The sequence below is a fragment of the Raphanus sativus genome, unplaced genomic scaffold (genome assembly GCF_000801105.2).
Source record: "Raphanus sativus cultivar WK10039 unplaced genomic scaffold, ASM80110v3 Scaffold0010, whole genome shotgun sequence".
Taxonomy (NCBI): domain Eukaryota; kingdom Viridiplantae; phylum Streptophyta; class Magnoliopsida; order Brassicales; family Brassicaceae; genus Raphanus; species Raphanus sativus.
In genome coordinates, this window is record NW_026615336.1 from 1 (window position 1) to 66,459 (window position 66,459).

The following is a 66,459-nucleotide window of genomic DNA, read 5'->3' on the forward strand; positions in this document are numbered from 1 at the left end:
TGTTAGATTTCATTGACTGGTCTGGTGTTCAATGCCTCAACCAAAGCTCAACTCACTCTTTGCCCAACGCTCTCAAGCAGGTAGTTTATTATTAACTAGTTCTCTGTCTCTATTACCAACTTTTTTTTTTGTTCGCGTGAATACTTGTATAAGATGATTTGAGTTAGAAACCGAGTTTTGTATAAATAAATAAAACTATTATAGTTTTGACATTGTTTGATTTTTGCTGCTGTTTTTTTTTATGAGCATGAGATTGATTTAGTTGTTGGTTTTGGTGTAGGGGTATAGAGAAGATGCAGGTTTGAACTTAGAGAGTGATGCTGATGAGCAACTCCTAATCTATATTCCTTTCAACCAAGTTATCAAACTACATTCCTTTGCTATCAAAGGCCCTGAAGACGATGGTAAATGCTTTTTAATATTATTGAATGTGATATAGGTTATTGTGATTTTAGTCCTGCCTTGTTGTTGTTAACTGTGTCGTTGAGATTAAACTTTTGACTTTTCAGGTCCTAAAACAGTAAAGTTTTTCTCAAACAAAGAGCACATGTGCTTCAGGTAATGTGAATGTTATCTTATCGTTATCAAACTCGATGATTTTCAAGTTTATTAACTTAAAACTCTTTAATACAGCAATGTCAATGATTTTCCTCCAAGTGACACCGCTGAACTAACTGAAGAAAACCTCAAGGTAATAAAGACATTTTTGAAATCTAACTTTATTCATATAGTGAATGATCTATCTGTTTTGATTGAGACCTTTCTGTTCAAATCCATTTGCAGGGAAAACCAGTGGTCCTTAAATATGTAAAGTTTCAGAACGTTCGTAGGTAAAGGCTTTTTTTTTATCATGTTCTTTGTTTTATAATACTTACTCAGCAAAATCACAAGGTCGAAGTAACCTAACCTGTTTTATGTATATGTAATTCAAAGCTTGACGATCTTCATTGAAGACAACCAATCAGGTTCTGAGGTCACAAAGGTCCAGAAGATCGCTCTCTACGGTTCAACGTAAGTCTCTCAAAAAAAACTTTTGTTTACTACCTGAAGAGACTGTTCAGCTTAGGCGCTTAGCTCTTTCTATACCTTTACTTACAGGGTGGAGACTACTGATATGAAGGGTTTGAAAAAGATTGAAGATCACTGAGCAAACCAAAAGGGGTTATAATGATAATATGATTGTTTTCACTTTGGTTTCTAGTCTTCTGTTACTGGTTTCTTTTCTTCTTCACTTACTTTTTCAAGTTTTTAAAAAAAAATGGAATGGACTTAAAACTTTCCATTGTCTATTGTTACCAGTGCGAAACGAATTCTAAGCTGAATAAACATTATTTCCAGTTACATATATTTTCACGTTAAATAAATAGGTCAGAGACTTAACCTAGTGACTGCTCTTGGCATGTTAAGGAGGCGATGTACTAAGTGAAACTACAATCGATGAGTTGGGCATTACTATTTGAGATCATCTCCTCAATGTCTCACCAAATACAAAAAAATTCTTTAATCAACGGCCCATGTAGGCACTAAGGGAGTGAAAAACGTCCACTGTTAAGGGGCCTTAACCTTAAGGCGATCAGGCCTGATCGAAGGCCATATTCATTATCCAATATTCATTCAGGCATTTTTTTCCATTCAGGCATTTTAGTAGGAACACTACACACGTCTGAATTTGTAATGTTATTGGACAGTGAAACACAAGACATGATTTTCAATGGCCCCAGCCAACACGAGGGTGCGTCTCTGTCTTTATAGAGTCCCATTTATTTCCTCGACCTCACATTTATAGAGGGGATGTATACAAGGGATAAATAAACAGTAGCGGTCTTTGCTGATTCGATTTTTCTTATTATATTGTTTATATACAAATATTATATTCTGGTAATGTAGATCGAGATGAATTCGTTGTCAACTTGACATACAATTTATTAGGTCAGATTCTTCCATCGTAATCATACATGGGCATGATGATGTTTAGCAATAAATGATGTTGATTGTTGGACGATCATTGATATTATATTTTTATAATTTGCAAGTGAGACATTTACTTTTTTATTTACGCTAATATTATTGTGCTCGTTCGTAAAATGTTGATTATTTCTACGGGTTCATGCATAGAATAGATGCTCTATAATCACATTGCTTTTAATTTGCTATGTCGTACAACGCTCCACTTAATATACCGTCGAGTTACTCATTTTTAATACATCATTATATATATATTAATCCCAACTTTATATTATATATATACTAATCAACGATCAAAGGAATGTTAATTAACCGCTATTTTCTTTTGAGTTTACACAATCCATAATTTGACAAACAAGACAGGCACATGTGAGAAGTATAGTACGAAAACGCTATGGCAGACAACACTTTCGTTTATTTTACATTTAAGTTTTATATATTTCAATCATTTGTTATATCTAAATAGGTAAAATTTAATGAAAATATTTATCAAACACTGTAAAATAACGAATCCTACAATCAATTGAAAACCTTTGGGAATGGCGGGTCCTACAAGAAGGACACCGAATCCATTGAATCAAAACACATGTTTGAAGCTGACAGCTTTCTATTTATATCCTATATGTGGGTCCCATATCGTCTTAGCTGTCATTTTGTTCCATTTTAATTAATTTCCGACAGAACACTCTTTTGTTAATATTATTGGTTTTATTTTCTTCTGTATTGTAGTTAGAGCTAATTGGGTCAAAAACATAGAAAAGTCAGTTAATTAGTAAAATAGATACTCCCTCCGTTTCACATTAAATGTTGTTCTGGAAAAAAATTTTCGTTTCAAAATAAGTGTCGTTTTAGAATTTTAATACAAAATATATTAATAAGATTCTCCAGTCTATTTTTCTATTGGTTGAAATGTGGTTAGATGTATATGTAATTGTGTTTTTATCTTGGAAATATATAAAATCACATGTTTTATTAATATGTGTACATAAGTTTAGAACGACAAATAAAACGAAACGGAGGAAGTATTAACGTAGATGAAATTCTATACAGCCTTAGTCCTGAAAATTTAAAACTGTTTGATTAAAGTACTAAAACCCATGTTGACCAAAAGTACTAAAAACCAGAGAAATACAATTTCTAGTAGTGATAAAAAGCTAAAATTAACTCGTATTTAACGTTGAATACATAATAATTCTATTACTTGTTTTTTCTTTTGATGGATATATACGGGAGTTTAGTTTCAAAAAAAAAAGATATATACGGGACAAGGAAAAACTGTGCCAACATGGCCTTTGCCGACTAGCTTGGCCGCAATTATTCTGAGAAAAATGACGCCACTCGTGACACCATCTTCTCCCGACAACTACCTTGAAGGTCCAACCAATCCCAGCATTTACGTGGCAGCATCACAACCGTTCAAAACATAATCATTAGCTTGATAATTTCGATATATATTTTATACCACACACGATCCAATATGTATCCCCTCGTAGTTTCAACACATTTCATAATCTTCTCTCTCCCTTCAAACGTTTTAGTTCCAAAAAGAACTAAAACCCTAGAAGCAGAACAATCTTTAGTCTCCAATTCGTTTTCTGGTTACCTAATATAGTACGTGTTGCTAATCCTTATTAAGTAAGATGATTAACTTTGAGGCAACGGAGCTGAGGTTAGGGCTGCCGGGTGAGAATCACGGAGGAGCCATGACTGTGAAGAATAATGGGAAAAGAGGATTTTCTGAGACTGTTGATCTCAAGTTGAACCTTTCATCGACGGCTGTGGATTCAGTTTCCGAAGTTGATTTAGAGAATATGAAGGAGAAGGTCTTAAAACCACCGGCCAAGTAAGAAACTAATTTTAATCTATATTTCTATTTATGTTAATTTACTTTATATATATTGGCGACTCTTTACTTATATGGGTTGAGATAATTAGATTATTTGTGGATAGACTCTGTAAAATTAGATGATACGATCCGGTCATGGTTTAGCTAGAGATGGAAACATAGGCTTTAACACACGCTGAATGAGTAAGCTAATTAGAGTAACATTATGCCAGAAAAAAAGCTCATATGGTTGTGATTTTTCATCTCTTTTCTTTAGTTTTGCTCCATGTTTTCAATAGCTTTGCGAAGGTTTATTTATATTTGATTTGTAAATAACCTTCCCTAGCTAGGATGTGAGTGCATGTTTAGGTTTTTGGTCGGGAAGAATTAAGAAAAATACAAAACATAAGGAATCTTTACTTTATATACTTGAGAAAAAGATAAAAAGTTAAACTGATACTGACGACTAGATCCACCTAGCATCTAACACGTGTGAAGCAACTATATAAAACACATTGATTAATATAACTGAAATTAACAATTTACTAAAATTGTGGAATTTCAGGGCACAAGTTGTGGGATGGCCGCCGGTACGATCTTTCCGGAAGAACGTGATGTCATGCCAAAAGCCAACCACCGGAGATACCATCCAAGCAGAGGAAAAGACTTCCGGAAGCAGCGGAGTTACCTCCTCTGCCTCCGCTTGTGCTACCGCAGCTTACGTGAAGGTTAGCATGGACGGTGCACCGTACCTAAGAAAAATTGATTTGAAACTCTACAAAACTTACCAAGATCTCTCCGACGCCTTAAGCAAAATGTTCAGCTCTTTTACCATAGGTAAATACTATTTAAAACACAATCCACTATAAAATGTCTTCAATTCTTTATTTAATACTATATTGTAAACTTTCTTTACAGGCAATTATGGACCACAGGGAATGAAAGATTTTATGAATGAGAGTAAATTAATCGATCTTTTGAACGGATCAGATTACGTTCCAACTTATGAAGATAAAGATGGAGACTGGATGCTTGTAGGAGATGTACCATGGGAGTGAGTATTAATTAATTTATATTTACATAATTTATTAATTTATGTTGCAGCTATAGACAAATATTAATTACGTTTTGTTTGGGCTATTTTTAGGATGTTTGTTGATTCATGCAAACGCATAAGAATTATGAAGGGGTCAGAAGCAAAAGGACTTGGTTAGTATTCTTAATCCAAAATTTACTATATATACCATAAGATTATGTGCATTTTTGTTTGTTAATCTAGTTTCTATTGATTGCAGCTCCAAGGGCTTTAGAAAAATGCAAGAACAGAAGCTGAGTGATTGCCCCAAAAAGGCAACAAAGACCGGTTAGATCCGGTTGGATATCTCAAACAGAGAAAAGCCAAACCGGCTCGAGTTACCGTTCCGAGCAGAGAGTTTGCGTATAAAATAATATTTTGATGAACTACATTTTTAAATTTAACCCTTTTTTGTTATGTATCATCTTATATAATACATATATAAATATGTATATTTTATTAGGTTGCATCTATATATTTCCGTTTTTGGACAACTTTTGTTTTTGTGCATTATTGTATTGTCTATATGGTATATAAACCCTAAGACATCGAATGTGTTACATTTACGTGATACTAAGACATCATATACCCTAGTGTATTTCATTATTTGTTTTTTTTTCTGCAATATATGCTTTATTTCATTCTGGCCATTTTTATTTATCTTTCTACTGTATATGTTTATTTATTTTAATAAGTTAGATCGTTAAATGACATGAAAAAGTTGATGATCGTAAAAAAAAAAAGTTTCTCCAATTTTTTCGTGTGTATAATTTTGGCTACTACAAGTTACAGTTAGTGTTTACATATCTTCGATCATCCACCCATACATTTTTATAGCAATCAATACAGTAAATTATACGTTGATCTTAAGATTTATTTTTAATTAGTTAATTTCCAAATGAGTACTTAGTTTCTACATTCACCTAATTAATTTATAGTATCATTACAAATTCGTAGAGTAAACACTAACAAATAACCCATTTTCAGTCATATCAATGTTCTTGAATACTGTATTACATTTACTCTAATTTTTGGGTATGTTTTCGTTGAAACATTTATGAAAAAAACATTAAATAGATCAAGGTAATGTGTGACAGTGGAACGGGCCAGAGCATGTGGACAATGTAGACTTGTTGGGGAACAATATTTGCAATGAATTACAAAATAAAATTAACAATGTCTTTAATATATGCATGCTCCATTATTTGATGCTTTACGCTGTCATCCATAATCAATTGTCTCAAACAAACAATAGGTGATGACAACGATGATAGTATTTGTTTAAATCTATTCATGTCATTTCTTGATAAATTTGATCTTACTATTGATTAATACACCAAAAACATGCATTAACTTGTTTGTAAATTTATAACCTTAAACCAAATCCAAGCACAAACAAAACTTTGTTCCTGAAGTTTTTAGCACATTTAAGTTAAAAAAATAGACAACTGCATAAGGAAGAGACCAAGTCACCAAGGTAAGAAGCAAAATCAAAACTTCACAGATACTAAATAGACACATCTCTTGAACATCTTATGATTTGTCTGTAATCTTGTCCTTGCCATGAAACTTCCTTCCGGCATCTACAGCTTCTCTGTACAACAAAGAGAGAGAAACACACACACATAAGTTATAAACTGATAAAAACCGGTTAAAAAGTCAAAACATCATATAAAGGGTTTTCAAACAAACCTGAAAGCATCAATGAGCTCTTTGCTTTCAGGGCTAAGCAACACTCCCTCGTAAAAAGCATTGGCTGCCTCATCAAACCGCTGCAAGATTCATTGATAAAACTCAGTGAAACTATACTCTCTCAACTTTCAAAAACTAAAGGCTTTTTAATTTACCTGTAGCAAACGAAGAGCCGCCCCTTCTCTGAAACAAGCTTTAGGCCAATCAGGTTTTAGTTCTCTGCATGCTTTGGCGTCAGACAAGGCATGCTCAGCTTGTCCTAATCGCAACCAGCAGATGCTTCGGTTTGAGAACAAAGTATGATCCGTAGGGTCAAAATCAATAGCCTTGGTTCCAAAGAAAACGCCACAAAATCACAAAAATTGCACTTAAAAAATAAAGAACTCAGAAAAATAGTTTTAGTGTTGAATGAATACTTGTGTGTAGGCGTCAATGGCCATCTGGTAATCCTTTCTGTGGAAAGCGTCTTGTCCTCTCGCTTTAGCTTCTGCTGCTTTAGCCTTTGCTTCTGGAGAGACCTCAGGAAGGTTGTCTTTCTTGATCCCACTCTCTCCAGATTTGGCCTTCCTTGAGCTCTTGTCCTCTTGTTCTTTGTTTGATTCCGTGTGAGCGAGAACTCCATCTACTGACCAATCTGAAACAGATTCAGGTTTTGTTGTCAAGGGGAAGAGAGTCTCAACAATCTTCCTGTTCTCTCTTAAAGCTGCAACTTCTAATGGTCTGTTGCCTTCCTCGTCTTTCTGATTAGGATCAGCTCCGGCTTTAAGTAAACAGTTGATTAACTCGAGATCTCCAATATCAGCAGCAATGTGCAACGGAGTTGCACCACCAGCAAACACATTAGCCTTGGCACCTGCCTGTAATTAACAATATGAGATGTATAACAACCGAAACTAGACAACACTACGAGTTAGGAACATCTCTCAAACCTTGACCAAGAGCTCTAAGCAAGCCACAGAACCAGCTGCAACTGCAGATAACAGTGGTGTGACATTATCTTCAGTCTCAGCGTTAGGCTGCAAAGTCATTAAAACCAAACAAACTTTAAGGTTTCATTGACCAATACGGTTTAGATGGAAACTAAAACTAAAGATATACACATAAGTTTACATTAGCATTGTGTTGTAACAAGACTTGTACTGCATCTTTCTGGTCATGGCCAGCAGCCCATATCAACGGCGTGCCAGACTCGCTTTGAGAATCAACAGGAACACCTCTAGAAAGCAGTTCCTTCAGCAACTCGATTTCACCTAATGATAAGCAAAACACACAACACTTCATGGCCTGAGAAAGTGAAAGGAAATTAAAACAAAGGAGTAATCAACAAACCAAACCTGTCCCAGCTGCATGATGCAATGCAGTAGCGCCTAGCTCACTAGCGATATTAGGATCCGCTCCGTGGTCTAAAAGATACTTAGCCGTATCAATCTGTCCTTGCCTCGCAGCATGAACAAGTGGAGTATCCCCTGCCAACATCATCACAATCTCATCACACAATCTCACAGATAAACTTTCAAAGCAGTGACAAAACAGAGAAGGAAACAACGAACCAGCTTCATCTTTTGTGTCGGCGTCGAGTTTCAGCTCTTCAAGGAGATATCTGCATATCTCAGTTTGGCCTTCCCTCGCGGCGAAGTGAAGCGCACCACGTTTGTTAGCGTCTTTGACACTCTCCACAGTTTTCTTCAAGCCTTTTCCTTCATCAAGCTGCTTAGCAACATCTGCTTGGAGAAGTTACATCAGAGCCCAAACAGATGAAACATAAGATAAGGGAGTTAATGTGATTAACGAACTCACTCTTAAGGAACTCAAGGTTTCCAGTAATAGCTGCGTTCAGGAACTGCTGAACTTTCTCCCTCGCTGAAGTAACAAATCAAAGAACAAAAATTTAGAGACTTAAAAGACTTATACACTCTTCAATACCAGAACAGAGCCAGTTTAAAAAAGTGAACTTTATTCATCAGATCAATTGAACTAAAGACAAGTATCAAAACCAATCTCTATGCATTCAAAGTTAAGAGATTGATACATCTTTCTAACATATAGAAGAAGGAAGAGAGAGAGAGCAGACCTGCAAGAGCAGTAGAAGCATCAGGAGCCATGTTAGACAACTAAGCTTACTTTTCGGATGGAATAACGAAACTTTGAAGTGGGTTTGTTGTGTCGGAGTTAGTTCTGTTCGTTCGGCGAAACAAGAGTTCGTGTCTGATTATCAGGAGGAATCTGAAGAAGCTCGTAGGCTTTCTAGGTTTTTAAGAAGATTCCAGAGGTGATTTTTTTTTATTTTTTTACTTTCAATAAATTTTGAATTTTACACCCTCGCACTATATTAATTATTACAAAACATACTCCCATTACATTAGTTGTACTAAATACCCCCTGACTGCTTGTTTTGTACTAAATACACCAATCTCTTCTCTGAACGTTCAACGCTAGATGCATAACTGGCTCCAAATTTTTTACTCCGAGTGAAAGCAACGTTAAAATTGTATATCCCACTTGGCATGAGTTACAAGAGCACTTGGAACTCGGTTTCTGTGGCAGTACCAACAAGCATCAACAGTCTGGCTTCAGCCGTTTTCTTTTCTTATATAGATGTATAGCAATATATTATATACGGTTGATAGCTTCTTTATATTGCAAATGAAAATATATTAAATGAGGCTTCCATGGCTGAAAGATGAGATCTGAATCAATGTGGAAACATATAGTCATATACACAGACACAGACACATTATTTTATTTATAACACAAAGCTTAAAAAGCAATAACTTGCTTACTTACTTTTGATCATAATCATAAGCATTTCATATGCATAGTATAAGGAACTTGCTTACTTTTGATCAAATCATAAGCATTCCATAGACTACTAGAGATCTTACTTGCATGGGACATTGGGCCTTGAACAAAAAAAAAGTGATGAGAAGATTACTTTTATCAACGGGTTAATATCCTTGACAACACAAAAACTATTTCCCCTCTTCAAAATGTAAATAAAATTAAAAAAAAAACAGCCAGGTCCACACATAATTAACTACTATTTGTCCGAGATCTTCAAATGAAAAGCAACACAAGAGGATTAACTTACAATGACAGAAACATAGGACTGTCTACATGATCAAAATATACTTCAAGATAATTATAGGGATCTCCAATACCTTCAACCACAACTTTCTTGGCATTGTTTTCTTTAGGATTGTAACTAATGAAATAGTAGTTAACGCAACTGGGCGTTGAAAACATAAGTTCACCGGTACTAAGTGTACCCCTGAACCTGAAATATCCAATATTAGTTCCAGCTAAATCTCTCCAAGAAGGAACAACGATTGAAACTTTGAACCATTCTTGCTTGCTGGCATCTTCAAGAACCCACAGGTCAAGTGCACCGTCATTATTAATTCCACCCGCTATAGCTAACTTTCCAGTGTAGTTCACTATGCAAGGGTTATCCACAGGTAACTTAATGACGTTAAACTCTTCAGATATCAGATCGAAGCTTATCAAGGCTCCTTCATTTTGTATCCAAGCATAATAGTACAGTATCCCATTTATGCATAGCCCTTTAGTAGGTAAATTAGTACGAGTAGGAGGAAGATGTGGATGCTTACATTCAACCATTCTCCATTTTCGTTGACCTACTCCTAGAGTGTACACTTGATGCTCTTCAGATACAACTCGTGATCCTCGTTCTTGATGAACTCGTAGTACAGTCATGCACAACACTTTGTATACATCATTCACTGGATCATACCCTAAGAAAGATAATACACCTCTTCTATTAGTTTTGACTCTAGGTAACGTGAAGAGCTGGCCCGTGCTAGGGTTAGCAACCAGGACTTTCAAATCCATTGGACGGCAGATCAAGCCGCGGATGGGTGGTGAATAAGCAAACACATGATTATATGGAGTTATGTTTAGCCTATGACGATCAGAAGATGGATCATTTTGGGAGCAGGATTGTAGGAACTGCTCTTCAAGCATCTGGACTGTGAAAAGAAGACGCATCCTAGTGGAAGATCGAGCTATGTACAGATTTGTGAACTCTTTGCCTCGGATTATAGATGACCATTGTTTTGAAACTAAGACAAACCGAGCTATGGATTCGGTCGGAACTTTGAGGAGTATCTCTATTATGAGATCCATAGGAACAATGGAAGACTGATTGTTTTCATCTTCTTTCTTCGTAAGACATTGTTGATTGGTCCTGGTCGTCTCTTTCCTCTTGGCTCTTTTCATGGTTCTGTGTCTTGTTCCTTTTTGAAAAAAAATTCACTAGTAACAACACTAATATCTTTGCCAAAACAAAACAAAACCCTAATGTCTTCGAGAGACTTTGCAAATAAAACCCTCACTTTTCACGGCCATTCCAGTATCCCTTTGTATTCAAGTACTTCTTTGCAATGTGGGGTTTAATAGTTAGGAATTTGCAAAGTGAAACTTTTTATAAGAAAATTGTCAGTTTCGTCACAACAATCCAGAAAGTCATGCAATGGAAAATTTCAATATCTGCCTATGGTTTTGGCAGAGACTAAAATGTCCTGAAGAAGGTGAGTGTAGCCACTTTATTTTAGAATGAGTGAAATTTATTCAATCAAAGCATGAGGTACATCATGTGCATCTATTGTTGATTACTTTTTTTTTGTCACAGCTATTGTTGATTACTTGATTAGCTAAAGAATCAAAAGAATGAAAATATAATAAATGGAAAATTTGCATTTTGCATGCTGTAGAAGAATCTCTTGTCCCAAAGCAAGTTCCTAACCCTTCATCAAGATGTTTTTTCCCTTTTCCTTGAACTGTCACTTTTATTATTAAAAACGATCTTGTATATATGCTAGATCAAGTTTTCATCACAACGCTCTTGCGTATTGAGTTTTACAACTGGAGTGAGAACGATCTTGTATACTAGATTATACAGGAGCTAAGACCAATTGTTTCGCAGAGAAAAAAAAAACAAAAATGCTAGAACAAATGGGAACAAAGCAAAGGTCAAAAGGCAACCAAAACGATCATACATTGTTAGTTGTTAGAACACGCAAGTCAAGTGTACCGCTATCTGACTCTTCTACAACTCTGGACATCTTCAGGTATCCTCTTCAAATTGTCAATAACTTATTCTTTACGAAACGAAAGGTACAAATATAAAATCAAAATGTGGATGAAGATCCAACTATAGCCAACACAAAGCTAATATTCATCTTCAAAATGTAAATCAATTAAGAAAATCAAATGTAAAATAGTCAAGGCCCACACAAACAACACAAAACGGATAAACTTAATTTGACAGAAACACAGGACTCTCTACATGATTAAAATAGACTTCGAGAGAACCATAGGGATATCCAATTCCTTCAACCACAACTTTCTTAGCATTGTTTTCCTTGAGATTGTAACTGATGAAATAGAACGGCTTAATGCAACTAGTCGGTGAAAATATAAGCTCGCCAGTACTAAGTGTACCCCTGAACCTGAATCCATTCTTTCCAACTAAATCTATCCAAGAAGGGACAACGAAAGAAACTTTTGACCATTCTTGTTTACTGGCATCTTCTAGAACCCATATGTGAACCTCACCGTTAATGGTAGTCAAACTCGCTATAGCTATCTTTCCATTGTAGTTCACTACGCATTTGATATCCTCAGGTAACTTAATGGCATTAAACTCTTCAGAGATCAGATCAAAGCTTATCAAGGCTCCTTCATTTTGTATCCAAGCATAATAATATAGTATCCCATTTATGCATATACCTTTAGTAGATAAATAAGAAGGAGGAGGAAGATGAGGATGCTCACATTCAATCATTCTCCATTTTTGTTGGCCTCCTCCTAGAGTGTACACTTGATGCTCCTCTGACACAACTTGTGGACGTCTTTGATGACCTCCTAGTACCGTCATGCACAAAACTTTATATAGATCATTCACTGGATCATACCCTAAAAAGGATAATATACCTCTTCTAATAGTTTTGACTCTAGGTAACGTCAAGATCTGGCCCGTGCCAGGGTTTGCAATCACCACTTTAGAATCCATTTGACGGCAGATCAAGCCGCGTATGGGTGGAGAAAAAGCATACACATGCATACGGTGTTGAGTTATGTTTAACCTATGACGATGATCATTAGAAGATGGATCAACCTGGGAGCAGGTTTGTAAGAACTGCTCTTTCCCGTATACTAGATTACAAACTTTTTTCGTCTCCAAATATAAACCAAATTTAAAAAGAAAGGCAACACCAAAAGGATTAACTTACATTTGACAGAATATAGGACTCTCTACATGATCAAAATAGATTGTGCGAGAAGCTTCGGGTTCTCCAAGTACTTTAACCACAACTTTCTTGGCAATGTTTTCCTTGAGATTGTAACTGATGAAATAGAACGGGTTAATGGGAAAGGTCCAAGGTGAAAATATAAGCTCGCCAGTACTAAGTGTACCCCTGAATCTGTATCCGTGATGAATGTCAATTAAATCTATCCAAGAAGGAACAACGATTGAAACTTTTGACCATTCTTGTTTATCGGCATCTTCTAGAATCCACAGGTGAACTTCGCCATTACGGGTAGGCCAACTCGCTATAGCTACCTTTCCAATGTAATTCACCACGCATGGGATATCCTCAGGTAACTTAATGGCATTAAACTCTTCAGATATCAGATCAAAGCTTATCAAGGATGCTTCACTTTTTATCCAAGCGTAATAATATAGTATCCCATTTATGCATATCCCTTTAGTGACAACATTAAGAGGAGGAGGAAGATGAGGATGCTTACATTCAATCATTCTCCATTTTCGTTGACCTCCTAGAGTGTACACTTGATGCTCCTCGGACACAACTTGTGATTCACGTCTTTGACGACCTTGCAGTATCGTCATGCACAACACTTTGTATACATCATTCACTGGATCATACCCAAAAAGGGATAATATACCTTTTCTTGTAGTTTTGACTCTAGGTAACGTTACGAACTGGCCCGTGCTAGGGTTTGCAATCCTCACTTTAGAATCCATTTGACGGCAGACCAAACCGCGGATTGGTGGAGAAAAACCAACCACTTGGTTCTTATCTAGAGTTATGTTTAGCCTATGACTATCAGATGATGGATCAACCTGAGAGCAGGTTTGTAAGAACTGCTCTTCCTCGTTATTGGCGAAGACTACTAAAAGAAGACGAGGTGAAGATCGGGCCAGGTACAGATTGATAAAATCTTTGCCACGAATTAAGGATAACCATTGTTTTGAAACCAAGACAAGGCTGGCTACAGATTTGGTCGGAACTTTCAGGAGTATCTCTACTACTAGATCCAGAGTAATTATCGAAAACGGATCGTTTTCATCTTCTTTCTTTGTTAAACGTTGCTGGTTGATCTCGATCTTCTTCTTCCTCCTAGCTCTTTTCATGGATCTATGATTCTATCTTTTGACCAAAACAAAACGAAACCCTAATATATATCTTTACGGAGTTGGGAGATTTGCAAATAAGTCCCTCACTTTTCACGGCCATTCCAATTCATCCCTTTGTATTCAAGTATTTCTTTGCAATGTGGTTTTTAATATTTGGGATTTTCCAAGGTGAACCTCTTAAAAAACAAATTCGCATAAAAGTCTGTTTCTGTGTGCAATTAAAATCTTCACGGCAAAAAATAAAGTTGGATGCGAAAATGGCCTTAAGAAGGTGAGTCTCATGTGGAAACTGAATTTACTTTAATCAAAAACGATCTTGTAAGCAAGAGTAAGTTTTCATTACAACGCCTCTTGCGTATTGACTATTGAATTTTACAACTGATGATGATATATGAAGATCTGTCTAGCCAACACTCTTTATCACTCAAAATATAAATTTAAAAAAAAACGAAGCTTGTTAGCTTCACTCAACGTTTAGCCACCGTTGATACAAGCCATGTCAATCTTCAGGTCCAGTCAGTTGAGTCAAAACATAATATAATATTCCGGTGAACATCAATCATAATCATTTCAACCCTCGCAAGCTTCCTCTAAGGACTCTTTGACTGGTTTCAATCCAGTTTTACCGTTGCATGATCTGGAACAGGGTCTTCGTGGACATCATTAGTGTTGTTCCCGGGATCGTTTTTACTCTGAACTGAACTGTTTCTGTGCTGTATCGGTTCCGGTTAGGCTGTCTTCAGAATCTCTTCACGAGACGAATGCGACGCTGAAGCTTTTTCTCAGAGAAAGGATGAGTTTTGTCGACTTGGGACGGATCAAAAGAAGCTAGAAAGATACTTGGAACATAAGCTACTTTGTCACAAGAAGAATGACTGAGCTCTGGCCGAAAATGGTTCAAAATTACCTTCTCGAGCTCGGGGCTTCACAGGAAGCTTTGAAAAAAATGCTTCCTGCCTTTCCGAGTTCAGACTTCAAGACTAGTTCATATACTTTCCCTCGCAACTCATGTTTAAATTTGAAAAGACGTAAGACCCACGTCACAACTCAAAACTAGAAAACCTTTATTTTTTGGAGGCAAATTTTTTTACAAATCAGCCGGTTAGTCCAACAAACAAGATTTTCTATTTTTATGCTTCGAAAATGCTAACCAACAGCGAGAGATTGATATGTGTATTGTGGATAGGGACCATCTCGTTACTATTGGTGTTAGAGACTGTAGTACGCATACCACTAATGGATGTTCAAAACAAGAATAAATGTGACTGCGTAATAAAACCATACACACTTACGATTTGATTGCAGTCTGTAGAGTCAAATTTAAACCGTTAAATATCTGTGTAATTTCTATCAAAAAAAATATAGCGCAAGCCCATTTACGTAAGCACATTGGTAGGCCCACGTTTAGTTTTGTAAAAAGTACAAAACCCAAAAGGGTAAATATGTCAGAATGATAGGGGTTATCACTCGAAAGGAGATGAATGAATGGAACCAATCCGTCTTTCCCGTCTTTTCCCTCTTACTCGGTCAACAAACCAACTCGAAGACAAACACGTGTCGACATCTCGTTGGCTTCACGCTGCTATATAAAATGCCCCTAGGCCTCATAACGGTTTTCTAATATTCCCGCTATCAAAGAGAAGTTTAACGCAGAGATAGAGAAGAAACTGAAAGAACGAGGGTGATCCAAGAAGAAGATGGCGATGCAAATAGCGACACCGGCCCCTGCACCGATCACAGCACCGGAGATAAACATCATCCTCACGCCAGCAAAGACGGAGACTCACAAGAAGAACAGGATTCAAGTTTCCAACACGAAGAAGCCACTGTTCTTCTACGTTAATCTCGCCAAGGTATTTTGTTAAAAACCTCTTGAATCTGAATCGAAAATTTCGCACCGGATCTAGGGTTGTTTGCCTGCCAGATCTTGTTTTCGATCTGTTTATCGACTAGTTATATAGTATGATATTCATGAACGATCGTTTTGTATTCCAAAATAGAGCAGTTTCTGAATCAATTTTTGTGTGAATGCAGAGGTACATTCAGCAACACAATGAGGTTGAACTCTCTGCACTCGGAATGGGTAATAATATACATTTTTCATTATAACTTAAAATCTTGTTGACGAAAGGTTGGATACTGGTCTCTCCTCTTTGTGTATTTACGTTGAACTGTTTGATTTGGCGCATAGCAATTACGACGGTTGTAACAATCTCTGAGATCTTGAAGAACAATGGATTGGCTACAGAGAAGAGTAAGTTGAAAGTCTCTCTATCTTTCTTTATTTCATGATATGATAAAAAGCTTTTAATCTAATTCAAGAATCTTTTTTTTTTCTTTTATCATTGTTCAGAAGTGTTGACATCCACTGTGGGAATGAAGGATGAGACCAAAGGAAAGATGGTTCAGAAAGCAAAGGCAAGTTTAGCATCTCCCTTTGTAACATTTTGACTTCTTATTTTACAAATCTCAGACTTCTTATTTTACAATTCTCTCTTTTGTGTTATTGTTTTACGCAGATTGAGATTGTGTTGGGGAAATCAGACAAGTTCGACTCTCTGGTGCCACCTGTGACCAATGGCAAGACCCCTGAGGAAGTAGCTAAAGCAGAGACCGAGGCGGCTGTTGAAGTACAAGAAGCTGCAGCCACCCAAGTCTAGGACTGATCCTGCTAACCACATAACAATGCTTGTTCCATCTTTTTTTTTAATATGTTTGTTGTTTTTGTTTCAGTTGTGACAATTCGAACATAATACTCTAGATATGTAATATAATAAATAAAATGATGGTTGAACTAAGGAAAATGATGGTTGAACAAACGAAATCATGTTCTATTGTGAATTTCTTTCTTAAATTTCAGAGAGTTAATATTATTTTGTATGGAACAAGTTTTTAGTAATCTTAAGATAGGATGAGAAAGAGGAAGAAAAACTCATGTTGTTAGTTAGCCATCCTCGATCCTCCACACATTAACACGTTGGCTAATAAAACCAGACTTGAGATAATCTGTCTTCTATCTTCCGTACGTATCCTATAGAGAGCTTTTTGGTAACTATCCTTACGTTTGGGAACACTAGTTGATGGTAAAGGAAGAACATCTCTCCACTCTTCAGTCATATAAAAACATCCCTGAGATCCCTCTTCATCTGATGCATGTAGGCGATCTCCATCCATCAGTCCACGCCATTTTGTTGCTTCTTTTGCGTAACAAGCGAGTGGATAAGAGTGTTGGGAACCGTGTGATCGCTTAACAGCTGCAGAACTCTTTTACTCTCAGAGCAAGAGTTAACATTACATTGCTAACTAGAATCATTAGTCTTCTATTTTTAAGTTCTTTACAGTGAGAGCTAGATTATGCATCGTGTATATATGTTGTTATTGGCCAGAACTCAGCTTCTTGATGAATCAGTTATTCGTTGTTTGTTTTCCTGACATGGTATTACCCTTCACTCTTTTAAAAACTTCAACCAGTAATTAGATATTTGGTCAAAAAATTTCAAGGCATTGGTGTTAACCAGAATGCCTTGTGAACAAATTCAAGACCCCTGAGGAAGTAGCTAATGTAGGGACGGAGGCGGCTGTTGAAGCACTAGAAGCTGCAGCCACCCAAGTCTAGGACCGATCCGGCTAAGAACATCACATAAGAATGATCGTTCCATTTTTTTAAAATATGTTTTGTTGTTGTTTTTGTTTCATTTGTGACAAATCGAACATAATATTTTAGACGATATGTATGTAATAACTAAAATGATGAGAAGGTTTTACAAAAATGAAACTATATGATACTAGCTAAGTACAACAACTGGAAAAGAAAGAAACAAACAGTTTAGGATCCCTTCAAGAAATAAACAGTTTATGCAACAAAAAATACTAAGGCAAATTTAAGCAATAAAAAAAAACAAAAACAAAAAACAAAAAATACTAAGTGATGAGGATCATGTTCTTATGAATTTCTTTCTTAATTTTCAGAGAGCTAATGTCATTTTGTATGTAACATGCTTAGTAATCTTAAGAACGCATATAAGATAGGATGAGAAAGAGAAAAAATATATCCTCCACACACTAACGTTGAAACACAATTTCATTTATTAAAACTTAGGTGGAAATCATTAAAGCCTCATTTACAGAAAGTATCTGCTTTGCAAGCAAATCTGCATCTGTGTTTTCAATCCTAGATATCCATCTAAAAGAGATGGCATTGCTTCCACATTCAGCTTTGCGATACCGCGTTCTACAATACAGGACTATATAAGAAGCTGAATCTGCGTCTCCTTTCTCTCCAAGAAAATCTTCTTTGCATCAGCTTCCTTGCAGGTTTGGTAGTTTTTACTTGACCAAGAATCTACATAACTTAAATCTTTAGATTCGTTCTTGTGGTTTTACTAACTGTGTTTTGTTGCAGACGCATGATGGACTGGATATTGCATATAGCTGCAGCTAAAGGGGAAACTAATCTCCTTAATCTTGACAGCTGTCACCATTCAGATTTCGACAAGGTAACACCACATAAGAACAACGTTCTTCACATTGCAGCTAAGCATCAGAGGCTTGATTTCGCTGCAGCCATACTTGAACTTCGCCCATGTCTCCTCTTGGGAGAAAACAACAATGGAGACACACCTCTACACGTTGCAGCTAGTGTAGGTTCCTTTCAAGTTCTACAACTTCTTGTCAATTCAGCCATCAATAATGTAACTTCAGATATCGAAAACCGGGGAATAACCAAGCAGCTGCTGAGGACTACTAATAAGCAGAACGATACAGCTTTACATGTTGCATTAAAGAATGGAAATGTTGATGTAGCAAAGCTCCTATTTGAACAAGACACAGGATTGCTAGAGATGGCCAATAACAACAACGAATCTCCCTTGTACTTAGCTATTGAAAGAGTACTTTTCGATATTGCTGATCATATTTTGGCAGCATCTCCTTCTGTTTCCGGTACAGGGACTAAAGGTATGAATGCTCTGCATGCCGCTGTGGATTCTGACGTTGTCAGTACTGGTAAAGTTTCTTTCGTTCTTCATTTTTTTTTTTTTGTTGATTTGCTATTATTTCCCGCCTTTCATTTATTAAATGGACTGATTTGAATTCAGGAAATAGTTTTGACAAAGTGATAAATTCATTTCCAACATTGTTGCTGTTGTTTTGGTTAGGTTTTTTGACAAAACTGATGGAGACAAGGCCGGAAATGATCAAAGAAGTCGATATTTTCGGATGGACGCCTCTTCATTATTCAGTATGGCTTGGTAAAGTGGAGATAACTAGACTTTTGCTAAAACAAGACAGCTCGGCTGCTTATATATCAGACAAGGAAGGACAGTGTCCGCTTCATCTCGCTGCCTCTACTGGTCAAGTTGATACCTATAGAGAGCTTGTTGGTAGCTGTCCTTATGTTTGGGAACACTAGTTGATGGTAAAGGAAGAACATCTCTTCACTCTGCAATCATATCAAGAAAAAGAGGAATCATTGACTGTATTCTAGAGATGCCTGAGGTCTCTCTCCATCTGTTGAATGAAAGCGACGCAGAGGGAAACACGCCTCTCCATCTATCGGTCGTTTACAAATGGCAAGCCGTCTTATCGCTTCTTTTGGAAAACAAGCGAGTGGATAAGTTTGTTATGAACCGTGGTCACTTAACAGCTGCGGAACTCTTTTACTCTCGGAATCAAGAGGTAATAACATTACTTTGCTTACTCTCTCGATGTGTTGACCTTTAAAGTTTGTCAAGTCTCATGAAATTATTGGTTTTGTTATAATTAATTTCAGATTAGTTACGAGGTGACGATGACATACTATGCACTGCAAAGATACTACAAGCAACCGTCTCAGCGACATAACATCGAGACAAAGAAGAAGCAAGACGAAGCAGAAGTTGAAGAAAGCAACGACGGTGCAATGTACGAGGTTCGTCTTCTAGTCGCGGTTCTTGTGGCAACAGTAGCATTTTGCTGCGGCATTCCAACTACCTGGCGGTTACAAACCGGACGGTACACCTACGTTGATGGAAAAAGCAGCTTTCAAATGTTTCTTTGTGTTCGACACAATCGCCTTCTGCTTCTCTGTAACCACAGTCTACTTCTTGTTCTACGCTTCCAGACACGGTTTCCGAGCACGTTCCTCTTTCCTCTACATGTCGTGTCTGCTGATGGTTGTGTCACTGATCGCAATGGCCTCTGCGTTTGTATCAGGGATGTATCTGATTTCATCCAAGTCGAGGCTGTTGGCCCTTGTGCCTTTCGTGATGGTTGGAACCTTCCTCTTGCACGGTTTCATCTACTGGTTCTTTGATCCACGCGGCGGCTACGTCCTTGTCCTCGAACGACCTCGCCAGTTTTTTAGGAAGCTATTCTTCCAAAACCCATTGTCTCATGTTTTTGTTTGGAACTGAGTTTGTTTAAGAATCAAGAATAATACAACACTTTGGTACTTTCTGATAAATCAAAACCTATTTATAATACATTCCATTTTGAAAACAAATATATGATCTCATCTATATTATTAAAAAAAAGAGTTTCTTATTATGCATACAATACTGCTACAGCTGAGCATACAATGTAAATGGATACAAGTAAACAAACAACAAACAAGTAACTGTTCTTTTTATAAGGTAAGAGATGAAGGGTGTGCACACAGATTCAAATGGGTGCAGCACAAGTGGTTCTGAAATGACCAGTCTGGTTACACCTGCTACAATGCACAACCCTCTTCACACGTCCTCTATCTTCAGCTCTCGCCCGTCTCTTCCTCGGCCTACCTGCCGGTCTCAGCGACTTAGGCGGGTTTATAACAACAACAGCAACATCAAGACCCGCTTTATTACTCACACTCGGATCTCCTCCTCCCTCCTCAGACATCTCTCTCCAAAGACTCTTATCAGGAATCGGATGAATCGTCTGAGAGTAAGTCTTCCTATACGTCGCCACAGTGAAACAGCTCTCTGTGAACCTATGAACGTTCTGCCTACAAGACAAAAGAGCAGCAACGGCGTGCGCGCAGGGCAAACCGTATAACTGCCAACCTCTACAGAGACAACACCTGTTCCTTATATCCACAATGTTGTTCCCTTCGTGAGATATAACTTCGAACTCAGCCTCGTTTGCTCTAAGCACCTGGTAGGTTCTAGCAAGCTCAAGCGCCTCGGCGACACGCCGCTCGGCGCTTGGGACGAGTATCGAAGTCCACTGCATACTGGTCTCGCGCCGCTCGTTGAACCAAGTCATCAGCTGCCTCCTGATGCACTCCATCATCTGTATAATCGGAAGTCCAGAAGCTTCACCGATCCACGAGTTTAAAGACTCGACTATATTAGCCGTCAGATGACCAAACCGTTGCCCTTCGAAGTAGGCAGTAGCCCACAGCCTCGGAGGGATACGTCTGATCCAGTAAGCAGCGTCTTGAGAAGCTTCTTCAACTTCGAGTAGCTTAGCTTCGAACTCGATCACCGTCAGAGCTTGAGCCGCTTCCCACAGATAGTTAACTAACAGATTGTTGTTGAACTCCTTACGGAAGCTTTCGCTTAAGTGCCTCATGCAGAAGCCGTGAAAGGCCGTTGGGAAGTTCTGTTCAACTCCTTCAACGATTCCCTTTTGTCTATCTGATAGTATAGTCAGCCTCGGCATGTTCTCGGTGTTGGTCTCGAGAAGGTTATGAAGCTCACAAAGGAACCACATCCAGTTCTCATCGCTCTCTTCGTCTACAATCCCAAACGCTAAAGGGAACAAAGCTCCGTCTCCATCGAATCCAGTAGCGAGAAGCAACGTGCCTAAGTACTTGCTTTTGAGATAGGTTCTGTCTAAGCCGAGGAGCGGGCGGCAAGCGTTTAAGAACCCGTAGATTGAAGCTTGGAAGGAGACGAAGAGACGCTGGAAGCAGTCGTCTGCTGGGGATCCGTAGACTGAGGCTATGCTTCCGGGGTTTGTCCTCTTGACCTGGTCGCAGTACTGAGGGAGGAGACGGTAGCCTTCTTCGAAGGAGCCGCGCATTGTGGCCATGATCCTCTCTTTGCCGCGCCAGGCTTGCTTGTAAGACAAGGTGATGCCGTGGACGCGGTGTATCTCCTCGAGGATCTCTTTCGGTTTGCAGTTGGGGTTCTCCCGGAGACGCTGCTCGACCGAGGTGGCCACCCACTGGACGGAGGCCTGCTGGTGGCCTAAGTGGTTGATCCCTCCGCAGGTGTGGCTCTCGTGGATGGTCCTGATGGTGAAGGTCGGGACGCCAGGGAGTTTGGCTGCGTGGACTCTCCAGGGACATCCTTCGGAAGAGCATTTGGCTGTGAAGCGTGTCTTGTCGGATTTTATTGTTTGCATTTCGAAATGCTGAGCGATGGCCATGTCTCGCAGCGCTCTGCGGCAGCTCCTGACGTCTGGGAACTCTTGTCCGACTGTGAGCTGGTAGGTTAGCTCGGAGGAGAGGGCGGCGCAGCGTGCTTGGACGGGAGTGGTGACCATTACCATCTCCCCGTGGTGATCGATCTCGATCTCGTGGCTTGAGTCGATGGCTAGTTCGAGATTCTCGTTGTTACCAGACAAGGAGAACATTTGGTTCTCTGGATCAACGTCGTCTTCGTCGTGTCCAGGCTTTTGATCAACAGAGATGTCATTCTCGTTCATGTAATCGTGATGGTGATGATGATCTTCTTCGTCTTGGTTTTGGTTGTGTCCTCCTAAGCCTAGCTCATGATGATCATCGTGTTGGTGTTGTCCTAAGTCAAGTTCGTGATCATCATGTTGAGCTTGTCCTAAACCCATGTCGTGGTTTTGACCGAGTTCTAGAGCGTGGTTGTGACCAAGCACCAGTGATTGACCTTGGCTCATACCGATGTTGTGATCCTGTCCAAGCATTAAATCGCGATTGGCCATTGCAGAAGGAACCTTATAGTATATTACACTGCTTCGAGAAGAAAAAAAACCCACTCGTGAAAGGACAACTAGTTCTCTTGCGTTATCAGTACCTGTAATAAAAGAGAACATGCAAACAAGATCTAGTCATCCAGCACTAGAATAGAAACACAGATGTAACGAAAGCTGTTAATAAATGAAAATGTGTCTGGTGACCTTAAGTAATCATTCATATTCCAATGATCAAACCCAAAAGATTAAAAGACTAAAGAAGCATGAGAGACCATATCAATAAGAGCTGAAATTTAGTAAAGCAAAAGAACTTGGGGAGTTAAGGCTTAGAAAACAGAGTGTGAGAGCTTCTACCTTGTGTTGCATCATCACTTTCACTGAACAGTAAGTTCCTCAACCAACGGAACGGTTGATGTAGCTACAAAAAAGTAGAGTATAAAACTAAGAGTCAGTGAACAAAATCTGATAAGAAGCGAGCTAATAACTCGATACTACGACTACGGATGCGTCCAATCTCAAATCAAACATTGAAGTTAAATCAGCTCATGATTAAGATTGACCAACAGAACGATCTTTACTGAGCAGACACTAGAAGAAATGAAGAAGACAACAGATTAAAAATTGAAACTTTATCAACACTAGAAACAGAGAGAACTCACGAGAATTAAAAAAAAAAAAAAAGCTGGGATCAACAGAAACGTGAGAAAGGAGAAGATCCAGACCTGCGTCAATCTTAAATCTAGGGTTTCGATGAGGGAATCGAATTGGGGGAAAGGAGTCGTTGGAAGAATGGGAAGTTGAATTTGGCGGGTAAAAAAAAATAGAAAGAACAAATTGTTGAAGGGGGAAGAGAAAAGGGTGAGATCGGGAATTTCAGAAGGGGCAGAAGAGGTAGAGATTAGGTTTCTCCGAGGGCGATGATGCCAAACTACTCCTTTGCCTTCTCTCCGACAACAATAGGGAGAGTTATGTCTTTTTCTTTTTCTTTTGTCTTTTTTTATTTCCTCTCGCTTAACCTACCCTTCGTATTCCCCACTATTTACGGATCGTAGTCCAACAAGAACACATTGGGCCGATTAAGAAAAGCCTACTACGAATTTGCCATCAAAGAGTTTAGAGTTCAACTAGAGAGAATTAAGCCCAAGTAAGAAATATTCACAGTTTTATTTTATTTTGGGAGTTGTATAGATAAACAAACTATCACTATACAAAAATATTCTTCTCCCTTTTGGACTCTGAACTAATGAAGAAGGTGAAAGAGTACAAGATTTTTAGTTATGAGATGTCAGGGGTAGTGTTTTGATGGAAGAAGCCCCATATACTTCATACATAGCAAATAGAATTATCCCGTCTTGCGATCATTCAGACACCACATGCCACATTGCAACGAATAAATACATAAACGTGCGTATTCAATTATCAAATAACAAACTAAAAAGTTTTAAAAGACTAGGAAGGGCAACAAGAAATGAGAAGCCTCCAAAGACTTTATTTTATGTTTTAGGAAACACTTGATCTGATGCAGCACCTGACTTGTTTGTGCCATCCTCTTCCATTTTCACACCTGCTTCCTCAATTCCCACTGAGTTTCCTCCTGTTACCTGCAACCAAACCAAACCAAACCAAACCAAACCCACTTTAGACAAATTCTTCCAATCTCAATAATCTCTCTCGGGTCTATTGTTTCACTTCACCTTGGTGGTGCTTCCACTCTCCTCCATACCCCCCATCTCAAAACCTTTCATACGCTCCATTACTCCTTTCAGTCCTCCATCCTGCATTAAAAACAAAAATCAACTGTTTGTAGAAATGTTTCGAGAAACCAAGGCGAATAAGATATACCAACACTTCGCTTACCTTGTCCTTTGCATCAGATTCAACAGCTTCTCTTTTCACTCTGCTTGGTATAGGTTTACTGCACAGTCAGATAGATAGCAACTTAAGTATACACTAAACCCTGCTAGCACTAACAAAAAGGAAACATTGATATTTCACATACCGATCATCATCTACATCCATGTCAGAATCCGCATCCCATCTTTTATCTCCATCTTCTTGGTCTTCATCTACCTGTAATTTTTAGACAAAATCATACTAAGATTGGTAGCAAAATCAACTGTTAAAATTAGAAACTCAATAAAGCAACCAAACATACCTCAGGAGTCTCTGTATCCGGTGGCCTTTCCTGAAACGGCACACTCGGAGCATGCTGAAGCTTCGAGAGGTTGTGGAGCAAGTCATTACGAATCACTTCAAGCATCTGCCGAGAGTTCTTGTTCTCCATGTTACTCGGAGCAACGTGAAGCGTATAGTCCGGACCAAAGTACTCATAGTACTCATGCTCCGGCATCTTGTCCTCAACTTCGATTCCAAGTGCAACTCCAGTCTTGTCACATAAACAATTTGTTTCAGTAAATAAAAAAAACAAATGTTATAACGGTTTCTGTAATAGTTACCTCGTAGCACCAGCACCGAGCAACGTTACGGATAGTGTAACCACCACCACCCAAGAGAAGTAACGGAACATTAAACGATCTCATGAACTTGACACACTCGGCATGACCTTTGATGGAGAGGTTAAAGCATCCGAGCCTATCACCAGACAAAGAATCAGCACCGCACTGCAGCACAACCGCACCTGGTCTGAAAATCTCCATCACTTTCCCCATGATGGGCTTGAACAAGAGATGATAGCTCTCGTCGTCGATTCCATCGTCCAGTGGTACGTTGAGCGAATAGTACTTCCCACTTCCGTAACCAATGTCCTGTATGTGACCTGTGCCGGGAAAGTAATCTCCAAATTTATGGAACGAGACGGTCATGACTCTGTCAGTAGCGTAAAACGCTTCCTCCACTCCATCTCCGTGGTGAATGTCGATATCAACATACAGAACACGCTGAGAAACAAAACAAAAACAAATACATTAGAACATGTTCAACAGTGTTTGTAAAGAACTAGTGACTATGAGTAGCATCCACTTATTATTGATTTATTTTATATATATTTTACACTAATATAAGATCTTTTAGTTTTTTTGGGGTTGAGTTATGAAACTTTTATGATGAATAATCAAAATTAGATATACAAAACAAAACAAAAAAATTATACATATTTGTGGATTTGTACATTATTAGTTAACTTAACAAATTTAGTCTAATTTAGATCGCTTTTGATGGTTTAAACTGGTTTAGAATGGTCTATAACGGTTTGAGTCTTATAAATCGGTTTTTTAAGAACTATGATGTTAAAATTATGGGAGAAACGCTTTAGTAGGGAAGGAGACAAACCTCATGCTGCTTAAGCAGCTCAAGGATAGCTAGGACGATGTCATTGACATAACAGAAGCCAGAAGCCTCACACTTCTTAGCATGATGGAGACCACCAGCCCAGTTAATAGCAATATCACAAAGCCCATGGTTAAGCTTAACAGATCCACCAACAGAGCCACCAGCATAGGTCTGGCAAAAGGAGTAAAGACCGTCAAAGACAGGACAGTCTTCACCGACGTTGAACCGTTTGAGCTGGCGGATCTGATCCTGCTGAGTCTCGGGCGTAATGCTGCGGAGGAAGGAGACGTAGTCGTCGGCGTGGAAGCGGCAGAGGTCACGGTCACGTGCGGGGAAAGGTTTGAGGACTTGCATGTGCTGGAGGAGACCGTAGTGAGCGAGGAGGGCGTGGGTCATGCGGATGCGGTGTGGCTTCATGGGGTGGCCTTGGCCGTAGTAGTAGTTCCCAACCTCCGGGTCGTAGAAGTAGCAGACTTTCCTCTTCACGCCGTCTGGTCCAGAGGCCAGCGAGTTGCCTCCAGTATCCATCAGTAACTTTTTAGTTCTATCGCTTGTTCAGTGCCTGTAATGGAAAGAAACAGTGAGTGTAATAACAGAAACAAGACACAACAAGGTCTTAACTGAAATAACTGAACAGTGAATCAGTCAGATACTCGTAATAGAAAGAACAGTGAGTGTAATAAACAGAGTGAGTCTAACTGAAATAACTGAAAGTGTGCTCAAGTAATCATTCCAGATTCCAATTTTCAACAGAAGAAGCATGAGAGTCTATATATCTAACATGAGCTGAAATTTAGTAAAGGAAAGATCTTTGGCGAGATGCGTGAAACGGAGTAAGAGATTTTTTACCTTTTGCTGCATCATCACTTTCACTGGATAGAGCTACAAAAAGGAGAGTGAAACTAAGAGTGAGTGAACAAAATCTGATGAGATTACGAGCTAATAACTCGATACTACGACTATGAGAGGGGAGAACATACGAAAGATTGGAACTTTTTTTTCAGCTCTAGAGAAACAGAGAGAACTCGCGAGAATCAGAAATCTAGGGTTTCGACTGAGGGAGAGAGATTAGGTTTTCACTGAGGGTGATGATGATGATGCCTAACTACACGGACTTGGGCTATTAACTAGGGAGAAATGGGCCGCGTAAGAACAGCCCAGATTCCTATAAACTACCCTTTGAAGTCCAACTGGAGAGACTTGAGCCCAGGTAAGAAAGGCCCAACTTCGTAACGCCAAAGAACTAGCAATTTTTCTTTACTTTGGGATAGGTAAACCAAAAATTATATGCATTGCATTAATTTTTTTTTTTTTTACAACAATAAGTAAACTAAGAGTTCCCTATTGCAGATGGATTGGTTAGAATATATCTGTAAAAAATTTGTTGTATAGTTTAGTATTTAAATTTTCTGGATATAATTAGTTGGGCTGTATTTGTAGAAATTAGTCTGTAAAATTTGTTTTTTTTTATAACACTTACTTCATTAATATTACGTTGAATGTACATAGTCATAGTGGAGTTCATTTGATAAAAATCTAGGAACATAGAAATAAAATTTGAAATAAACATTGTCTTCCATTTGATGCTTCACCAATTTGTCAGCCACCTTGTTGCCTTCACGTCCTATCCACTGGAATGTTACCCCTTTCATTCGATTTCTCCACCAGAGAATCTCACGTTTCCAATTGTAGCTATCAAAATGTAGAATTTTTCCATTTAATATATCCACCACCTTCTTACTATCAGACTCAATACAGAGGTTAAAATTTGTTGATGTAACTGTATTTGATGTAGTTTTAAAAATTAAAGAAATAAAAATATTTATACAACAATTATTTTCAAAGAACTTCAATAAATAATGCTTTATAAAATAATCATCGTACAGCCTTCTTTTTTCTAATGTAATTTAAGAACTAAATAAAGTATGATTGATGATTTTATGGTTTTAGATAAAAAAAATTAAAGCTAAATCATTAGACCAATCAACCACATATTATATATGTTATACAGAAATATTTTTCCCTCGCTTACAAAATATAGTATTAGCAAATAAGGTTTTTACAGTTCTCTTTTTTCTTTGAGGTGTAGTTTAACAAAAATAAGAAAAAGTCAAAAACATAATTGGTAATTTTGATGTTGTAAAAAAAAACAGAATCTTATGCTTTAGAAAGCTGCCTGCAAGTTTAAGGTGTTGGGTTTGAAACTCAGGAAAAGAATAGCATAAAGTACAAGGCTTTAGTTATGGTATGACATTAGTTATTGCCATGTTTTGATAGAAGAATCACTTGATACTTTGCTTCTTTTGTGAAGATAAGAAGTTTTGCAAACAACTCTTAACAACTACAATCATTGTATATATATGTGATGATGATGTCTTTCGGTTTCATATTTATATATCTGATAAAAAAAAACTTCTTTAAGTCACATACATACAAATATGGATATGACAATATCACCAATATATAAGCTATCTATTCACGAGCATCCTCTTTTCTTTTCAGCTATGTTTATTGAAAAGAAATGTGATGGCTGCCAGGTAAGAGAAATGATGTATGGTAGCTACTATTGCAACGAGCCTCGTTGTAATTGGAGGTTCCATAAAGACTGCGCGGAATCCCCACTAGAGATCAATCATCACCCTTCCCACCTTGAGCATCCTCTCTTGCTCACTAGTCCAGATGATTCTATTACTCCATGTGACTTTTGTGGACAATATATTTTGTCCACATATTATACTTGTCCCACATGTGAATTCAAAGTGGATTTGATTTGTGGAACTAAACCCTCGCCGCTTGTTATCAAACATCCAGTGTGTCATGACCATACACTTGTGTTTTTGAAGAAACAAATAGAGGAATATAAGGTCCCTTGTGAAGTATGCAAGGAGTCTATCGGTGGACCTTCCTATTCATGTCTTGAATGCAATAACGTGTACTTTCACTTGGATTGTGTTCATCTCTCAAAAGAGGTAGATCATAATTGCCACTCTAGTCACTCCCTTAAGATCATGCCATCTGAGTCATTTATAGATGATGATGATGCGCATAAGATTTGTCATTTCTGTTTAGTTCAACCAGAAAAGGTGCTTTATCATTGTTCTATTTGCAATTTTACTTTGTGCCTTGATTGTACTAAACGTCCACCACCTTTTGTTGTTGACAACGCCAAGACTCACACCCATCCACTTATGCTCTTTTCGAAAAAGATCGTATTTACTTGCAATGTTGCTGGAATTGAATCTGATAGCTATAAGTCTTATATATGTCTCAAGTGTGATTTTGTTATCACTGGATCTTGTGTTGGCTTACCAAGCATCATAAACATTAATCGTCATGATCATCGCATCGCTTTTACGCATCATCTTGGCTATAAGGGTGCAAAATGTGGAGTTTGTCGGAAAAATGTAAGTCAGTACTATGGAGCTTATTCTTGCGCGATTTGCCCTGAGTATGTAGTTCATTCAAGATGTGCAACTGATTTTGATGTATGGAATGGAAAGGAACTCGAAGGGATACCTGAGACCAGCGAAGATATTGTGCCATTTAAAGTGATTGGTGATAATTTGATACGTCATTTCTTTCATGATAAACATATTTTACTGCTCTTCAAAAATTATGACATGATTGGTGACGACTACTACTACGAGAGGTTACGATGTGAAGCATGCGCCTCACAGATCGGGTTTGGCCCAGTCTATAGTTGTCAGGAATGTCGTTTTTTTCTCCACGAAAAGTGTGCTCATCTTCCTATGAAGAAAAACCTTGTCTTTCGAACCACACCATACAAGTTGGAGTATCATCAAAGCAAGGCTGTATACTGTTACTTGTGTGATATGTTCTTTGGTGGTTTTACGTACGAACCACAAGGACCTTATTTGGTATGCGTCCCTGTAGATGTACATTGTAGTTCCATCTCTGAGCCCTTCGTCCATAATGGGCATTTGCATCCCTTATATTTTGTTATAACAAATAAGGAACGTCGTTGCGATGCATGTTGGAGAGTTCCAGATGGCTACTACATGCTCACTTGTAGTGATTGTGATTTTGACTTGTGTTTGTATTGTGCTACTTTGCCTGAAAAGATATGGCATATAAGCGATGAGCACCCTATCACTTTATATCATGGCGGAAAGGAGGCGATCAGCAAAAACTGGTGCGAAGTTTGTGAGATGGAGTTAGATTCAAGTAAATGGTTCTTTACATGTTCTGATTGTGGAGTCACTTTTCATGTTGGATGTGTACTAGGAGACTTCTCACGTCTCACTCCAAACTGTTCTATTCACCGAGGGGGAAAAGAACATTTAGCGAAACTTAACCATCAGAGCAGTCGGCCATTTTGCAGACATTGCCACGATCGATGCAAGGCCCCTGTCATCTTGCAGGTCAATGACGAACATAGTGGATACATTTGCTCCCGTTCATGTTTATTGTGGTCTTGCTGAACTTGTCTGAGAAAATAATGTGCGACTGTTTTCTAGCGAGAAACTCTGGTTGGTTGGTTATTTACTTGTTAATTGAAAAACGCAAGTTATGTAATGTATTTTTTCTTTTGTTAAAAAATTATGATTCTCACTGTAAATAAATTCTTCAAGATTTCAAAAATAATTTATCCTTTTAAAATATCTGTCAAATAAAAACATAAGACAATTCAAAGTCTGTCATGTGAAGTGAGAGGTCTAACGGCCATCAACGCAGCCGCCATCTGATTATCAATAGTTTTCTTTGTTAGAAGTGTAACAATGAACAAAAAAAAAACGAAACAAACAAACAAAAACTGATTCATCAGTCTCTAGTGAAATCGACGTATATTTACCTCATCAATAACAGCAGCTCGAGCCATGCGGTGTCTCTCCACCATTTTCGTCAAAACTTCAGTGAGTCTCTTCTTTACTTCTCCCGTCAGCATTCCTGAAAAAAAAATAGTAGAATTAATGTGTGTTACACTTTATATGTCAGATAATCCGATCAAGACAGATATGAGCATTTCTTTCATTCTTACTCCATCTTATAACTTAATGTACCTTCTTTATGTGTTCAAGTTCAGTATCATCTTCTAGAAAGAAGCTCAGATACTTATCAAAAGTTCAAAAAAAAAAAAAGAAGCTCAGATACTTGACTGGTATATAAACTTGTGAATAAAAAAAAAAAGTTTCAAACTCTTAGTTACATAACTCACATATGAGTAATGATTGGTAGTTAGTATCCAACGAAGCCAAGGAGAATTGGACCACAATGCAATGAACATTGTTATATGTTAGTACCTCCAGGTTTGCTTAGATTTCTTTGTGCTTCTCGATGGAATCATAATGCAATGAACATTGTTATATGCAGTACTGGTTATACGTTAGTGGTGTTAAAAAGAAAAGGAGTACAAGGCTTTAGTTGTGGTAAGACATTGTCTATTGCCATGTTTTGATATAAGGTCAACTCCAATGGAACACCAAAATACTAAATTTAGTGTAATTTCATCTCCAATAAAACATAAAAAATGACACATCTCACCAAATTTGGTGTAGAGTGAATAGTATTACACTAAATTTGGTGTAATACTATTTATCACACCAAATATTTTATATACATATTTTATTATGTTTCAATAAATAAGGTAGTTCAACTCCTCTTGTTGATCAGTTCAAATTAGTAACTTAAAATAAGTATACTGTATGTTTATATTTTAAGTTATTTTTGCATAACTAAAATATTTTTATTTTATTTTATTTGCAAATAAGAAATCACTAAGTTATTATTATCATTTTATGTTAAAATAAAATATCAAAGCACTTTTATATTTTATTTTATTTTCAAATAAGAAATCACTAAATGATTATTATCATTTATTTTATTTACAATATTGATTATAGTCTTTATTTCAGTTATTTTTAATACTATCAAATTCACCAAACTTTAAAATAACTTTTTATTTTATAATATATTTAAACTTGTATTACTAAGTAATACAAATTTTATTAAAAAATAAATATATTATTTTATGTTTTTTCATAATTATTTTTTTAAAATTTTAATATAGTATTTTATATAAAATAAAACATGTATAATATTATTAAACCAACAAATATAAATTTAAATATAAACATATAATTACGTAAATTTAAATAATATATAATATCAGAGTGTGATAAAATAATTATTTATCAATTTCAAATAATAAAAATATAAAAATTATTAAGATATAAAACATTAAATTATATATAATTTTTAATATAGTACTTTGCCTCAAGTGTTAAAATTACACTAAATTTGGTGTTTTAGTGTCAATTTTTTTTGTTATCTCCAATCATGATACCAAATACGCCTCTTTTGTACCCTCAGAAGCACTTAACAGTTACAATAATATTATTTTTGGTATAATATTTGGTATTATGGTTGGAGATGACAAAAAAAATTGATACCAAAACTCTAAACATGCCCGGTTCAAACAAAATATGGACCCTATGCAATTTTTTTTTGTTTTTGACCAAAATATAAAATGTATGTTTATAAAATATGAAAATTGGACCTTTTTGCAAAAATATATGACCCTGAAAACTGAAAAAATCAATAAAAACCAGAGACCATGTGCATATGCACTCCTAGCACATGGCTAAAGCCAGGATTGACCCGAAATTTGGTGTAATTTTAGCATCAAATTTGGTATCATGGTTAGAGATTCCCCAAGTAGCAGTTACAATTATTGTATTGATAATTTTGAGGCCGTAAATAAAAAAAAAAATTTCTTCTTCCCTTTGGTCCGTGGACAAAAAGAATATAAAAAGCAAAATCTCATGCTTTAGAAAGCTACATGTTTAAGGTGTTTTGATTTGAAATTCAAGAAACGAATAGCAAAGAGTACAAGGCTTTAGTTGCCGTGTTTTGATAGAAGAAGCACTTTATACTTTGCCTCTTTTATGATGATAAGGAGTTTTGCAAACAACTCCTAACATACACAATCATTGTATATATATATGTGTGATGATGATGTCTTCCATTTTCATTTTTATATATCTGATAAAAAAAACTTTCTTTAATTCACATACATACAAACATGGATACGACAATATCACCAATGTATAAGATTTCTATTCACGAGCATCCTCTTTTCTTTTCAGCTATGTTTGTTGAAAAGATTTGTGATGGCTGCCAAGTAAGAGAAATGATGTATGGTAGCTACTATTGCAACGAGGCTTATTGTGATTATCGGTTCCATAAAGACTGCGCGGAATCCCCACTAGAGATCAATCATCACCCTTCCCACCCTGAGCATTCTCTCTTGCTCACTATGATATCTCCACAGGAATTTGGTACTCCATGTGACTTTTGTGGACAAGAGATTGAGTCCATATGTTATGATTGTCCCACATGTAAATTCAAAGTGGATTTGATTTGTGGGACTAAACCCTCGCCGTCTGTTATCGAACATCCGGTGTGTCATGACCATACACTTGTGTTTTTGAAGAAAGAAATGAAGAAAGATCGGGTCCCTTGTGACGTATGCAAGGAATCTATCAGTGGACCTTCCTATTCATGTCTTGAATGCAATAACGTGTACTTTCACTTGGATTGTGTTCACCTCTCAAAAGAGGTAAATCATTCTTGCCACTCAAGTCACCCCCTTAAGATCATGCTATCTGAATCACTTATAGATGATGATGATGATGATGATGACGACTACTACGAGGTTGTTGACGACGACGACAATGATGCCCAAAAGAGTTGTCATTTCTGTTTAGTTCAACCAGAAAAGGTGTTTTATCATTGTTCTATTTGCAATTTTACATTGTGCCTTGGTTGTACTAAACGTCCACCACCTCTTGTTATTGACGACGCCAAAACTCACACCCATCCACTGACGCTCTTTCCAAGTAACATCTTCTTTACTTGCAAGGTTGCTGGGATTAAAATTAACAGCTACAAGTCTTATATATGTCTCAAGTGTGATTTTGTTGTCTCTGGATCTTGTGTTGGCTTACCCAGCATCATAAACATTAATCGTCATGATCATCGCATCTCTTTTACGCATCATCTTGGCCGTAAAGGTGCAAAATGTGGAGTTTGTAGGGAAAAAGTGAGTCAGTACTACGGAGCTTATTCTTGCTCGATTTGCCCTAAGTATGTAGTTCACTCACTATGTGCAGCTAATTTTACTGCATGGAATGGTGTGGAACTCGAAGGGATACCTGAGACCAGCGAAGATATTGTGCCATTTAAAGTGATGGGTGATAATTTGATACGTCATTTCAGCCATGAAAAACATATTTTACTTCTCTTGAAAGATTATGACATGGTTGGTGACGACTACGAGAGGTTACGATGTCAAGCATGTGTCTCACCGATTGGGTTTGGCCCAGTTTACAGTTGTCAATATTGTCGTTTTTTCCTCCACGAAAAGTGCGCTTATCTTCCTTTGAAGAAAAACCTTGTCTTTGGCTCCTCACCATACAAGTTGGAGTATCAAGGCAAGGTTGTATACTGTAAATTGTGTGGTATATTCTCCGGTGGTTTTAAGTACATATCGCTAGGACCTTCTTTGGTACTTTCCACTATAGATGTACGTTGTAGCTCCATTTCTGAGCCATTCGTCTATAATGGGCATTTCCATCCCTTATATTTTGTTAAAACAAAGAAGAAACGTCAATGCAATGCATGTGGAAGATATCCAGATGGCTACATGCTCACTTGTGGTGCTTGTGACTTTGACTTGTGTTTGTATTGCGCTACTTTGCCTGAAAGGATATGGCATATTAGCGATGAGCACCCTCTCACTTTAAATTATGGTGGAAAGAAAGCGATCGGCAAAAACTGGTGCCAAGTTTGTGAGATGAAGTTAGATTCAAGGAAATGGTTCTTTACATGTTCTGATTGTGGAGTTACTTTGCATGTTGGATGTGTACTAGGAGATTTCTCATGGCTCGATCCAAACTGTTCTGTTTCCTATAGGGGAAAAGAACATTTAGCGATTCTTAACCGTCAGAACAGTCGGCCATTTTGCAGACATTGCCACGATCGATGCAAGGCCCCTGTCATCTTACAGGTCAATGACGAACATAATGGATACATTTGCTCCCGTCCTTGTTTATTGAATATGGCTGGTTATGTATAAAAACGCAAGTTATGTAATGTATTTTTCTTTTGTTAATGAAAAAAAATATGATTCTCACTGTAAATAAATTCTTCTAAGATTTCAAGAATCAATTCATCCTTTCAAAATATCTATCAAATAAAAACAGAAAAAAAAAATTCAAAGTCAATGTCATGTGAAGTTGCAGCCAAATAGAGAGGTTATCATCAGGTTACTCGAACATGTTTGGGAGAGGTCTCACGGCCATGAACGCATCCACCATCTGATTACCATTAGTTTTCCTTTATTAGGATGGTCCAAAAACAATTTAATAAAAAAAGATTCAACTTAGATGTTGTTTTACCTCATCAGTAACAGCAGCTCGAGCCATGCGGTGTCTCTCCACCATTTCTGTCAAAACTTCAGTGAGTCTCTTCTTTACTTCTCCCGTTAGCATTCTCCCTTCTCCATATTCCTGGGGGAAAAAAACAGTAATGTGTGTTACACTTTATATGTCAGATCAAGACAGATATGAGCATTTCTTTCATTCTATGTAACCCATCTTATAACAAGCTAGTGGCGAGTGTAACTTAAATTTTACCTTCTTTATGTGTTCAAGTTCAGCATCGTCTTCTAAGAAGAAGCTTAGATACTTGACTGGTATATCGACCTGTGAAAAAAAAAGTTCAAACATAAGACTGTATGCGTAATGATTGGTAGTTAGAATCCAACGAAGACAAGCAGAATTGGATCACAATGCAATTGAACATAGTTTATATGTTGGTACCTCCAGGTTTGCTCCGATTTCTCTGTGCTTTTCGATGGAGTCTTGCCCACCACTAAACGCATATCTGTTTATCTGTACATAATAAAACACTTCCCTTAAAGTTTTGTTAACTCAGATGTGGTTACAGCATACCCAAAAACAGAGCTGAAGTTACCTTGTTTTTAATGTCTTTTGCAGTATCAGTTACATAGATTGCAGAGTTTGGATCACTTGCTGACATTTTTCCATTCTCTCCCTGCAAAAAAAAAAAGGTGAGCAATGCATTCAAAAGCATGAAAGGTCTGGTGTAAGCATATAGCATATCTCTATCAATCTCAGTAACAACTCTAGAAGGGCTACAAAAGAAAGTACACACTTGCCTGCAGAGCAGGGAAAAATGTAGACTCAATCAGAGCAGGCTTGCTATAGCCTAACCGTGGTGCAACATCACGAGTCATCCTAAAATAAGGATCCTGAATAAAACAAAAAACAAAAAAATGAAAGATTGACTATTAACACAATAATACAGGAGAACCATAAAATGTTTTGCACAGTTGTGAAAACAGAAAACAAGCACACCTGGTCAATTGCACAAGGAATCAAGCAACGGAGCTTGTCCTTGCCAGGGAACAAGTGTGGGAATGAGCTAGGAAAAGATGGAACTGCCTGCAGATGTGTGGAAAACATTTTATCAAATCTATAAATAGAAACAGTCTATACCACACCTCACACGTCGATAGGAACAAAAAGACACACCTGGACAGGAGGGAAACTGAGTTTCCCAATATGATCTTCACCAGAAAAGCCAAAGATTCCCATAGCCTAGCAACGAAATAGATATATAGATGAGAACATAAAAAAGCATACCAGCCACGTTGTTTCAATTCAAGGAGATAGAGAGTAAAGTAACCTTATTAAGTGTAACGCACTTTGCAACCTTCACCATGTTCTTATAGAAAGCACTACAGTACACACAAAGAGGTCTCTCACATCGTCAACCAGAAAAAGAAAAAGGAAACTATAAACATAAACATCAAAAACAAAAAAAAAGGTGACTTTCTTCTTGCTTACCCGCCAACATAGTCAAAGTCAGAGAAAATAAAAGTCTTAGTGACATCAAACCCACAAGCAATAATATCTTTAGCATTCTCTCTAGCAAGTCTCTGACTTTCCTCAACCGACAAGTTCTTCCACATGCATTTCTCATCATCCGTGAGCTGTATAACAAGCGGAACCTTGAAAGCTTCCTGCAAGTATCTACACAGAGAGAGGTATAAAGAACAAAGCATTGACCTTTAAACAAAAAGACAAAAGCTTTATGGAAGTCACATACTTAGTAAACATGAAAGGAATCAAATGGCCCAAATGCAAAGCCTCTGAAGAAGGTCCTCTCCCTGTGTAGAGATAGAACTTGTCTCCTCTCTCGTACGCATCCAAAACCTCGTTGAAGTCCCTGTTTAACACACACTCACCAAAAAAAGAACATAACTTTCTACATGCCCATCAATAATTGAATCATCAAAACGCAAGTTTTGATTGAGTTTCGAACCTGTGAGCGAAGAAGACGCCGCGGCGGAGGAAGACGTGAGGCTGGCGAGAGGTGAGTCTCTGAACGCGATCGATGAGCGACTCGTCGAGCCTCTGGCAGCCGAATTGGTCGATGAGCTTGTCGTAATCGATTTTGCCGCCGTCTTTGGCGGAGACTTCCCATGGGTTCACCACTTGCTCCTCCGGTGATGATGATTCAGACGCTATCTCCCCGTTCTTATCTACCTCCATTAGCGAGCGAACCTAGGAGAAGGAAGTCTGATTCAAAAGGTGAAGCCTTGATTACGAAACGAAGCTAGAGAGAGAGAGGTGAAGAAGACACTGTCCGGTGAAATGACGGCGGCGACTGAGGAAGAAGAAAGAAAACGAGGTTTAAATTATTATTTTGATTATTGCAGTTTGGTAGTTGTAATTTTACTTTATAGTCAATTGGGCTGTTAAGTTTTTAATTATCAATTATACCCTCTCCTTCCAAAAAGTCACAGTATCTTCCTAGTCAAACTCCATGGTATCAGGATTGGACTATAACTGTATTCAGGATTGAAATTCAGATAATCGATCGGTTCATGAAAATCAACAATTTTCAGTTCCTTTTACACTTTAAAGACGATAGAGAAAAAATAAAAGGAAAACGAAGAGATACTTTTTACACTAAGAAAAAAAAAATAAGAAAGTCAAAATAAGTGAGGTTAAATTCAGATCCGACGGTTAAGATTCCATCCCGTCTCCTTCTTTTAAATGATATCTCCTGTCTAAAAAGAATCAAAAATGTGTAAAGCTCTAATAAAATAATAAAATCCCTAAAGAAAAAAAAAAGAAAAATCCCTAATTCTCTCTCTCTAGATTTTTCCCTCTCTAAAAAAATGGAACCTAACGAAAGTCACCACCAACAGCAGCAGCAGCAGCAGCAACGTCTCAGCTCTCCTTACTTCCAACACCACCTGCAACAACACCACCATCCATCCACTGTAGCAACCGTAAACGCCGTTCCATCTTCCAACAATGGGCTCTTTCCGCCGCCGCAGCAGCAGCATCAACCCAACGACGGGTCCTCCTCTCACGCCGTGTATAATCCTCACTCAGTACCTTCCTCGGCAGCAGTAACGGAGCCGTTAAAGAGGAAACGAGGTCGTCCGAGGAAGTACGTGACGCCGGAGCAAGCCCTAGAGGCTAAGAAGATGGCGTCTGCAGCGAGCAGCTCGTCTGCTAAGGAGAGGAGAGAGCAAGCAGCTGCAGCCGGAGGTACTACGACGACCACATCGTCTAATCCCGGGTCATCGAAAAAATCTCAGCTTGGTTCCGTCGGTGAGTTAACAACTCTTTCCGACAAAAGCCCTTCTCTTGTTTATGCTTATTGATATCAAAGTTTCAAACTTTCTATTGAATTTTGATGATTTAGACGACAATTATTTGAAAAGGTTATTGCTTTACATTTTTGATCCTTTAGTGATGTAAGAATCTTTTGAGTTTCAAAGTAAGTTTTTTTCCTTTTGCTTTGTTTTGTTTTTGGTTCTGCAGGGAGAACTGGGCAAAGCTTTACTCCACATATTATTAATATAGCTCCTGGTGAGGTATGTATTTTCCTCTTTATAGATGATATATAGCATTGTCTTTAAATCTAGTGATTCTGCTTATAGCTTATCTATGTTATGTACTTTTTAAAAAAAAAAATGATGTGGAGAGGAATCTTTTGAAAAGCTTTTCTAAAGTGTTTTTCTCTGGGTGATAATCTTTGACAGGATGTGGCTCAGAAAATTATGATGTTTGTTCAGCAAAGCAAACATGAGCTATGCGTTCTCTCTGCATCAGGCACAATCTCTACTGCATCCTTGCGCCAGCCAGGAGGCAACATATCATATGAGGTGATATTTTCTTCCTGATCTCTGTTCTGTGTGCTAGAGAAGAATTGAGTTATAACACTGAGGAAGATAAAAGGATTCCTTATTTAGACTTGCTTTTCTTTGAAGTTTTGCGTATACAGTTGTTAAAGACTTGCTTGATGCTTTCTGATGTTCGATATTTATTCAGGGTCAGTACGAGATTATCTCACTATCCGGATCGTTTATACGAGCTGAACAAGGTGGTAAAACTGGTGGCCTCAGCGTGTCCTTATCTAGGTCTGATGGTCAGGTCATCGGAGGAGCTGTTGGGACTCATTTGACAGCTGCTGGCCCGGTTCAGGTAAAATCCTCTTTGTGGTCATAGTTGCAACTTGCATTTGTGTTATATGAGTTAAGTTATGGCTTCGATTAATATATAGCCTTTGGGTTTGTGCAAAAAAAAACAGGTGATTCTTGGTACGTTTCAGCTTGATAGAAAGAAGGATGGTGTGAAAGGGGAAGCTTCTAATAGTGGAAGTCGTTTAACTTCCCCATCTAGCACTGGACCTGGCCCGGGCCCTGGACCGTTGCTTGGCATGGGTTTCCGCTCTGTTATGGAATCTCCGGGAAGGAATCCAATGAGGGGAAACGATGAGCATCATCATCATCATCAAGAAACCGGTATGGGTGGATCTCATCATTTCATGATGCAAGCGCCCCAAGGAATGCACATGACTCATCCCCGGCCATCTGAATGGGGAGGAGGAGGAAACAGTGGTCATGACGGTAGAGGTGGTGGTGGTGTTGGGTATGATTTGTCAGGTAAGGAAAAGCTCCAAACTTTCTTCTCAAAACGTTTAAATCCTAACAACAATATATGAGAATTGCAACAGAGATGGTTAAACTAATACTAAGTAAAGGCAAAGCTAAAGCTTTTCTCCTTTTGTGATAATATGACTTGAATATTCCTCATGGATGTAGTAATCTTGTGCAGGACGTCTAGGACATGAGTCGTCTGAGAATGGAGATTACGAGCAGCAAATACCTGATTAGCTTCCAGAGATATCGTGTAGGGTTTTAGATCCAAATTAGAAACCGAAGCCCCCAAGCAAGAATCTGAATCTGAGAGAGATATATGACTTGAAAAGACTAGAATCTTGTCTGAAGTGTTTTCATCAGAGATAGGAAGTTGAGTGAGAGTGATACTTCTGTTTCTTTCTTGGTTAACGGTGTAATATGTATAAACTCCACCGCCTTTTTCCCTGCTTCTCTTTCATTTTCATTTTCTTTTTCATTTTCACTCTTTTCTTCTCTTATGTTTATATTTTTCTTCTGGTTACATGAAATGAAAATGCTCTGTTATGAAAATTAGTACACCTCTTTTCGAATACACCTCTTGTGTTTTATTTTGCTTTGTTTCTACAGTCAAGTTGATAGTATATAAATTTTCTTACTTATTTTATGTCGACTTGTGATTTTTTTTTCAATTCTATTTTAGGGAATTAACCTGGTAATGATATATTTATATGTTACTGAAACACCATTTTTCTTAATTAAGCAACTTCTCCAGAAAACTGAAAACTGCTTAAAATCTCAAAGTCTCCTCCCTTTTTTTGTCTTAAAAGACTTTGAATAGTTGCTGACTCAAGTCCGAAACTCCCCGACAAAACTCCGTTTCTCTTCTCTTCTCTTCTCTTCTCTTCCTGTTCCTCATCCGTTCTGTTTCTCGTTCTTCCCGTAAATAAAAGTTTTCAGATTTGACCCCAAAACAAAACAAAGATTCCGTCCGATGCAAATCGTGTTTCACTAAGACGGAGACGGGGGCTCTCTTATTACATCTCCTAGATTCGAAAAGGTGTGTCCTTTTTTTTTTCCTCTGTTTATTTTGAATTTCTGTTTCATTGGATCTGAAGCTGAGTCTGGTGTGATTAGATATTAGAAGATGTTAAGATCCTTAGGTCTCGGATTGCTTCTCTTCGCTCTAATTGCTCTGGTCACCGGAGACGACAACAACGACTACGGAAACTGCAACTGCGACGACGAAGGCTACTTCTTCACCGTCCACACAATCCTAGAATGTCAGAGAGTGAGTGATCTCCTCATCGCCATCGCCTACTTCTCCATCCCCCTCGAGCTTCTCTACTTCATCAGCTTCTCCAACGTCCCTTTCAAATGGGTCCTCGTCCAGTTCATCGCCTTCATCGTCCTCTGCGGCATGACTCACCTCCTCAACGCCTGGACTTACTACGGCCCTCACTCTTTCCAGCTCATGCTCTGGCTCACAATCTTTAAATTCTTGACGGCGTTGGTCTCCTGCGCGACGGCGATCACGCTCTTGACTCTGATCCCCTTGCTGTTGAAGTGGAAAGTCAGAGAGCTTTACTTGAAACAGAACGTGCTGGAGCTCAACGAGGAGGTTGGGCTGATGAAACGGCAGAAGGAGATGAGTGTTCATGTCAGGATGCTTACTAGAGAGATCAGGAAGTCGCTTGATAAGCATATGATCCTGAGGACCACGCTCGTTGAGCTCTCCAAGATTCTTGATCTGCAGAACTCTGCTGTTTGGATGCCTAACGAGAACAGAACCGAGATGCATTTGACTCACGAGCTGAGATCTAGTTCGATGAGAAGCTTCAGGGCGATACCTATCAACGATCCTGATGTTGTTCAGGTCAGGGAGGCGAAAGTCGTGGCGATTTTGAGGAAAGACTCTCTCCTTGCTGTTGAGAGCAGCGGCGGGTCCGATGAGTTCGGACCCGTCGCTGCTATCAGAATGCCGATGCTTCACGGATCGAATTTCAAAGGAGGGACTCCTGAGTTCGTGGATACTTCTTACGCTATAATGGTTCTTGTCCTTCCAAACGCGAATGCTCGCGTTTGGACGGATAAGGAGATCGAGATAGCTGAGGTTGTTGCTGATCAAGTAGCGGTAGCGCTCTCGCACGCCTCTGTTCTCGAAGAGTCACAGCTGATGAGGGAGAAGCTCGGTATACAGAACCGAGCTCTCCTTCGAGCGAAACAGAATGCGATGATGGCGAGCCAGGCCAGGAACACTTGCCAAAAGGTCATGAGCCATGGGATGAGGAGGCCGATGCACACGATCCTCGGCCTCCTCTCCATGTTCCAGTCGGAGAGCATGAGCCTCGACCAGAAGATCATCGTCGACGCGCTCATGAAAACGAGCACTGTACTCTCTGCTTTAATCAATGACGTGATTGACATTTCTCCTAAAGACAACGGGAAGTCTCCGTTGGAGGTGAAACGTTTCCAGCTGCATTCTCTGATCAGAGAAGCCGCGTGCGTGGCGAAATGCTTGAGCGTCTACAAGGGGTACGGGTTCGAGATGGATGTTCAGACGCGTTTGCCTGGTTTGGTGGTGGGAGATGAGAAGAGGACGTTTCAGCTTGTGATGTATATGCTTGGGTATATCTTGGATATGACTGATGGAGGCAAAACGGTTACGTTTAGGGTTGTCTCAGAAGGTACTGGGAGTAGTCAGGACAAGAACAAAAGAGAGAGTGGGATGTGGAAGTCGCATTTGTCTGATGATTCGCTCGGTGTTAAGTTTGAAGTTGAGATTAATGAGATTAAGAATCCTCCGTTGGATGGTTCGGTGATTGCGATGAGGCATGTTACAAACAGGAGGTATCATAGCAATGGGATTAAAGAAGGCTTGAGCTTAGGCATGTGTAGAAAACTTGCACAGGTTAGTGATCACGTCAAAACATCTCTGTTTCTTGTTATTACATTCTGTATCGGTTCGGTTTCGAGTTTTTGGGATAGAAATTTAAACCTTATTTGAGTATTTCATAAATTTCAGTTCGGGTTTGGTTCTTTGCGGTTTGGTTTGAGTATTTTGGAATATTTAGTTTTAGCTATTTTTCAAGTATTTTGGATAACTCAGAGTATTTTTGAATACTTTGAAATATTTTTCAAGATATTAGATCTAAAAATAAATAATATATTTAAATATATAATTGTGATTTTTTTTTGAGTACCTTCAATATTTCGGTTCGGGTTGTGTCTGGATCCGGTTTTTTGGATACTAAAATTTCAGTCTTGTTCGAATATTTTATCAGTTTTGGTTCGGATTTGGTATAACTTTTTGGTCGGTTCAGATTGATTTTTCTGGTTTGGTTAGTTTGCACAGTATTAACAGTCTCTATATGTGATTTGGTATTTGTCTGCAGATGATGCAAGGGAACATATGGATATCACCGAAGTCACATGGACAAACACAGAGTATGCAACTAGTTCTGAGGTTTCAGACAAGACCTTCTATAAGAAGATCAATCTTAGCAGGAAATGCTCCAGAGCTTCAACATCCAAACTCAAACTCGATTCTCCGTGGCCTAAGAATCACTCTAGCAGATGATGACGATGTGAACAGAACCGTGACCAAGAGGCTTTTAGAGAAACTAGGATGCGAAGTGACAGCTGTCTCGTCTGGATTCGAGTGTTTGAGTGCGTTGGCTAACGTGGAAATGTCGTATAGGGTTGTGATATTGGATCTGCAGATGCCTGAGATGGATGGTTTCGAAGTAGCGATGAAAATAAGGAAGTTTTGTGGACATCACTGGCCGTTGATTATAGCTTTGACTGCGAGTACCGAAGATCATGTTAGGGAGAGGTGTTTGCAAATGGGGATGAATGGTATGATTCAGAAACCGGTTCTTTTGCATGTTATGGCTTCTGAGCTTAGACGGGCTTTACAGAGCGCAAGCGAGTGAAAGTTTGAAGCAAGTTTTGAGAATCTTGAAGATGATTCAAGAATCAAGAAAAATGAAGGAAACCAAAAGTGGTGATATTGTAAGATGATGATGATGAGAAGCCTTAGTTTTGTTGTTATTGTTGTTGTATCTTCTTATACGATGATGAGAAGCCTAGTTTGGAAAACGGTTGGTCCGAAACTATTTATACGTAATGCTTTCGCATTTTTCAGCGAAAATAACATAATGTTATTAGATTTATTTTTCTTGTTCCAGTTTGTTAGATTTTATAATATTTAATTTTGTAGATTAGTCTTAGGTGATTCTCTTTATAAAAAAAGTCGATACATTCTTTTCATCTCATTATGAAACTGATCATACTCTTTTTTATTTTATCAATAATCGTTTTAACTTTTAATGTATAAACTACCTGTATTCAGACTGAATGATTCGACTTTCAGCACATTAAAAAGATCTTGAAACTCTTTGTCAACGAAAAAGAAAGAAATACTATTTGATAACTTGAATGAAATTTGATATATTCATCTCATTAAATACTTTATCTTTTAAACAGATTGTTCGTGTTTACACTCGGAGACTATCAGCTCAACTGTTTCAGACCATTGCACCAAGCGTTTTGATTGTTTTATACGAGTACGAATACCAAAGTTAGTGTCATTTTATGCTTTGTGTAGGCTTAAGAAGAAACATCACGTAACGCTATAAATTATGTTCCGCAAACATGATGTCCCAATGTACTCCGTATTTTGGATTGGATGGTATAAACAAATATCTAACGACAAAAAGGTCCACATTCCAATTTTTTTTTTTGGAAATTTAATTATCGTTTCTCTCAAACAAGAGAACTAACACATTTTTCTTCGGAATAACAAAATGTTATGGAAGTATTTTATTGACGAAAAAACATCAATTCATTTCTTTTTCTCCTTTCAATTTTATTAGATTGGATCATTTTTAATAATTACAGATTAATTAGTCTACGATGATTCTGTTTATAAAAGTCCATACATTTCTTTTTCACCTCTTTATAAGTTATGATATGATCATCTCGTCTCTTCTAAGGTAGTGGTCTTCAAGTTGATTACATGTTTTAATGCTCCTCCTAGTTTCTCTATGGTTATCGTTTGGGTTGTGCCACTTTACTCCCATTATTTTCGATCTTCCCCTTCTCACTGATCATTTATATATATGTTTATAGTTTTTTTGTAAGATACTTTGTATATCAATATGAGACAATGAAAACCCTTTTCACAGAATTTTTTTTTTGAACAGACATGCATTAAAATCGGAAATATTTTCAGTCTACAACACTTGCAGAGGAAGAAAGAGCAAACAAAGCAGCTTTAGCAAGAGTCTGCTTGAACATTCGCATACAGAATTAAAAGAGATAGAGTCGAGAGAGTGACCCTTTTAACACGATATATATATATATATATATAAACTTAGTGGTAAATATATTTATATACAAATATAAAATACAAAAACAGGAAACAGATTTTATATATATATATATAAACTTAGTGGTAAATATATTTATATACAAATATAAAATACAAAAACAGGAAACAGATTTTATAAAATTTTTTTTTTCAATGAAGCAGTACCTCGGCGTACTAATTAATGTTTCTTTAATCTTTTGATATAGTTTTTTGGACCCCGAGTTATGCTTTATCTTGTGGTCGTTGTTATACTTTTAATAATGCTCGTTTATGGATTCCTTTTCAAAGTATTAATTGTTAATTGCTATAGTTTTCGACTTTTCTAATTAGCTATTTTATTCGTTTGAGTGCGGTTTAGGGCTTGGCTTTTCGATAAAATATTACAAGAATTTATGATTTGGTATCTCTCTATACAATACTTTTCTTAGTTTTAGACCGGCCGGCCAGTATATACCATAAAAGCCTGGGTAAGTAGGTTTTGATTGATAATAATCATGTGTAACTTGCTTATCTTAAATGCAGTAGTGATTCAATCATTTAGAGAGAAAAAAATGCTAGCTAACTTTGTTGGACTTAAATATGAATACGGCTTTATACCTGAACTTTCATTATTTGTTTATGTGAAATTTGTCACATCCTAATATAAAACAATAGTTCTGGTATATAAACTATAAGAGCATAGAGATGATGATCGTATATGTGTTCACCTGCTTATGGGTCGTTAGGATGTGTTGTGAACTTCTATTTTCTCTTTATTTAATCAGATGACCAAAAGAGAGAAGAAAAAGAGAGGAGAGAGCTGAAGATATATGATAATTACAAGATAAGTCTTTTTTATCTTATGTTTACCCTGTTTTACTTGGATCTTGAATTCCTTGATAAATAGTTTGATCTTGATAAATCGCTACACTAATAACACATAAATAAAGGGAACTAATATAAATATTTCAAAAATTCTAAAGCACTTTAGTTTATCAGTTTCAGTATTATGCATTTCTGCTCGAAAAAGTACGGATATGAATTTATATAATATACAGGTCCATTAGGGTTTGCGTTTTGCAAGAGGAACGCATGTGGTACCATGTGAATAGGCTCCTCTATTCTAATACTTTTGTGAAAGATTTACATCTAGGGTCACTTTCTATAACATATATTACACCATAGGTCACTTTGCACTCTTAAGACACTTTTTTCTAACTTAATAATTGAAACATAACTAAACTGTAACTATTAGGTCCCATCTTTTCTCTTTCCTTATTTTTTCTTCTCTTTTCTTATCTTCTTTCTCGAATCCTTTTGTGCTCTCTCTCTCCCTTTCTATTTCTTTATCTTTTTTCTTTTTATTTTCTTCACAGAGCTTAGGCTCTCTCTCTCTCTCTCTCTCCAACTCTAGCACAAAAAGATTGATGAAAACACTCTCGACTGTCAACTCTGGGCCACTGTCTTGTTTGATTGCGGTTACTCCGTCTTTGGACACTCCGACTATTGAAGTTATCAACTTGGCACCATCTGAATTGAGTGATGATGTGCTTGTTGGGAATCAGTTCGTCCGTCGCCGGAGTTGACAATTACTTTTTTCAGATCGAGAATTTTGGGACACCAATGGCCAATTTTGGTCTTTTTGCACAAATGGTCCTCTGAATTAAGATTGTCCTCACTTTGGAACATTAAATTTAAATTTTACAGAAAAAAACTTTGTTTTGATCTCAAATTTTCACTTTTACACTATATACAGTTGTACATAACATAGATGCATCTAAAGCCTCTAAATGCATTCTAAAATGATTCAGATGAACTTAGAACAAATGGTAAAAACTACAAGACATCAATACACACCAAAAAATGGTAAAATAAATTAAAATCATAAAAATCAAGATGCATTAACAATATCATAAGATCATAAGATATTAAAATGGAATGAATATAGTTTATAAAAATTAAATAAATAAATATGGTAAAAACTAAATCAAAATTATAAGATATCAAGATGCACAATCCAAATTAACTAAAAGAAGATACTCAAAATTATCAAAATTATCAATTATCTTGTAAAGTTTCAAGCTTGAATCAAGAAGCATGATATTTTGCTTTGTGGAAATTGAGATATTGTGTAATATAACACCAAGTACATATGTACACCAGATAATGTGTATAACAAAATCAAACACAATTATGTGTACAATTAAATCACACACATCCATGTGTACACCCGCAACATTGTTTACCGCAAATTTACAACTATACATATTCCTTATAGTACACAAAAAAACAACTATACATATCTTGTGTACAACTATACATATGTCATTCGACAAAATACAAATGAGTATAGTACAACGAGATGTAACTTATCTAAATATGTTTTTTTTTTTTAAATAGGAAGTGTACATATGTATAGATGTACATGTGTGTCGTCAAAGCGATTTAAAAAATATATGTGTACATGTGGATACTAAATTTACTATCAATACTGGTCAAAATGGAACACACAACATGTACACGTCAAATTTACATCAACAAGCACAACATGTTCGTGTCAAAACATTCAACTAGGTTTGTGTACACATGTACACACTTGTTAGTGTACACCCTAACAAAGCTTTCCAAAACACCAAATCGAAAGGATTTATTTGCAAATCGGAAACATCTAGAAAATAAACAAAATATAAAAAAACACGATATGGACCAATGTTGTAGAATCAGAATATTTTTTGGGGGTTTAGATTGCACAATTAAAAGTTTTGGGGGCAGAAAAAGTATGGAGTCAATTTGAAAGTATATATTTGCAAATAAAAAAACTTTTGGGGCAGAAAGAAAATATTCAAAAGTCAAAGGACTAATTGTGCAATAAAGTCAAAAAGTCACCATTGTTTCTCATCGAAGCTTTTGCGACGAAGGAGAACCGCGTCGGAGAAGCTCGAACTGGCCACGACGATCCTTGCAGCTTCTGATCTCCTTCTTAGTGTGGTTCTTCCTCTTATTGTGGATATTCCTTTTCCTTTATGGATTAGGGATTGTGAATTGTGACCTGGTAATTTTTTTTGTTTAAATGAATGTTTCTACAACAAAAATGTAGATCTTGTTACTCAATAAAAAGATAAACGTGTGTTGATTTAAATTTTCTAAAAAAAGAAAAAAAAAACAACAAAAGTTCACACAGAAACCAAAACGAATGAAAAATTAGAAATATGGTATTTAGTTAGGAAATAGTTAGGAAAAAGTGTCTCAATAGCATAAAGTGACTCTGAATGAAATTAGAAACTCAAAAGTGACCCAGAGTGTTAATCTCTCTACTTTTGTCTGTGATTTTTATTTAAAGATGGTGAAGAACGCCTAAAATTTGGTTAAGTGAAGACACTTATTAGCTGACAGCAGAGGGGATTATTAATACATGCACACACACACACATGTACTAAAAATTGGTATAATAGTTGCATTGGACTTTTTTGTTCCCTTGGTATAATAGTTGCACTGAACCTGGAGTGTGCCATAAAAAAATATATAACAAAACTAGTTTTTGTAGTCGACTGGTTTAGTAACTTTAGTTATATATTAGTTGTGGTTGACTATCGCTACTTTATATATATTAACCTGTTGTAGATTCACGAAGCCATTAATTATAAGTTTGAGTTTCAACCCATATGATTTGATTTTTCAAATAGACATGCATTTATATATTATTAGAACATTATATTGTCATTTGAAATACCCTATTAATATATAACTTGTGGTATAGCATATATAGTTTTTATTGGATACATCATCTTTTCCAGCATAATTAATTAATGAAGACTGCATGCTTAGCGAACATACTAATCTGAATTATGCATGTTATCTATATTTATTTAAAAATTCCGAAAGCTGGTCGAGATTTCTCTCCCAGGCACGAGCGACGAGGAGTTGACATTATAGCTTGCTACACTCTTTCCCATGATGGCGACCTCACGTAAGGCTTACCGCTTTTAGTAATACACTAAAAGAACCGCTGGTTAGTTGCAAGGGCAACCCTAGTTCTTTACCGAAACCAGCATCCTCCACCACTCTTCACTCAAACCTCAACCAAAGCTCAAACGCCTGCATCTTAGATCTGCAACATCTCACTGAGAATCTGGAACTGGTGCACACTCGTTCCACTTCGTATAGGAGAGAGCTACCGTTTGAACTACTTCTCAACACTTTCCACCAGATATTACTACGCCTAACCATCGGGTTGCAGAGGTTCTCGGAGTCGACGAGTGTTACTACTCCTCCAGAACACGATTACTACGCCTAATCAACAACCCTAGTTCACTTGAAACGACGAACCCTCCCTGATACGTTGCTGCTTCTGAATCAATGGAGCGTCGCTTCACGACTGCAGAGAAAGGCAAAGGGGTTGTCTCAGTAAGCCAAGACACAAATGTCAGGAGAATCAGAGCTCCACCTCTAGATACCACGGATCTCGTCCGAGAAAACGCTCTCACCTTGATAGGACGTTTGACAAACCCTTCTGAACAGAGGATAGGGTCGCTCATACCCTCGCTACCTCGCAAATGGGACATTCAGGGTAGGGTAATCGGGTCCGATATTGGGAACAACTGTTTCCAGTTCAGGTTCGAGACAGAAAGAGACCTCCAAAGAGTACTGGACAACAGGCCCTATCACTTCAACTACTGGATGATAATCCTGCAGCGCTGGGAGCCAATCATATCTGAAGCCTTCCCATCAATAATCCCTTTCTGGGTGCGCATCAAAGGGCTCCCTCTACACTTCTGGCAAGAAGGCATGGTACGCAGCATTGGGAGAGAGCTTGGAGCATACGACACACATGAAATCACCAAAACATCGGCCAAAGTAAGAGTAATGGTGAATGCCCTGAAACCGCTGATAACGGAGACAATTATAGAATTTGATACTGGTGAGGAATGTAAGATTAACCTGGAGTATGAAAGATTGGAGAATCACTGCTCCCACTGCGGACTTCTCTCCCATCTGCCCTCTCACTGCCCTACAACACCAGATGAGAAAGTTGACAAGGAAAGAGGAAAGAAAGACGACGAACACAATATCCAGTACTCTCTTACCCAAACGCAATCGGAAGGTCAACAGAGCAGAGAAGTATCAGAAGCCCGACCATTCCAGCAGAGGGTAGATAGACATGGAAGAAGATATGGAGACAGAGTGAGCACGAAGCAAACACGGGTCCCCCCACCCGTAAACCGACGTAGCTCAGATCCACCTGCTGAAGCGAGAGGGAGAGACAGAACGATGAGGAATGATACCTATCAAAACACCTCCCCACAGTATGTCCATAACAGACGCCATCACCCCTATGAATCAAGCCATAGACGTACACCTTTCCCTCCTAAAGAGATGAAGGAGTGGAGAGCAAAGGGACATGTACCTGAGCAAACAAACAGGACGGCGCATATAGACAACAACCTACCCCAGCTAAATTCCACTCCTGCTAGAATTATGGAAACACCAACTGAGGAAGAGAGAGGGGTGCAAATTCCTACTCAGGAGGAAGTGATGGATCAACTCCATGAAGTCACACTGCAGTATCTCAGCTGCGCAGACCCAACTGAAGCAGCAGCCCGCCAGAGGAGGGTGATAGCGAGTGACAGTAGAGGTTTAACTGAGGAGACTGCAGCAAGAATCATTCGCACAGCTCAATTAGCAACGTCTCAACCTATAAACAGAAGAAGAGATGTCACTACCTCTGAAATACCTACCCTCAGAGATCAGGAGACGCCGCGAAGATCCCGAACACCTCCACCAGTTAGTCAGGTGCACCCCCCTGCAGCAAATCAGATCCTCTATATCGACAGTGGTGGAGTAGGCAACTCACATACCTCCCCACAACTAAAGGAAAATACCAGAAGGGAGGGAATGACTGAACCACAGAAACGGAAGAGGGGGAGACCTGCAAAACTGAAATCGCTTGTGGTTAGTCCTAATGTCCTCACAGGAGCAAGCTCAAAGAAAGTCTTAATGTCTCAACTTAGAAGATCACCTGCAAGGACGGGAGCCTCACCAAATCAATCTCAAAGCCAGAATCAAGCGAGACAACGACAAGGAAGTACAAGCAGAGTCCAATCTACGACGGGCCTTAATCCTCCTATCAACCTGATCCCAGCAATGGCAAGAAAGAAAGGGGATTTTCGGCCATCTCCACACCCGGCTCCTTAGTCGTGGTAAGCTGGAACTGTTGTGGGCTGGGGAACCCCGCAACAGTCCAGCGGTTAAAGGAGATACATCGGAAAAACTCCCCTGATGTTATCTTCTTATCGGAGACCAAAAACGAGACAGACATGGTCCTCAAAGAGCTCGAGTGGTTCCAACCACAGCATCACCACGCAGTTCCCCCTATAAATGCTGGAGGAGGTCTTTTCTTGCTCTGGAAGAAAGAAGTGGAGCTCACAGTATTACAATCAACGAAGAACTTCATCCACACAAGAATTATAACAAAAGGGAAGTCTTTCTACGCTACCTTTGTATATGGCGAGCCAGATCACACAAAAAGATATATCCTCTGGAATGAGTTGTCCACTCTCCGACCCCCAATAGGAGAACCTTGGTTCCTCACTGGCGACTTTAACGAAATAGTGAACAACGAAGAGAAATGTGGGGGCCCCAGTCGAGCAGAAGGCACTTTCGTCGCATTCAGAACCTTCATTGGTCGCAATGATCTGTATGATCTCAAGCACCATGGAAGCTTCCTCTCGTGGAGGGGTCAGAGACGGTCCCATCTGGTACAATGCAGATTGGATAGGGCAATGAGCAACACCGAGTGGGCTGATCTTTTCCCTTCTAATAGGTGCCAGTACCTGAAATACGAAGGATCAGATCATCGTCCTCTAGTCTCATTTCTGGATACTAAAAGAAGAACAGGAACTAGAATATTCAGATATGATAGAAGACTGAGGGACAATCAAGAAGTCAAAAAGATCATCCAAGAGACCTGGGACAGGTACGCTGATCTGCAGGTAGAAGAGCGCCTCTCACATTGTAGGAAGGCCATCTGCAAATGGAGCAAAGAGTTTCATGAGAAGAGCAATAGAACGCTGGAACAGCTAAAATCTCAACTAGATACCGCCATGTCAAACCCGATCCCAGAAGAAACCCTTATCCAAGACATAAACACTAAACTTCTACTAGCCTATAAAATGGAGGAGGAGTTTTGGAGACAGAGGAGCAGGCAGCTATGGCTTACCTTGGGAGACGCTAACACGGGGTACTTCCATGCTATAACCAAAGGCAGAAAGACAAGAAACCGACTCTCAGTGATGGAGAACGAAGCTGGAACCCCAAGCTTCGAAGAAGATCAAATCTCAGCTGTTATTTGCGACTTCTATGAGAAGCTCTTCGACTCGCCGGGCTATGTAGTTTCCTCTGCAGTAAATGAGGCGTTAAAACCGTGTATCTCCACAGAGCAAAACGAGCTATTAATCAAGGAACCAACACCAGAAGAGATAAAGCGAGCTACCTTTGCGATACATGCGGATAAAGCCCCCGGACCAGACGGCTTCTCGGCCAGTTTCTTCCACTCAAACTGGCAAGTCGTGGGACCAGCAGTAGTAGCAGAAGTCCAACAGTTCTTCCTCACGGGTGAGCTCTCTACAACGATCAACAATACCCATGTTAGATTAATACCGAAGAACGCAGAAGCAAAGAAAGTTGCAGACTTTCGACCTATAGCCCTATGCAATGTGCTTTATAAGATTATTTCTAAAGTGCTGGCTCTAAGGTTGAAATCAGTCTTGGGGCTAATCATTTCTGAGAACCAATCTGCGTTTGTAGCTGGGAGAGCTATAACAGACAATATCCTCATAACCCACGAGGTTCTACAATATCTCAAAACGTCTACAGCAGAGAAAAATTGCACTATGGCAGTTAAAACTGACATGTCGAAGGCTTATGACCGACTAGAATGGGGTTTCATAGCTCAAGTACTACAAAGGCTGGGGATTCATGCTAAATGTGTTCAGTGGATCATCCAATGTGTCTCCACAGTTACCTACTCTTATCTAGTTAATGAAACGGTGCAAGGCTCGGTTATACCTAGAAGAGGGATCAGACAGGGGGACCCCCTGTCTCCGTATCTATTTATCCTATGCAGCGAAGTTCTATCAGGCCTATGCTCCAATGCAGCAAGAGATGGTACCTTAAAAGGCATAAGAGTCGCTAGAGGAAGCCCACGGGTTAACCATCTGCTCTTTGCAGATGATACCATGTTCTTTTGCTATGCCACGCCAACAAGCTGCGAGACTCTGAGGACGATCCTTAAGACCTACGAGACAGCGTCGGGACAACAAATAAACAACGCGAAGTCATCAATCACATTCTCATGCAAAACATCAAAGGAGATTAAACAAGAAGCGCAGAAAATCTTGAACATCACAAGAGAAGGAGGTTCTGGGAAGTACCTTGGGCTCCCTGAGCATTTTGGCAGAAGAAAACGAGACTTGTTCACCTCGGTGGTTGATAGGATACGTCAAAAAGCAGTCAGCTGGTCCACGAGGTTCCTCTCCAAGGCAGGCAAACTAACCATGCTGCAGTCAGTTCTAACTGCCATCCCATCTCATACCATGTCCTGCTTCGAAATCCCCGTAAGCCTGTGTAAGAGAATTCAGTCAGTTCTCACTAGATTTTGGTGGGATGACACTGAAGGAACTAGGAAAATGTCGTGGGTGGCATGGGACACGATAACTAAACCGAAATCGGAGGGGGGACTAGGCGTTCGAGACATCCAGATTTTTAATCAAGCACTATTAGCTAAACAAGCGTGGCGCATCCTTACTAAGCCAGACTGTCTCCTAGCTAGAGTTTTGAGAGGGAAGTACTGCCATAGTAAATCCTTTCTAGAGGTTTCCCTACCGGCTAGCTGCTCACACGGATGGAGAAGTATACTACATGGCAGGGATCTTCTAATTACGCACCTAGGCAAGTCTATTGGCAATGGACTAGAAACTAAAGTCTGGAAAGATTCATGGATTTCTCTCGATGAGCAAATCAAAATGCATGGACCTCTACAGGAAGAAGTTATTGATCTTAGGGTGGCAGACCTACTCACAACAGACCTCCAATGGAACAAGACAAGAGTCCAGGAAATCTTACCTTCGGTAGCACCTCAGATACTGTGCCTGAAACCAAGCCAAACAGGAGCCTCCGATGCTTTCATCTGGCAGAAAACCTCCTCGGGTACCTATACAACAAAGTCAGGGTATTACTCAGCAAGGATGGATCATGTTCAGCAGGAAGCTATGATAAACTCAGACTTCGACTGGAAGAAGGATGTATGGAAAAACACCTGCTCACCTAAGCTGAAGGTTTTTCTCTGGTCGATTCTAAAAGGAGCTCTACCTCTAGGTGACAACCTACAAAGAAGGGGAATCAACACAGAGGTTAAATGCCCACGTTGTCAGGGAGAGGAGACAACAATACATACATTCTTCCTATGTCCATTTGCAGTGGAAGTGTGGAAGCTGATACCTCTTAGAGATGTAGTTCACATAGCTACGGATGAAGCGATCCCGGAAGTGCTGACGAAATTCAGAAACAGCATCTGTCTACCTCCTTCTGGAATCACCAACAACATCCTCCCCTGGGTAGTCTGGTCGATTTGGCTATCACGGAACGCCCTAATCTTCGAAGCTCTAACCTCTCCCCCTGAAGAGATTGCGACAAGAGCAATAAGATTAGGCCGCGAGTGGACGTATGCACAAGGGATCAAAGCAACTCCTACTAACGTGATTCAAAGGGGGACGAACAGCAAATCTCACCCGGTGGAGACAGAGGGAGAAACTCTCTGTCGGTCAGATGCAGCGTGGAACAAACAAACAAAGCAGGCGGGATTTGGATGGATCTTCACAGGACACGGCTTCACAACGGCAGTAGAGGGATCGAACTCGCAGGATTATGTAGACTCTCCTCTGGTAGCGGAAGCGATGGCGATGCGACTCGCCCTCATCAAGGCAGCGACCCTAGAGATCAAAACTCTCAGGATGTCCTCCGACAATAGAACGCTCATTCGAGCAATCCACGGTGACATGCAGGCTAAGGAAATCAGAGGAATCGTCCACGACATCCTTGAAATCTCCTCTGTTTTCGTCTCAATTTCCTTTTCTTTTGTTTCTCGCGATTTCAACAAAGAAGCTGATGCCTCAGCTAAGCTTTCGTTACGTCGTCGTTCTGTATCAACCCTTAATGGGTAAACTTTGGGCCTGAGGCCTTTCTTTCTGATTAATGAGATCGTATGTGCACAAAAAAAAAAATCTATATTTATTTTGAAGTAATTTTTTTGTTAATTTCATTTGATCGTTTCACTCTAGCATCCTATCATGATTTCGGAAACGATATTTTATGTGAGTTTACCATCAAATAAATCACTGGACCAAAATTTCATAACTGAAAATAATAAAATAATTGTTTGTCAGTATATGGTATCGAACTAAACTCCTGGAACAGGAGTTAATTAATCTTTTCGTTAATATGACATAAATGTAGTCTGATTTGCGTAGCTTAAACACGTATTTTACGTGATCGTATTGCCCTTTATCGGGTCATAATCCGATGTTTTGTTCAGAAGGTTGACACACATATGCATAATCCGATATTTTGTCCAATATATAGTGCGCTATCTATAATATTATTTGAGAAGTAAATTTGCTTAGTTGTCACTTTCTCCATGATTTTAGGTAATTTTCTTATTTATCATATTTTTAGAATTTTGCCTAATGATTTATTAGTGCATCTAATAAATAATTAAATTTATTCATGTATTCTTAACCATAAACTAAAAAAACGAATTAATATATAATCAACCATAATTTAGAAATAAATTTATTTGGTTATATAATTATCATTATCTAAAAATAATTTGTATTAATTAACCAGAAACTAAAATCAAATTAATGTATGAATAACCATAAATTAAAAACGAATTTTATTGATTTGGTAATTATTATTATCTAAAATAATTTATATTATGTTTTAAAGTCTTTATTAAGTTAACGAATAATTATATTTGTTAATATACAATTAACCATATATTAAAAGCAAATTTCATTTATTTGATAATTATCATTGTATAAAAGTATTTTATTTGGGTTATTCAAAATAATATTTTACATTTTTAAATAGTTCTAAATTATAAAATATAAATACCTATATAATAATGTTTAAGATTTATTTTACGCAATCAAATATAATTTTATTATATTGAAAAAATATCATATAAAAATAGTTTAATATTGATTTATTACTAAATATTTTTATCAAAATCATTAGTGTTTTTAAGTTTATGTTACATAATAAAAAGTATTTATGTTACCATATAAACTTGTACACATTAAATATGTTTAATGTATGATCAATAAGTTATTTTAATTATATTTGAACTGATAATATATTTATTTTTGAAAATTATTATGCCCGCATGTGCGGGCAAAACAACTAGTTCATATATATATGGAAAATCATGGCCGACCCTATGGATGAATCACATCACAAATATGCACAAATAACTTCATTATAATAACAAATGAAGAATCCAAAAAAGACTTATAATAAAAGATCATAAAACACACAAGTGAAATTTAGCAAATAATATTCATAGTCAAGAGAGAACATAATATTAATGTACGCACACACTATAAAGCTCACTAGCAGCAACTAGTTTTCATCATCATTATCATAAGAGACATCAACGTAATTCTTTATTGTTAACTGCTGTAAATAAAAAGCCATCTTAACCAAAGTTAAAATCCTGACCTAGCTTGAGCCCAACCGTAAGCTTCTTGGCCGCTCATCTGTCCTCCTCCACCGCCATTAGAAGCAAGATTTCCGGGCATATGATACGCCGGAAGTCCTTGGTTCCCGTCGCCTCCACCCCCACCGCTACTCAGCGGGGAACCTACGCCTCCGATCTGTCCTGGCACCACTCCTCCGCCGCCTCTTTCAGCTGCTTCTTCCTCATCCAAAGGCAATCTCTCGTAAGTCGCATTAGAAAACGTGGCCGCTATTAGCATCACCGGACCAGCTGCCATCAATGGCCCCACCACGCTTCCTCCAACAACCTGACCTTGTCCACTGGCTAAGTAAATGGTTAAACCGGTGGATCCAGGTGGAGCCGGTCCAGGTAAGAAAGAACCTGTTAAAGAAAGAATCTCAAACCTCCCTTGTAAGGCCAATACAGGCGCACCACCAGGGGGAGCTGCAACGGCAGCCGCTGATGGTTGACGGAGTGTGACGTTAGCCACCGTGCCGTTACCGCTCAAGATGCAGATGCCACGTTGGCGCCGCCTAGCGAAAGTAGCTAGGGTTTCGATGACGTCAGTCCCACTAGCTATCTCCATGACATGGCTCTTGAGAGCGTTTGGGGAATCACGCGTGACAAAGATCGGTGGCTTTGGTTTATTCTTGGAACCAGCAGGACGTCCGCGTGGTCGGCGCGTGGGAGCTTCCACGGCTCCTTCACGTGGCTCGTGGTCCTCGCCGCTCAAGTTGTCTCTGTCTTCATCGTTGTTGTTGTTGGTGTTGACTTCTTGGTGATGATGATGATGGTTGTTATGACCTGATGAGTCCATGGCCATGTTCATGGAGATGTGGAGATCTGGTGTCTTTAACTGGGAGGAACTCGGCGGCGTCGTCTCGAGGCCGGAGAGATTCACTTGTCCTGTCCACCATGGATTCGCCATTAAAACCCTAATTACGAGGTTGTATCTGATTATATATTCCAAAAGTGAAGCCCTATAGAAATATAAGTGATTGTTTAGAAACGAGAAGATTAGCAGATTCTAATAGAGGAGATAAGATTTTCAGATCTTGATTTTAAAACACTTTACAAAGTTTTGTGAGAAACACAAGACACAGAAAGGTTAAATATAAAAGAACACGACAAAGAATGATGCTAAGCTTTTCTCAAAAAAAAAAAAAGAATGATGCTAAGCAAGAAAGAGAAAGGATTTAAAAAAAAAATAAGAGAAAAGATGTAATGTAAGCATATGTAGATATAAATTAATATAATATACCGTATAATTATCTATACAAAAGGGAAAACAAATCACCCAACCAAGGGCTGGAGTCTTGAGAGAGTGACATACTTTATACTTAGGCAAAAGTCTTATTCCATATAGGATTAGAATATGCATTCTAGGTTTTATTACGATCGATATTTTCTTTTGTAAGAAGATTAGTATAGTTCACATTTTGACAGAAATTTTGTCACAATAATGCGTAAGACCAATTTTGTATATATCATTAATTGAATTACTTAACATTACCAGAGTTCTCATGAATACCAAAAAAACTTAAACCATAGTCCATAGAAGATCGTTAAACATATACGTTTTTAATGGTATTGATCGACGTATCTATCTTATTAAAGCTGAAGTACAATTTCGGTGTGTTTGGATATTTGGATAAGAGTATTAAAACATTTGTTGTGTTTGGAAACATTGATTGTAGTCTTTTAAAAAAAAATTGTTTGGAAACAAAGATATTAGTATTAAATAGAAAAAGTAATGGGCTTAAGTTATTAAGTCCATTATAAAAAAATATTTTCAATATATATAAGAAAAATACAATACAAAGCCCAATTTGAAATACCAACTCAAATTATGGTTTTTATATTCCATATTAAGTTTTTAAAATATAATATATGTAATTATTTATATAATGATACGTATTAAATACTATTAATTATATGATAACTTATATGATGGTACATATAAAATACGATTAATTATATGATGAAATTATACGATATATAATAATGACTAAGGATGGGTTTTCAGACATCCATACGGGTTTGGTTCTGATCGGTTTCCGTTTCGGGTTTTCGAGGTCAAAGTTTCAGTCCTATTAGGATGTTTCTAAATTTTTGTTTGAGTTTGATTCAGATCTTTGCGGGTTTGGTTTGGGTTTGGATAACCTATTTAAATTATTTTTAAAGTTTTAAATCACTATATACTTAAAATTTCTCAAAATATATAAATAAAGTAATATATTACCTATAAATTTAAATAATATATGTCAGAATACCTAAGCTTAACATATCAATTGATTTGATTTAGAAATTTGGATACAAAATCAATAATTATTTTAAGTATTTTTGGTGATTTGAGTATATTTTAACTATTTCAGATATTTGTTTTTGACTATCTATATATATTTTCAAGTATTTTAAACCAATTTAAAAGTACCATTCTTGATGTTTTATATACGTTAAATATAAAAATAATTAATATATAAGTATATAAATCTATTTTTAGATAAATTCAGGTACACGAATACTTTGGTTCGGATCCGATTCGGTTCTCTAACTAACAAAATTTTGAATAATTTGAATATTTAATCAATTTATGTTCAGGTTTGGTACTATATTTACGGATTGGTATCAGTTCTGTTATTCGGATTCATTTTGCCAAACCCTAATAATTACATGAAAAACAAATATCATCATATTTTTAAAAATATACATCCGCGGAGGTGCGGAGATCAAAGTCTATAATCATTTATTTTAACAACAAACCAAATAAATATGTTGATTGAAGAGCGAATAAAACAAAACTAGAGAAATACATAGTTTATCAAAGATACTCTATGTGTCGAATTTATTATAAAGAAAATTGTATTAAAATAAATAAATTCAATAATTACAAACAAATAATATATTTTATAAAAGTGAAAAATAATATCCGCGCTTTCGAAGCGCGGGTCAAAATCTAGTTCTTATTCTGACATTAAGTTTTTGATTGGTCAAAAGATAATTTTCCTTAAACCTATCATCATTTTATATAGTTTTTTAAGTTAGCGTTATAATTGATGTGTAGGGTCTAGAGCGCCGAGGTTCAACAAATGGGGCGCACGATCGTTTTCCCATTACAATAATTTTTATTTCGAAAGTTGAATCATAAGGTTTTCTTGAATATAAAAACAATATAATATAATATCTAGACTGTGTTAATGTATTAAAATGAGAATAGTGTTTTCTTTTGAAGTTCATTAATTTAGTGACGAGAGAATATGAATAGTTATATCAAACCACATCACCCAATAGGTAATATCTAAACAAGGACATACAAGAGATCAATGATCAGTTTGTTGCTATTGAATAATAGAATACTCTTGCCATACCATTTTAAAATTAATAATTGGATAGCCAAAGAGATTGAATTAATTAATAGCTTATACTGTACATGGTTATTATAAATTTTTTGCAGTTTACATATCTTTTATGTGTTTTTTTTCTTTCTTTTTAATTTGCTGCTTTCTTGTCCTTGAGAAATTCATAAGTCGTAACTGGTGGAAATAGACCAACACTTACCTAATAAAGGCCGAAGCCCATTGTTCGGATTTTGGAAGTTGAGTTGTATCCTACTTTGCTGTCAAAAGCCTGTTGTTTGGGCTCACTGATGAATGGATCCAAGTAAGCAATTTTTGTTGTTGTTTATATATCTCGCCAATCTGCTCCAGTTCTTGAAAATACATGCTATTTGAGTTGTAATTTTGATATATTTTTTTCTTTATGCAGCTGAATGCTAATTGCTTGACCGAGTTCTTCGTTGTTTGATCTCTGTTAAGAATGTGTGAAATGGTTGGATTCAGTTTCAGGTCCCAAACTGTTGTAGACATATTGGTGAAACATGCGGTTAACGTAACAAGGTTCACGCTTGGTTAATAAACATTCACCAAAACTAAGGAGAAAATCTTTGCTCTGTTTCTTCCTTCTGATTGTGTCTTAAAAACAAAAAGTTCCAACCTTTGCCCAAAAATTATACATATCATGCCTCAAATGATTCTATTACACAACATGGGTATTTGATTCTACACTCATTCCCAGTTTTCATGACTATTCTGCCAATCATCATCATCCTCCCTAGGCGGCCTCACCACCAAAAGAACCACTCCCAAACTCTTCTCCACACTCCCTTCCTTCAACACCGATCCTTTCTTCAGCTTCAGCCCATTCTCCTCCGCCACAAGATAGTACCCATCACCACTCTCCACCGCACTCCTCTCCCTATCCACCACCACAAGCAAAGGCTCCTCCTTCCCATCCCAAGGCAGCACCTTCCTATCATCCCTGAAAGAAACCGCAACCCCGCCTCTCCCGATCGCCGCCACCGGCTTCCACGACGGAAGAACCACCCATCTCTTCCACCCTCTCTCCGCCTCAACAACCTTGAAGTCCCCTCCCGCGTTAATGTCCATCGGAGCTTCGACAACGTTCCTCTCACCTTCCTCCGCTTTGCAAACAGGTAAAACAACCACAGAGCTCGCTCCCGCCACCTCACCGAACTTTAATCTCACAACCGGAATCGTAACCGCTTTAACTTCCTCTACCTTCACCTTCTCCTCTTCCTCCCCTATTAGTAAACCGACCGGTTTAATATTCTGTTACGCGGTTTAAAAGTTCGTTACGATTTTAACCGGAAATTACTTAAATACCTCCGTTCAACTCTCTTTCCAGCTTCTTCTTCGCCTTCTCAGACTCAGCCGCCTCCAACGCCAGCTGGAGCATCGACGTCCTCTGCTCCGAGGGGTTCTTGTTCTCTCTGCTCTGCCTATAATACAAGAACGCGAGACAATCTCCGGGGAGATTGTAATCGAAATCCAACCAGCCGACGTCCCCGCGCCGGCTGGGGTAATCCTTGATCGCACGCGCCAGGTCCTGCGCGCGTTTCGAGTCGAAGCCCCGATCGATTATGTACGTCGCGGCGGCGACTCGCTGCGTGGTGCTGAGGAGGCGGATCTCGTAGAGAAGCTCGGCGCCGCCGGTGTCGAACGCCGCGATGAGCTCCGGCTCGTGGAGTGACTGGGAGATCGAGTCGCGGACCTGAGTGCCGACGATGAGGCGGTTCTGCTCGATGCTGGAGATTCCGGTGAGCTCCTCGATGTTGGGAGGGGTGAGGCCTTCGGCGTAGAGGGAGGAGATGAGGGGGGCGTACTCGAACCAGAGGGCCAGTCGTCCGGCGAGGATCTCGATTTTTCCGGCGGAGTCGAGGGAGCGGAATTGCGGCGGGACGGGGGAGGACGGCGGGCGGAAGGGTTGGTAGAGGTTTTGGCGCGCCGGCGGGTTTTTGGGGATCATGTTTTGCGGTTTGCGAGACACGTTGGCGGTTATGGGGAGAGTGACGTGTCGTCGTCGGGTAATCGGGTTGGTGGGGAACCCGTGGGTTGTGGATTGTGTGAATGGTGAGAAGAGTGAGGATTTGAGAATGGTTGCTGTGAGAGAAACCATGGTGTGTGTAAAAGTGAGAGGTGTTGCAGAGTGAAGAAGATTGGTAACACTGTCTTATCTCTAGAATCATTGAGATGTTAACCGATGTTTAACCGATATAAACCGGATTGGTTTAAAAAGTTCGCATATTCGTTGTAGATTTTTTGGGGCCACTTGGAGGGTTAGTCCTTAGATATTTATTTCTTCTCTTCTAGTGGAGGATATTGATGTTAACATATCATCGTTAAAATCTCTTAAACAAAGTGCTATAATGACTTTTACTTAACAGCTATGCCATCTAATGACTATGGTTAGTAATTGAAATGACGAAATGCTTTCGTTCTTCCATATGCATATTTGAAGTTTGAAAAAAAAAAGTTTGGTGGCTACTACTAGGCAGTAGGTTTTTTTTTTGTCAACTACTACTAGGCAGTAGGTTTTAACTCGAATTATAAGTTTCTGTCCAATTTAAATTTAAATACAGTTTAACTTTATGAACTTATCTAGCTTGAAAACGGGCCCTTAACTGATACGACTAGCCCAATAGAACTGAAATCTTTCTAAATAGGCCCAATGTAAAATCCATTTTGATCTACAATGGGCCAATGTCGACCTTATTGATACCTGATATCTCAAAATCATTTTTATTCCGAGTCGTTACAAAATGTTTTCAAGCTACTTTCTCAAATGCGAAGCCAAACCGCGCGGGATTATTAAAGCATGTCTACTATTAAATGGAACCAAGAGCTCTCACCAAAAAACATCATTATTTAGTTAATACCACTCTTACTTAACTCTAATATACTAGGGCCATAGCCCCCGCGCAAGCGCGGGGCCGGATACGTTGTTGATGTGTTTGGTAGTGTTTGTAAGGATTTTGATAGACGTTTCAGAATTTGTGAAAGTCGAAGCCATGTTAGTAATGTTATGAATAAACTTGAGCGGGGGCTTAGGAGGGAGCTGTGTATTTTGGGCGTTGAATAAGTCGCGGAAATGTAAAAGACGTGCACCTAACGTTCGTTCGTTTTGGAAGGTTTGATTTATCTTTTAAACATCAGGATGCCTGCACACGGAGAAATCAAAATGCATTTTGTTTCTTTGTGTCCACTGTTATTTGAAGTAGTTTGCGTGCATTAGAATTTGATCTGTATATGTGTTGATATTTTTATGTTTTTATATCTGTACTATTTTAAATTTTTAATCGACCATTAGGTCTAAAAGGGATATCTATTGCAAAAGCTGAGGTTAATGTGGTTGCTTATTGCTGACGTAGATAGTAGTTAGTGTATTTATAAATAAAGTAAAAGGAAAAAGATAAAAAAAAATCTGTTTAAAAAAATTAACAACTTATTCGAACCAAAAAAAGTTTGTTTTCTGATTTATTTAACCCATAATTAGTTTCAAGAATGTAGAATCGTTATTTACTGTTTGTCAATCTTTTTTTTGTAATTTACTGGTTTTTAAACTAATAAATTGTGATCTTTTAAGAAGAATGCAATATCAAAATTATTTAGTTTTATAGATTTTCTTTTTGATCAAAAGTTTTATAGTTTTATAATGGACTTTGTTAGTATTTATTTGTAAGTGACCCAAAAAAAATATCTGTAGATGTCGATCCAAAAAGAACTTGCTATATTTTTTATGTCAATATAAAGAGAAAGCAAAAACTGAGTCTGAAATTTTTGGGCTTAAAAATAGTTGGGATTCGAATCTAAATCTTGTCTGATTCTGAGTAAATGGTGAGGTCGGCGTCTGTTTTTTTTTTGTTCGCTGTCGTGAAAGTCAACGCAATTTTCTCCGTCTCCTGTTGGTATTAAGCTTTTGAGTTCGGGAGATCGAAAACGATAATTGATCTAAGCGTCATTGTTGAGAGATTGGCTTACATCAGATTCGTCAGAGGCTTCAAGCTCGAGATAATCTCATCATTCTCAAGATTCTTCACAAGATTAGCTAACCGAAAGCTGCTCTTGATCAGACGCAAGACTCGAAATCTTCATGTTCGCTTGAGCAATCTCATTGTCTCTCCTCTTTAACTTATCAGTAAACCCGCTTTTGATACACTTGAACTGAGTCCTAGCGAACCCGTTCACTCGTAAGAGATCAGATACCTCGCATTTCTTCTCAGGGGCAAGCTTCTCATACTCATGCTTCAATTTCCTGATTTTAGCTTCCAATAATTCAGCAGCTTCCGAGTCGCCATTTTCTTTATGCATATACACATTTGTATGAGTTTCCAAAACCAAAAAAAACAACACACAAGAGCTTATAAAGTTTGAAACTTAGAACTTACACTTGTATTCATAGTGAGGATATCAAACCAAGCCTTGAAGTCTTTTAAGGCGTCCACTATCTCTTCTGCAATTTCCATGAAAAGAAATAAGAAAAAGAATGAAACTTTGTTCTCATAAAGGTGAATAAAGGAGCCAACTCTACCTAATTTAAAATTGCAAAGAGAACGATCTCTTTCCTTTATAACACAGACAAGAGATTGGATTTAGAGGTCTGAAAGAACTGCATCATCTTCATCGTTTCAATTTCTCTCTTCATCTGTACAACAAAAAACTTCATATGTACAACAAAAAACCCATAAGAAAAATTAGGTGATTAGAAACCCTAAAAGAAAATTAGGTGATTAGCTAACCAGAGATCGATAATTGATTTAATAGTGATTGTTGATAGATTGGCTTACATCAGATTCATTCCACGAATCCCAAAAGCGATGAAGCGCCCAACAACGTACTGACCAGTTCGTCCGAAGCGAAGAGAGTCGAAATTGGAGCAGAAGAAGACATTTTCGGAACAGAGGTTAAAAAGTCACACGAGAGAATAGTGGAGGAGAAAAAGTAAGAGGCACCTAGTACCTGACCTTCGACGACTGCTATATAAAGGCGCCTGGAGAAAGCGTTTTAGGGAGATATATCGTTTCGTCGACATAACGTGTCTGGAGAAGTCGAAGAGATCAAGTAATGAAGACGATCGTGTACGGCGACGTTCAGTCGATGAAGGATCTCGAAGAAGAAAAGAGAAGAAATATTAGGAGGCGTTTCGTCGTCAGAGGATGTGAAAAATGGGGAGACGCCAGAAGAGAAAGCGCTCTGGGACGAAGGTTTCAGAGAAGCCCAGGAAGACGGTAACAGGCCGGTCTCAGAGAAGCCCATAGCAAACACGTCAATAAAAAAAAATAGGTGTGGGGCCCACATATCTGCTGACGTGGCGCACCAGGAGTGAAGACACTGTCCCATTATATTATAGATTTTTCTTTTTGAACATTAAACTCTACTCATATTGAAGCCAAGGAGCTTCAGTCAACTGCTTTGGATGTTTACAACGTTCATCATATCCATACATGACCTGCAATTTCCATTTTATAACAAATATGTTACTCCAAAAAATATTATTTGATCCGCAAAGCCGTCCACTAATAGTTTTGCCCAAGAAAACCTAGACACTAGTAAACCATCAGCCAAAAAAAATCTAGACACTAGTATTTTCCAATACTTGAATATCCTATACTATATAGTAAATACTTATATGTAGCCAGAATTTTGTTTTATTGGAAAATTCAATCAAGCAAGAGAAGCATATATCAATTAATGCTTTTGATATGTCATCTTCAGAAGTACGTACTGGTTCATTCTTCGATTTCAATAGCTTTGGTATTAAAAAGATTGCAAACACATTTTATCATTAATTAACACTTCGATAATAGTCATTTTAGTTCTTTTTTGTTGAGGATTATCTACCAAAGTACGATTTGAATTTATTAGCCAAGTAAATCAATGATGTTTTGGCAGA

At 38.1% G+C, this 66,459-nt stretch overlaps 15 protein-coding genes, 1 long non-coding RNA gene and 1 pseudogene across 21 annotated transcripts; 8 read left to right on the top strand and 9 right to left on the bottom strand.

Moving 5' to 3' along the window:
• Nucleotides 1–5: 5 nt before the first annotated feature.
• On the top strand, nt 6–1,343 carry LOC130500672 (PITH domain-containing protein At3g04780-like; the record flags this gene model as incomplete). Its single annotated transcript, XM_056995609.1, has 7 exons — nt 6–80; nt 281–404; nt 510–558; nt 634–691; nt 784–830; nt 934–1,011; nt 1,099–1,343. Coding segments are annotated over 7 exons (480 nt in total), but the record flags the coding sequence as incomplete, so codon positions are not given.
• A 2,095-nt stretch (nt 1,344–3,438) lies between these two features.
• LOC130500679 (auxin-responsive protein IAA16) lies at nt 3,439–5,361 on the top strand. The gene is made up of 5 exons (XM_056995616.1): nt 3,439–3,808; nt 4,356–4,627; nt 4,709–4,844; nt 4,938–4,999; nt 5,086–5,361. The coding sequence occupies exons 1-5, from the start codon at nt 3,606–3,608 to the stop codon at nt 5,121–5,123; spliced, it is 711 nt and encodes a 236-aa protein (XP_056851596.1). The 5' UTR covers nt 3,439–3,605; the 3' UTR covers nt 5,124–5,361.
• Nucleotides 5,362–6,210: 849 nt separating this feature from the next.
• Nucleotides 6,211–8,800, bottom strand: LOC130500678 (uncharacterized). The gene is made up of 10 exons (XM_056995615.1): nt 8,629–8,800; nt 8,355–8,417; nt 8,108–8,278; nt 7,892–8,023; nt 7,668–7,807; nt 7,487–7,573; nt 6,974–7,414; nt 6,713–6,883; nt 6,558–6,637; nt 6,211–6,459 (listed from the first exon to the last, which is right to left on the bottom strand). The coding sequence occupies exons 1-10, from the start codon at nt 8,657–8,659 to the stop codon at nt 6,399–6,401; spliced, it is 1,377 nt and encodes a 458-aa protein (XP_056851595.1). The 5' UTR covers nt 8,660–8,800; the 3' UTR covers nt 6,211–6,398.
• Nucleotides 8,801–9,539: 739 nt separating this feature from the next.
• LOC130500673 (F-box/kelch-repeat protein At3g04660-like) lies at nt 9,540–10,800 on the bottom strand. Its single transcript, XM_056995610.1, has one exon. It carries the CDS (start codon nt 10,791–10,793, stop codon nt 9,642–9,644), a length of 1,152 nt encoding a protein of 383 aa, XP_056851590.1. The 5' UTR covers nt 10,794–10,800; the 3' UTR covers nt 9,540–9,641.
• A 1,007-nt stretch (nt 10,801–11,807) lies between these two features.
• Nucleotides 11,808–13,961, bottom strand: LOC108811071 (F-box/kelch-repeat protein At3g04660-like). 2 transcript variants are annotated; one of them, XM_056995607.1, is made up of 3 exons: nt 12,809–13,961; nt 12,510–12,661; nt 11,808–12,440 (listed from the first exon to the last, which is right to left on the bottom strand). In XM_056995607.1, the coding sequence occupies exons 1-3, from the start codon at nt 13,954–13,956 to the stop codon at nt 11,833–11,835; spliced, it is 1,908 nt and encodes a 635-aa protein (XP_056851587.1). In that variant the 5' UTR covers nt 13,957–13,961; the 3' UTR covers nt 11,808–11,832. The 2 variants fall into 2 exon arrangements, with proteins under 2 accessions (XP_056851587.1, XP_056851586.1); XM_056995606.1 differs by having other exon boundaries at nt 11,808–12,661.
• Nucleotides 13,962–15,581: 1,620 nt separating this feature from the next.
• LOC108810143 (uncharacterized protein At2g34160) lies at nt 15,582–16,752 on the top strand. Its single transcript, XM_018582273.2, has 5 exons — nt 15,582–15,812; nt 15,994–16,042; nt 16,151–16,213; nt 16,313–16,377; nt 16,479–16,752. The coding sequence occupies exons 1-5, from the start codon at nt 15,657–15,659 to the stop codon at nt 16,617–16,619; spliced, it is 474 nt and encodes a 157-aa protein (XP_018437775.1). The 5' UTR covers nt 15,582–15,656; the 3' UTR covers nt 16,620–16,752.
• A 1,613-nt stretch (nt 16,753–18,365) lies between these two features.
• Nucleotides 18,366–20,356, top strand: LOC130500677 (protein ACCELERATED CELL DEATH 6-like; annotated as a pseudogene).
• An 88-nt stretch (nt 20,357–20,444) lies between these two features.
• Nucleotides 20,445–23,786, bottom strand: LOC108813414 (uncharacterized). Its single transcript, XM_018585956.2, has 3 exons — nt 23,535–23,786; nt 23,167–23,230; nt 20,445–22,913 (listed from the first exon to the last, which is right to left on the bottom strand). The coding sequence occupies exon 3, from the start codon at nt 22,819–22,821 to the stop codon at nt 20,599–20,601; it is 2,223 nt and encodes a 740-aa protein (XP_018441458.1). The 5' UTR covers nt 22,822–22,913; nt 23,167–23,230; nt 23,535–23,786; the 3' UTR covers nt 20,445–20,598.
• Nucleotides 23,787–24,070: 284 nt separating this feature from the next.
• Nucleotides 24,071–27,201, bottom strand: LOC130500676 (histone deacetylase 19). Of its 2 annotated transcripts, none has more exons than XM_056995613.1 (9): nt 27,081–27,201; nt 26,950–26,982; nt 26,101–26,662; nt 25,269–25,709; nt 24,968–25,198; nt 24,812–24,882; nt 24,670–24,727; nt 24,507–24,587; nt 24,071–24,413 (listed from the first exon to the last, which is right to left on the bottom strand). In XM_056995613.1, exons 3-9 carry the CDS (start codon nt 26,626–26,628, stop codon nt 24,306–24,308), a joined length of 1,518 nt encoding a protein of 505 aa, XP_056851593.1. In that variant the 5' UTR covers nt 26,629–26,662; nt 26,950–26,982; nt 27,081–27,201; the 3' UTR covers nt 24,071–24,305. The 2 variants fall into 2 exon arrangements, with proteins under 2 accessions (XP_056851593.1, XP_056851594.1); XM_056995614.1 differs by having other exon boundaries at nt 26,950–27,002; nt 27,081–27,167.
• A 1,312-nt stretch (nt 27,202–28,513) lies between these two features.
• On the top strand, nt 28,514–30,687 carry LOC130500670 (uncharacterized). Its single transcript, XM_056995608.1, has one exon. It carries the CDS (start codon nt 28,539–28,541, stop codon nt 30,540–30,542), a length of 2,004 nt encoding a protein of 667 aa, XP_056851588.1. The 5' UTR covers nt 28,514–28,538; the 3' UTR covers nt 30,543–30,687.
• Nucleotides 30,688–33,115: 2,428 nt separating this feature from the next.
• LOC108806033 (uncharacterized) lies at nt 33,116–35,318 on the top strand. Its single transcript, XM_056995604.1, has one exon. The coding sequence runs from the start codon at nt 33,143–33,145 to the stop codon at nt 35,195–35,197; it is 2,055 nt and encodes a 684-aa protein (XP_056851584.1). The 5' UTR covers nt 33,116–33,142; the 3' UTR covers nt 35,198–35,318.
• Nucleotides 35,207–37,837, bottom strand: LOC108806034 (tryptophan--tRNA ligase, cytoplasmic). Of its 2 annotated transcripts, none has more exons than XM_018578049.2 (12): nt 37,471–37,837; nt 37,255–37,374; nt 36,993–37,178; nt 36,832–36,883; nt 36,678–36,743; nt 36,501–36,587; nt 36,302–36,394; nt 36,097–36,177; nt 35,943–36,014; nt 35,757–35,825; nt 35,520–35,630; nt 35,207–35,438 (listed from the first exon to the last, which is right to left on the bottom strand). In XM_018578049.2, the coding sequence occupies exons 1-12, from the start codon at nt 37,698–37,700 to the stop codon at nt 35,388–35,390; spliced, it is 1,218 nt and encodes a 405-aa protein (XP_018433551.1). In that variant the 5' UTR covers nt 37,701–37,837; the 3' UTR covers nt 35,207–35,387. The 2 variants fall into 2 exon arrangements, with proteins under 2 accessions (XP_018433551.1, XP_056851585.1); XM_056995605.1 differs by having other exon boundaries at nt 36,097–36,173; nt 36,298–36,394.
• Nucleotides 37,838–38,246: 409 nt separating this feature from the next.
• On the top strand, nt 38,247–40,697 carry LOC108806885 (AT-hook motif nuclear-localized protein 14). Its single transcript, XM_018579094.2, has 6 exons — nt 38,247–38,774; nt 38,988–39,040; nt 39,209–39,331; nt 39,498–39,650; nt 39,757–40,111; nt 40,284–40,697. Exons 1-6 carry the CDS (start codon nt 38,333–38,335, stop codon nt 40,340–40,342), a joined length of 1,185 nt encoding a protein of 394 aa, XP_018434596.2. The 5' UTR covers nt 38,247–38,332; the 3' UTR covers nt 40,343–40,697.
• Nucleotides 40,698–40,853: 156 nt separating this feature from the next.
• On the top strand, nt 40,854–44,255 carry LOC108806001 (protein EIN4). The gene is made up of 3 exons (XM_018578011.2): nt 40,854–41,144; nt 41,222–42,995; nt 43,480–44,255. Exons 2-3 carry the CDS (start codon nt 41,232–41,234, stop codon nt 44,017–44,019), a joined length of 2,304 nt encoding a protein of 767 aa, XP_018433513.2. The 5' UTR covers nt 40,854–41,144; nt 41,222–41,231; the 3' UTR covers nt 44,020–44,255.
• Nucleotides 44,256–57,031: 12,776 nt separating this feature from the next.
• On the bottom strand, nt 57,032–58,385 carry LOC130500674 (AT-hook motif nuclear-localized protein 19-like). Its single transcript, XM_056995611.1, has one exon. It carries the CDS (start codon nt 58,136–58,138, stop codon nt 57,200–57,202), a length of 939 nt encoding a protein of 312 aa, XP_056851591.1. The 5' UTR covers nt 58,139–58,385; the 3' UTR covers nt 57,032–57,199.
• A 2,754-nt stretch (nt 58,386–61,139) lies between these two features.
• On the bottom strand, nt 61,140–62,726 carry LOC108811648 (rubisco accumulation factor 1.2, chloroplastic). The gene is made up of 2 exons (XM_056995618.1): nt 61,893–62,726; nt 61,140–61,810 (listed from the first exon to the last, which is right to left on the bottom strand). Exons 1-2 carry the CDS (start codon nt 62,683–62,685, stop codon nt 61,275–61,277), a joined length of 1,329 nt encoding a protein of 442 aa, XP_056851598.1. The 5' UTR covers nt 62,686–62,726; the 3' UTR covers nt 61,140–61,274.
• Nucleotides 62,727–64,241: 1,515 nt separating this feature from the next.
• On the bottom strand, nt 64,242–65,792 carry LOC130500671 (uncharacterized). 3 transcript variants are annotated; one of them, XR_008939257.1, is made up of 4 exons: nt 65,354–65,792; nt 65,098–65,211; nt 64,955–65,019; nt 64,242–64,867 (listed from the first exon to the last, which is right to left on the bottom strand). It is a non-coding gene; the product is annotated as an uncharacterized LOC130500671 (long non-coding RNA). The 3 variants fall into 3 exon arrangements; XR_008939258.1 differs by having other exon boundaries at nt 65,409–65,791; XR_008939256.1 differs by having other exon boundaries at nt 65,098–65,226; nt 65,354–65,791.
• Nucleotides 65,793–66,459: the final 667 nt, after the last annotated feature.

Coding starts and splice junctions, on each gene's coding strand:
- LOC130500679 (XM_056995616.1), top strand. CDS start 3,606: ATGATTAACTTTGAGGCAACGGAGCTGAGGTTAGGGCTGCCGGGTGAG. Junction 3,809..4,355: donor GTCTTAAAACCACCGGCCAA/GTAAGAAACTAA, acceptor GTGGAATTTCAG/GGCACAAGTTGTGGGATGGC. Junction 4,845..4,937: donor GTAGGAGATGTACCATGGGA/GTGAGTATTAAT, acceptor GGCTATTTTTAG/GATGTTTGTTGATTCATGCA.
- LOC130500678 (XM_056995615.1), bottom strand. CDS start 8,659: ATGGCTCCTGATGCTTCTACTGCTCTTGCAG. Junction 8,024..8,107: donor CGACACAAAAGATGAAGCTG/GTTCGTTGTTTC, acceptor TGATGTTGGCAG/GGGATACTCCACTTGTTCAT. Junction 7,808..7,891: donor GCATCATGCAGCTGGGACAG/GTTTGGTTTGTT, acceptor GCTTATCATTAG/GTGAAATCGAGTTGCTGAAG.
- LOC130500673 (XM_056995610.1), bottom strand. CDS start 10,793: ATGAAAAGAGCCAAGAGGAAAGAGACGACCAGGACCAATCAACAATGT.
- LOC108811071 (XM_056995606.1), bottom strand. CDS start 13,956: ATGAAAAGAGCTAGGAGGAAGAAGAAGATCGAGATCAACCAGCAACGT. Junction 12,662..12,808: donor AGTCCTATATTCTGTCAAAT/GTAAGTTAATCC, acceptor TCATCGTCATAG/GTTAAACATAACTCAACACC.
- LOC108810143 (XM_018582273.2), top strand. CDS start 15,657: ATGGCGATGCAAATAGCGACACCGGCCCCTGCACCGATCACAGCACCG. Junction 16,214..16,312: donor TGGATTGGCTACAGAGAAGA/GTAAGTTGAAAG, acceptor ATCATTGTTCAG/AAGTGTTGACATCCACTGTG. Junction 16,378..16,478: donor AGATGGTTCAGAAAGCAAAG/GCAAGTTTAGCA, acceptor TGTTTTACGCAG/ATTGAGATTGTGTTGGGGAA.
- LOC108813414 (XM_018585956.2), bottom strand. CDS start 22,821: ATGGCCAATCGCGATTTAATGCTTGGACAGGATCACAACATCGGTATG.
- LOC130500676 (XM_056995613.1), bottom strand. CDS start 26,628: ATGGATACTGGAGGCAACTCGCTGGCCTCTGGACCAGACGGCGTGAAG. Junction 24,728..24,811: donor ATGGATGTAGATGATGATCG/GTATGTGAAATA, acceptor CTGACTGTGCAG/TAAACCTATACCAAGCAGAG. Junction 24,414..24,506: donor AGAGTGGAAGCACCACCAAG/GTGAAGTGAAAC, acceptor GTTTGGTTGCAG/GTAACAGGAGGAAACTCAGT.
- LOC130500670 (XM_056995608.1), top strand. CDS start 28,539: ATGGATATGACAATATCACCAATATATAAGCTATCTATTCACGAGCAT.
- LOC108806033 (XM_056995604.1), top strand. CDS start 33,143: ATGGATACGACAATATCACCAATGTATAAGATTTCTATTCACGAGCAT.
- LOC108806034 (XM_018578049.2), bottom strand. CDS start 37,700: ATGGAGGTAGATAAGAACGGGGAGATAGCGTCTGAATCATCATCACCG. Junction 36,015..36,096: donor CAAAAGACATTAAAAACAAG/GTAACTTCAGCT, acceptor TATTATGTACAG/ATAAACAGATATGCGTTTAG. Junction 35,439..35,519: donor GAGCTGCTGTTACTGATGAG/GTAAAACAACAT, acceptor AATGGTAATCAG/ATGGTGGATGCGTTCATGGC.
- LOC108806885 (XM_018579094.2), top strand. CDS start 38,333: ATGGAACCTAACGAAAGTCACCACCAACAGCAGCAGCAGCAGCAGCAA. Junction 39,041..39,208: donor TTAATATAGCTCCTGGTGAG/GTATGTATTTTC, acceptor AATCTTTGACAG/GATGTGGCTCAGAAAATTAT. Junction 39,651..39,756: donor CAGCTGCTGGCCCGGTTCAG/GTAAAATCCTCT, acceptor AAAAAAAAACAG/GTGATTCTTGGTACGTTTCA.
- LOC108806001 (XM_018578011.2), top strand. CDS start 41,232: ATGTTAAGATCCTTAGGTCTCGGATTGCTTCTCTTCGCTCTAATTGCT. Junction 42,996..43,479: donor TGTGTAGAAAACTTGCACAG/GTTAGTGATCAC, acceptor ATTTGTCTGCAG/ATGATGCAAGGGAACATATG.
- LOC130500674 (XM_056995611.1), bottom strand. CDS start 58,138: ATGGCGAATCCATGGTGGACAGGACAAGTGAATCTCTCCGGCCTCGAG.
- LOC108811648 (XM_056995618.1), bottom strand. CDS start 62,685: ATGGTTTCTCTCACAGCAACCATTCTCAAATCCTCACTCTTCTCACCA. Junction 61,811..61,892: donor GGAAAGAGAGTTGAACGGAG/GTATTTAAGTAA, acceptor GTTTACTAATAG/GGGAGGAAGAGGAGAAGGTG.